This window comes from Streptopelia decaocto (genome assembly GCF_964273445.1).
Source record: "Streptopelia decaocto genome assembly, chromosome: 1".
In the NCBI taxonomy this organism is placed as follows: domain Eukaryota; kingdom Metazoa; phylum Chordata; class Aves; order Columbiformes; family Columbidae; genus Streptopelia; species Streptopelia decaocto.
This window is the reverse complement of record NC_138663.1, coordinates 211,968,236-212,037,566: the sequence shown is the minus strand read 5'-3', so window position 1 is coordinate 212,037,566 and position 69,331 is coordinate 211,968,236. Positions and strand designations below refer to the sequence as shown.

Here is a 69,331-nt window from a genome sequence, read left to right as displayed (position 1 = left end):
CGGCTGGTGACAGAGTCAGGATGGAGCTGGGGCAGAGTTGGGACAGACAGGGACAGAGACCCATTCTGGTTCTGCTCCGTTTCGGGGAGTTCTGTTTGGGAGTGTCATCCATTCAGCCTTTGGCCATCCTGCCGTGTTGCAGGGGCCTCTGAGCCTTTCAGCCTTTTGTGAATATTGATGTCCTGTAGCTGCTTTGCTTTCCTCAAGTGCAAGTTTGTTGAATATGAGCAGAACTTGACAACACACAGTTAGGGATTTCAGCAAATTTAGCTACTAACTAATGCGAAGTAGACAGTATACTAAAAATCACACATTCTTAGACTTCTAAGTGATTCATTCCATTTGAAACATATTTCTTGAAGCTAAATGACTGATACAAAACACAAATTGGGCTCATCCAGTGATCTGAGTAACACCCGTAGGTTGAAATAAAGACAGTTTAATAGTACAGAAGAGGAAAAGAATAATGAGAATACAAATGATGGAAGAATATACAAAACAAGTGATACACAACACAATTGCTCACCACACGTGGACTGATGCCCAGCCCGTCCCTGAGCTGTGGTGCCCCAGGCCCACTGCCCCCAGTTTCTGTACTGACCATGACATCAGATGGTAAGGAACAGCCCTTTGGCCACTTTGGGGCAGCTGTCCTGGCGCTGCCCCCTCCCAGCTGGCAGGGCACCAGAACCTGAAAAGTCCTTGACTGCTCAGCATCAAACAAAACATTCGTGTATTAGAAACATTCTTCCCATTTTCATTCTAAAACACAGCACTAAACCAGCTACTCAGAAAAACATTGACTCTGTCCCAAACAAAACCAGGACATCTCCCCACAGACACCCCTGCAGCAGCCCCCAGCGCCCCACGGGCCCCTCAGCAGCAGATTCAGGGGGTGCCGGGCTGCGGAGGCGGCTGCAGGCTGGGGGTGCCGTGGGTGCGCTGGTGAGCCAGCATGAGCCTCTCCTTCCAAAACCGCTTCTCGCAGACACCGCACTGGAAGGGCTTGGCCTCTGCCGGCCCCCCTGCTGGGGAAGGACCCTCCCTCTTCTGCTGGACACCCTCCAGCACAATATCTGGCTCCTTCGGCACACAATGGTGTCTCATCGGCTGCCACTTCTGCTTGAAGGTCTTACCGCACTTGCAACACTTGTAGGGCTCCTCCCCGGTGTGGATACGCTGGTGGATGATGAGGCTCCACTTAACTCTGAAGCTCTTGCCACAGTCATTGCAGGTGAAGGGCTTCGCCCCCTTGTGGATGTGCTGGTGCTGAAGCAGGTGTTTCCTCTGACTGAAGCTCTTACCGCACTCAGTGCAGGCGAAGGGCTTCTCCCCAGTGTGGATGCGCTGGTGGACGATGAGTTTCCTCTTCTCCCTGAATCACTGGCCACAGTCATTGCAGGTAAAGGGCTTCTCCCCAGTGTGGATACGCTGGTGGATGACAAGGGTATCCTTTGCCCTGAAGCTCTTGCCACAGTCATTGCAGGTGAATGGCTTCTCCCCGGTGTGGATGCGCTGGTGGATGATGAGGGTCTTCTTCTCCCGGAAGCTCTTGCCACACTCGGTGCAGGTGAAGGGCTTCTCCCCGGTGTGCATCCGCTGGTGCCTAATCAGTCTGTCACGGAAGTTGAAGCTCTTACCACACTCGGTGCAGGTGAAGGGCTTCTCACCAGTGTGGATGCGCTGGTGCAGGACGAGGGTCTTCTTTGCCCTGAAGCTCTGGCCACAGTTGTTGCAGGTGAAGGGCTTCTCCCCGGTGTGGATGCGCTGGTGGATGATGAGGGTCTTCTTCTCACTGAAGCTCTTGCCACACTCGGTGCAGGTGAAGGGCTTCTCGCCGGTGTGGATGCGCTGGTGGGTGATGAGGTGTTGCTTTCCTGTGAAGCTCTTGCCGCACTCCGTGCAGGTGAAGGGCTTCTCCCCAGTGTGAATGTGCTGGTGAATCAGGAGGCTGTTCTTGTGGCTAAAGCTCTTACCGCACTCAGTGCAGGTGAAGGGCTTCTCTCCAGTATGGATGCGCTGGTGAGACAGCAGGCTGCTCCTCTGGCTGAAGCTCTTACCGCACTCGCTGCAGGCAAAGGGCTTCTCCCCGGTGTGGATGCGCTGGTGGATGATGAGATAACTCTTGGTGCTGAAGCTCTTGCCACAGTCGGTGCAGGTGAAGGGCTTCTCCCCACTGTGGATGCGCTGGTGTATGATGAGATACCGCTTGGCGCTGAAGCTCTTGCCACAGTCGGTGCAGGTGAAGGGCTTCTCCCCACTGTGAATGTGCTGGTGACTCAGCAGGTGCTGCCTCTGGACAAAGCTCCTGACTTCCTTGACCTCCCTCTTCTGTTGGACACCCTCCAGCACAATCCCTGGCTCTTGGTGCACCTGGTGGTGTCTGTTCAGGTGCCGCTCATCCCCAGTGTGGATACGCTGGTGGGTGATGAGGTTCCACTTAACTCTGAAGCTCTTGCCGCAGTCAGTGCAGGTGAAGGGCTTCTCCCCAGCGTGGATGCTCTGGTGCCCAAGCAGGCTTCTTTTATGGCCAAAGCTCTTACCGCATTCCGTGCAGGTGAAGGGCTTCTCCCCGGTGTGGATGTGCTGGTGGATGATGAGATACCTCTTGGTGCTGAAGCTCTTGCCGCAGTCGGTGCAGGTGAAGGGCTTCTCCCCAGTGTGAATGTGCTGGTGATTCAGGAGGCTGCTCTTGTGGCTAAAGCTCTTACCGCACTCAGTGCAGGTGAAGGGCTTCTCTCCAGTATGGATGCGCTGGTGTCTCAGCAGGCTGGTCTTCTGACTGAAGCTCTTACTGCACTTCGTGCAGCTGAAGGGCTTCTCCCCGGTGTGAATGCGCTGGTGGATGATGAGTTTGTTCTTGACACTGAAGCTTTTGCCACAATCAGTGCAGGTGAAGGGCTTCTCCCCACTGGGAATGTGCTGGTGACTCAGCAGCTGCTGCCTCTGGAGAAAGCTCCTGACTCCCTTGACCTCCCTCTGGGTCCCGGGGTCAACAGCTGCTGGGGAGGAGAAAACGGGGTCACTGTCACCGACATCATGGGCATGTTGGACACCTCCCCATGGGGAGCAGCAAGGGCACCCTGCCAGCCCCCCACCCTTGCAGTTGCATGGATGACCCGGGGCAAGGAGACAGTGCAACCTTGATCGCCCCTGACCCTGGGTACAAACCTGGCACAGGTGTCTCGTGCCTCTGCCGTTCCCGAGGGGGCTCTGGCACGCATGGTGTCTCTTCTCGCTCTATCTTGCAGATGATCTCTGGTTTGACGTTGGCCCAGCCTGTCCGGGGCACAGAGAGAGGCCCCCTCTCCCGCACTGCCGGGACAGCAGCACCGGCCCCTGCACCCACAGCCCCAGCATCCCCCCCACCCCGCTCCTCTCTCCTGTCCCTGCCAGGCTGCGGCTTCAGCCCCCACATCCCTGCACCTACAGCCTCCACTCGCCTCGCCCCCGTCACCTCGGCCACTCTCCTGCACACAGGACACCTGGGAACAGCTCAAAGCTGCGCCTGGGAGGCTTAGACTGGACACGAGGATACATTCCTGTACTGAGGGGGTGGTCAAACCCTGGAACAGGCTGCCTGGAGAGGCAGTCGATGCCCCAAGCCTCTCCCTGTTTGAGAGGCATCTGGACAATGCCCTTAACAAGATGCTGCAGTTTGTGGTCAGCCCTGAAGTGGTCACACAGTTGGACTAGATGAGCACTGTAAGTCACTTCCATCTCAAATGGGCTATCCCATCCCATTTTCTCTCAGGAACACTCTCCACAGGAGGGTGCCTGGCAGGGTCAAACTTGCAATTGCAACCACCACGTCAACTCTTGGACAGCCCTTTCAATGGCTCCAGCTCACTTAAAGAGATGAATTCTTACTTCACCCCAGCCCAACATCACCAGAGAGAGTCCTCACCCAGCGAGGCGACCATCTGGTAGTTCTCCAGCATCACCTCTCGGTAGAGCTGCCGCTGACAGCCCGACAGCTTTGCCCACTCCTCGGGGGAGAAGTAGAGCGCCACGTCCTCAAACGTCACTGACATCTGCAGGAAGAAGCACAGCCGGCTCAGCACACCCCACCGCATGGTTGCTAAACACCTCTGCCGAAACCTCACTACTGCCAGGCAGAGCCCCACTGGCACCAGGGGCTTGGGCATTCCAAGGGGAACACCGGAAGAGCTCAGAGAATCCTGTGCAAGGGAAGGCTGGGGGCAGAGGGGCAGTGTTGGCACAGCCAGGTGGCACAGTAGGGTCACTGGGGCATGGGGGTTCTCCCAGCACGTTGTTGGGTTGGGGGACACTCCACCAGCTGTTCCAGGAGAGGGTCAGGGCTGGCAGGCTTACAGGCAGGTTTCCCCTGTTCATGCCAGATCGGGGATCCACGCCAGAGCAGCAGGGACTGTGGCCTGTCCCACACCCACGCTACAAACGCGATCACCCACCAGGACCGGACACAGCACCGTGACACAAGGGCTGGCCCGAGGCCTGGCAGCAGGCACGCTCCTGCCTGCCCCTGCCCGTGGTGCGGCTCAGCGGGCAGGAACGGGAGCACCCTGCACCGCACCAGGGCTCAAAACACTTCGCACTCACACAGCCCCACAGCAGCAGGTCCCAGGGGCGTTTTGCCACTGCTGCACCACAGCACCACCCATGGCAATCCCAGCCCGTGGTATCCCCAGAGCCAGGGCCGTGCCTGACCCCCACCTTGCCACAGCAGCCTGGAGCCCGGCGCGTCGCTGCTCTCGGCGCGGAGATGGAGGCCCGTGCAGGTATTGATCCGGGAAGAGGGAGGTAGGATGCTCCGGATTCCACTCGAAATGCCTGTCCTGTCAACAGCTGCACCAGCACAACCAGGACAGATGGTCCCTGCAAGCACAACAATTTCAGTAAGGAATCAGGGGCACAAGTTCACTCACCTGCTCACAGCTGCCTTCCCTGCACCCCGAGCCTTCACAGCTACGGGGAGAATGACCCACCGAAGAATCCAAACAGCTTGGGATAAAAGCGAGAAAGAGCCACGAAACAAAGGTGTTTCATAAGCTTCCGAGTACTCAAATCTTCCTCCGGTGCCCCACAAGGGCAGCAGCAAGATGTGCGGGGGGTCCCGGTGGTCTGAGCACGCGGCCTGGCCCCAGCCCCGCACGGACAAAGGCGGCGCCGGGAGCCGCCGGCAGCGTCCGCCCGGGAGGGCCGCCCGCCGCCGGGGCAGCACGGGAGGTGTAGTCCTGCCGCTCCGCCCCGCTCGGCTCGGGGGGGCGGGCACCGGGAGCACCGCTGTGTCCTTGCGGCCCCTGGCCCTGCCCACCCCCCCTGGCCACACGGGTCCCCTGCAAATGGAGTCCTGGGCTCGGGGGCACCGAGACACGGCGGGACACGCCGGCTGGTGGGGACAGGCCGGGTGGCTGTTGGCAAACATTCCTTTGCCTTGTCTACTCTGTCGGGTCCCATCTCCCCCTCGCAGGTCAGAGTCATCACTGTGTGTCCCATCATCGTGAAAGCCACAACCCTGGTGGCTGCACCAGCCAAAAAGCCAAGTGTTGACTCACATAATGGGTCTGCTCCTGCCTGCACCCTTTCCTCTGACTGGGGAAAACAGAGATACAGATCATTTGAGCACCTATCCTTTGCAATTGCACCCCTAGAGTTTCACAGCCTTGCTTGATTCTGCCCAGGTTCCACCTTGCCCTGACATTTGTGCCCATGTGAAAGAGCAATAAGGAATAACGGGCCACATTTTTAAAAAGTTGTGGCATCTCCTCAGTCACATCCCAGACCTCAGCACCTGGAAGGCAGCAAAGTCACACAATCCCCTGTTGGGCTGAATAAACAGGTGCCTCGGTGGCCCTCAGCAGAGAGTTCTCTATGACAAGCCATCATCATTTCCTTTGGTGATTTCTAGCGTCCATCCATTATTTAATTTGTTCTAGAATCACTGTTGCTACCGCTGCCGGCGTGGCAGCGCTCGGAGGGAAAGCTTCTCCCCACCCGGTAAGATGATCAAACGCTAGTTCTTCACGAACCAATTCTTTCCCTGTGCTATTAATTAGACCCTGTCCTTTCCAGATTTTCCCAAAGGTGTGCACTACTCCAAATGCATATCTAGAATCATTACAGATGGTACCTGCTTTTCCTTTGAACATTCACAGTGCCTGATGGAGAGCATACAGCTCGCATGTCTAAGCTGACCCGTTATTAGGCAACCTTCCCATTTCCCTTCTTTCAGCACTGGCACCTTCAGTGGTGGCACACCCATTGTGTCTTTTCCCTGAACTACCCTTGAAGACCCATCTATGAAGAGGTGCAGCCCATTGTCAGCTCTCCACAGGAAAGCAGCAGGTTTTAATTTCCTGCCACAAATAGGAGTTTATTCATAACTCTCTCTCCTTTCCTCTGCTTATATACCCTTTTACGATTTAAACGAGTTTCCCCACATAAAAAAAAAACCAACCACCAACACCACCAAAAACATTTTCAGCCCCTCTGATTCTCCAAAGTGTATTGAGTTTTCTTGCTTTAGTCACTTTTAACAGTTGACGCTCTAGGGGTAAATATCTCAGATTTCCACAACAATAGCATGCCATTGTCTCTCATTCTCTCACTTTTATCACCTTTACACTTCAGTCTAAATCCTCCCTGTTTTTTTTCCCTTCCAATCTTTATCTTTCACTTGCAAATTCCTAGCTAAAGCTGCTGCTAACAAATCAATCTCCTTCATCGTTTCACTTCTCTTCCCGACCATCGTACACAAACACGACCACAAGCAGAATTTTTGCAATTTCTTCCAGCCAGCCTGGCACACGCTCTCTGAAATACTTCCCTAGATCCACAAACACACTTGCTACCAGTTCATTACAAAGCCTTCCCAAAATCTTCCCCGGGCGGCGCTAGGGTGCTCCTCTGCCTTCTGTTCCTGTACTTCAGTTCCATTTACTCTTATCTCCTCAAAGTTTGAAAGCTCTTAGCAGATTTTTAACCACTGTTTGACAATTATCTCCAGTTGGTTGATTATCATAATCTCAATTAGAATCACATTGGGGCCCGGCAGTCCAGTTTTCCCCTGTCTGTAGGGTTAATTCCACATTCATTTAATTGATCTTTCTGGACAGACCAGCTCTCTCAATAACAGGATAACATCGGCTCAGGATGGATTATAACCCCTCCCAATCAAAATTAGAAATTTAGGAAATAACGATGCACATCGATCCCCGTCTTGCCTTCCCTTAAGAGTTCGATTTCCTCACATAATGGAATCCCCAGGTGCCAGGGGTGATGGTGCATCCATGTAACACTGGAGGGCATTCACAGGTACAGCCCCCCACCCACACTTCTTCCCCTACACACACATACACACACACATCTGCTGCTGGCCCTGCTGCAAAATCACTTTAGCAATCCCATGGTAAAGCCCAACTTTACAACCTATAAAGTCATAAAAGTTTACAACTCAAAGTTATAAAGCAGGTATGTTTATTTCGACGTCGGGCGCAAGGGGGATCGTTCCACCATTCATGCGCAACTTCTAACAATTTGTGGTGTGTTTAAATATAGTAAGGTGTTACATATTCATAATGACCCCAGGAACGCCTCTACATATTCATAACCTTTTCCCGCTTCTTATTAAAATGAGTCTCAGATACCCATTTCCATAGTCTCCTCCCTGGCCCTCCCCTGTTGCGCCTGCACAGTGTCACTTGGTGATTTTGAGGAGGGGTCTTTGAGGGTCTTTGGATGAAGGCTCCTTGAGCTTCGTCACAGTGAACTTTGTACCTTTGGCTCATTATGTTGAATTGACTGGAACCCAAGCTGCCAAGCCGATTGAAACCAGACTGGCACCCCTTTTTGCTGTAAATCTTGGTTTTCTTGTCTCCTCAAGTTTACAGCTAGGTGCAGTAAAACTTCTGATCTTGGCATTCGATGGGGTTCTGTTTTTCTTAACACAAGTTTACATAAAGCTCTAAACTAAGCACTTATTGTGCGGCTAAGCCTTAAAGTGTTAGTTCGTTAGTAGGCACCCATTATATGTTTAGTTAACCCTTAAAATGTTAGTTCCCTCTATCAGTGATACAGAGAGCAGAGCGCAGGGTGTTGCAGAGACCAGCTCTGCAAGCGCCTCAGTTAAATTCCTCACAGCTGTAGCTAAAATTCTCTCTCCAGGTTTCTATACTTGTTTTTGAACTTCCTCTTTATGGTGGTAACACTCCCAATCATCCTATACATGCCAGTAATTCATTTGTCCAGGACATCTCTTTTCTAGGTGATTTTTAGTTACAATTTGCCAGTCTTCTCAATATAAGGTCATTGCATGCTTTTCTTGACAGTCTTGCTGTTCCATTAATATTTTCCCAATTTTGCAATACCTCAGCCAAGGGCGTCCCCTTCTCTATGCCGAGTTTTATTTCCCATCCCGTTGAGTCACGAGGTTCAGAAAGGACCCTCTTGCTTTCCAGACTCTTTCAGAGAGGAACTTAGGTGCAGCTGGATCCAGTCCTAGTCTCAGATTTGGTCAATGGTTTATGTCTAAAGGATATTTTCCCAAGTCTCAAGAGAGACTTGAACCCCCTCTTCTGTGCAGTTTACAATGTTCAGGCCACACACCTTGCACTCATAAACATGCTGCAGCAAGGGAGGAATGCGAACCCACCCTGGTATGGAGGAAGATTTAAACTACCTACAGTTTTTATATGTACAAATTTAGATCCTGGCATAGCCAGTTGTCTTCGGATCTGTATTTTGGCCAGAAAACCTTCCGCTCTCTTATGGGCTCTTTTGTCCAGACAAAACACCATGCTTTATCTTTTTTTATTCATCCTTCCGTTTTTGTACGTCACACGTTTCCCCAATAGCTTAACACCCTCCCTAAAGTACTGTATGGAGGAATGTTATCATTTTTCCTTTACATTTCCTGTTCTGAGTCCCGAGGCTTCTCCTTCCGCCTCATCTCCCCTCTCAGATTGCCCCGACCACCAAGTCTACTTTCTTACCTTGGTCTGTGCACAGAGTTTCCTGGTCGCTTGTATTGTGCCTACCACTTTTTCCTTTCCCCTTTCTCCTATGGATTGCAAGGATCCGCCTTCTCCAATGCAGCCTCAGGATTTCTGTCGGTCTCTCCTGGAGTCCCCACTGATGATCCACAGGACCGTTGAAACCAACGGGGCGCCCCTTCCTGTCCTTCGGCAATAGGGACCCCAGAGATGACGATGTCTCTCCCGGTCGAGCCCCCAGATCTGTAGGAAACAACGCTTTTGAAAATATGATAGGCCCAGGCCGCATTTTTAATAACAATTTTGCAAGGCTGGGTGTTCTACATAAAGACAGGCACAGTTAATAGGGCAAAAAGCTCCTGCTTATATTCCTCCAAAATCCCAGCCGCAATTTCCTTTCCCTGTTCCCCTTTGTTTGGTACTGCACGGTTTACTGACTATCTGGACGCCTGCCTCAATTTACATACCATACCCTTCCCCTAAATTAACTTGTAAATACAGCTATCTGTATGTATTCCGGGAAGAGACTGTATTTTACATTAAGGTTTCATAGTCCTATGTCTCTCTGTCCTCCCACCTAAATTAACTTGTAAATACAGGCATTAGTATGTATACATGTATCTGTATATATTCCGGGAAGCGACTGTGTTTTACATTATGGATTCCTGGTCCGATGTCTCTCGGTCCTTCCCCCCTGCTGGGCTCAGGCGCCAGGTCCTCAGTTCTGTAAAAACAACAGTTCTGTGTTAAAGGTTCCATACAATTACAAATTACAAATACAAATAGAAACCAATGAAAAATAATCAGAGGGGGAGTGTAGCACCCAGGTGGAAGAGTTGGTAGCAGCTTGGAATGTTTTCAAACATGAGGCACAATCTCTTTCTCCTGTCTACATCTCTGCTGATTGTGTTCCTGTCTTTAAGGGGTGCACTGAATGGCTCCCATTCTGGCAGCAAAATGGGAGGGAGGTCAATCGGGTACCTGTATGGCAGAGAGAAAAATGGTAAGAAATATTAACCTTCGGGAAAGAGGGAAATTTTGCAGTGGCTTGGGTCGCTTCCCATCAGAAGAATGAGACTCCTGCCAGCCGATGAAAGAGCAAAGCAGATGAGTCGGCCAGACTTGCTCCCCTATGGAACGACCCTGAGTCAGAAGATTGGGAAAGGTTATTATAACGATTACACCTCAAAAGGGGACACACTGGGGCTCAAGATCTTTACTGAGAAGTCCAAGACCATGATAACGATCTGAGTGTCCAGATCTGTGATGATCTAACATGAAATAAGAGATCCATTAATAAGTTTGATACTGCTCTAAGAATTGACACTGGCCAAAAGTAGGGAAAAGATGAATGGACCCACCACAGACCATACAAAATATACAAACCCAATCTTTGATTTCCCGGGTAGGGCAGCGTTGCCCGGCGGAGCTGGCGTTGCTCCAGCAGCTGCAGCGCAGCACCCGGATGTCCTGGGCTGGACTCCACAGCAAACCAGAACTGGATTCAGGGATGCAGCGTCAGAAACCGCGCCTTGGATCGCAGGTACGACAGGCAGGGTCCTCTTCAGATTCCGGCCATGGTTGAAGAGAGCAAGACCCTCGTAATCTCCCACTTCTAGTGGGTGTATGATGTGTATGGATGGAATACTTAGTTGGTCACCCGTTCTGTCTGCCCCTCCTTGCAAATACGCCCTTCTTACTTATGGGACATGCAAAGTTCACCAGTAACCTTGGCTGCCATAGCAATAAGTCTAAACCTGGGTCTCTTCTGCATACCATTGTTACCGTTATTGGCTCCGGAGCAAACCGTGTCTGAAAAAACATGCAGTCAACTTAATAACACTGCACTTACTTAGAAGAAGAACTGAGCTGAAAGGAAATTTCACTGAAAGAGAAACTGGTCTTTTTTTTAATCGAACCAGGACAATCCGGCCTGGCACATTTTTCCACCCGGCAGCAGTGCCGAGCTCCTCGCCCCCAGGCTCCTGCCAACGTGAGCAGCGTGTCCTGGGCAGCGTGGGACAAGCTTTGTGCTGCAGGAGCAGAACGGCGGGAGCTGTGTCCGCAACTACAGGAGAGTGTAAGAAGAGTAAGAGGTGAGACTGATGGGGGACACGAGTAACTGCCTTGGGGCATGCGGCAGAATGCAACCCCCATCTCTCCCCCTCCCTCCTTCAGTTTGGAAGGAGTGGGCACATCTCCCTCTTTCTCTGCTACTTGAGACTAACAGCTTCTTTGGTTTGGCCCCAGAGCACCCTGGCCAGGGCCATTAGAAGAAGGGAGTGCTGAGCCGCTGAGCGCCTGCGGCGAGTGTGGGGGATGATGGAAGGCTTCAGGGGCATCCCACAAACAGTGTGGGGGTGCAGAGAAGCTTCTAGAATGCCTACAGTCAGATCTGATCAGCCAGTATGAAAACGGGATTCTCGTCGGTGACTCGGCCCATTGTCGTGGGTCTCTCGGAGCACGAGCAAGATGCTGCCGCTGAGAGCCCCCCTCCCTGGGATGGAGACTCCGCTTGCCTCGCCGCCACGGGTGTGAGTAAAACTTCTCGCAGAATTGCGAGTATATTTATACTTTTCGTGCACATTTGCACATGTATTTTCCGTGCACATTTGCACGTGTACTTTATTTCCTCGCACAGTCGCGAGTGTATTTTTCCTTCCGTGCACACTTGCACGCGTAACTTTCTGTGGCCAATACGAGCACGTGTATTAATTATTTCCTTGCACAATCGCGAGTGGCCACCGAGAGCCCCTCGCACAATCGCGAGTGTATTTTCCTCCCGTGTTTCCACATAAGCACGTGTAAGATTCCGTGCACACTTGCACGTGTAAGTAAATTAACCCTCGCAGGATTGCGAGTGTATTATAAATTTACCCTCGCGGAATCGCGAGTGTACACTTCCCGTACTCACTAATAGTATGCGTATCTCTTTAAAAAATAATCCTAAAAATAATCCCGCACCGTGTTTAGGCAAGTGTGTATTTCTCCGGGACTCAGGGCCGGCTCCGGCGTTGTTTTGAGTGAAGCCACGTGCATGCACTCTGTGGACCGCCTGTTATATTAGTTGCTGCCCCCTTAATAATTTTCCTCAACTGATATCTCAACCTGTATTTAAGTCACCTTTAGAGTGCTAAAACCCTGTTTCTCACCGGATTAATAAAAGTTGTTTTGGACTCTGTTGTCCCTTAAATTAACTTCGGGGTGCCGCCGTGACAGGGCATTGAAAGAAAAGACAGACAAGAATTATGCGGGGGGAGGGAGGGGGCAGTAGCGGGAAAAACGTTCTCTCAACTGGGCAAACATTGAATTTTAAAATAAATCAGCCAGATCGATGAACTTCAGAAATTACATCTTATTTTCAAAAGCACCTGTAAAAAGATACTTTTTTCTATTAACCAGCAGCCAGGGTCCCACTCCCGAATTCTACATTGTCTTCCATGGATACGGCCACCTCTGCCGTATGGGGATGGAGGTTTGAAGGAAAGCTGAGCCTGTGGGAGAGGGCCTGAGTATTATATAACCTGGTCCTTAAGGGCATCTTGGTCTTTTACTTCGGTGGTGCACCCTACCATCTTTGGTAGAACAATCTGAATCCCAAAACATCCAGTAACAGAAAGATCGATGCAGAAGGAAGGCAGTTTTATGATAGATGGGAAAGCAAATGTGTGTTTGTGTTTCAAGGGGAATAAACAGTATGTCTTTTGTGTTATGAGACAGCGTTGGTGATAAAGGAGTGCAATGCACGTCAGCATTTTGAGACCTAACACGGAACTAAATATGCTAAATTTAGCCTTCAAAAATAACAACAACAACTGGTACAAGAATTGCAAGGCAGACTGCAATCGCAGCAGAACATGATGAGCAGAGCTGTAGCCAAAAATGATGTAGCTGCGATAGCTAGCTTGATTTTGGCCGAAGAAATTGCTGGAGCTTCCAAGTGCTTTCCAAAGGGTGCATTTTTGAAGCAGTGCACGCTAAAGGTGTGTGAGCAGGAGTGCCCCCATCAAATACACACTTTTGCAAATGTCAGTTTGTCAAGAAACACCATGGCAAACCGTGTTAAGGAACTAGCAGGAAGTCTGACAACACAGCTGGACGAAGAGGCGTGTGGTGATCTGGCTTTTTCATTACCTGTTGATGAAAGCACAGACAACGCAGACACAGCGCATCTATCCGTTTGTATAAGAGGTGTCAAGGCAGACTTGTCTATCACGGGGAGCTCTTGGATGTCATTGCCATTCACAGAAGACAACAGGGAAGGACACACTTGAGGTGGAGGAGAAGTCCACAAGTAATCATAAATTACCCTGAGAACAGCTGCTGGGGCTAATGACTGATGCCGCACCTGCAATATGTGGAGAAAAAACTGCCTTGGTTGGACTAATGAAGGACAAAATGCAAAAAAGTAACTGTGACAAACCTCTGATGAGGCATCGTTGCGTTAGCCATCAAGAAGCTCTGTGTGGTGTGTGCACAAGTGCAGGCACGTCGCAGGAAGAGCCAGAGGCCACGAATGCATTTGCAAAGAGCAAGTTTTCTCTTAGTTCCCTCTCGACCGGGGGATCTCCGAAGTAGCACCTCAGCTCCCTCGCAGAGGTAACACAAGGGGGGACGCAGGCGCTGGTCAGTTCAGCCCTGGGAGAAGATCACTGGCCTGCCCAGCTCGCCTGTATTTCAAGGTTCCAGGCAGGCGCAGCCTCCCGCTCTTTCTCACAACAACGCAGGAATCTCAGGCACAGTGATAAGTTCTCTAGAGTTTCTCTCAGGCCTATGCGAGGTTCTACTGTGGAGGTTCTGCTCGTCAAGCATACAAGCTCAGCAAAACTATTGCTGTGATGCATGTGCTTTTTCTACAGACAGCTGCAAGTGACTTGAGCGTATTTATATTTAACCAAACTCCTCGCCATTCTTCTGCTATATTCCCATAGAATGCACATCCAGACTGATCAACAAGGATCTGCCATGCCATGAGCATCATGCTTCGTATTTGGAGACTTGTAATCTGACGGCTGCTGACAGAGTCGGGATGGAGCTGGGGCAGAGTTGGGACAGACAGGGACAGAGACCCATTCTGGTTCTGCTCCATTTCGGGGAGTTCTGTTTGGGAGTGTCATCCGTTCAGCCTTTTGCCATCCTGCCGCGTTGTAGGGGCCTCTGAGCCTTTCAGCCTTTTGTGAACGTTGATGTTCTGTAGCTGCTTTGCTTTCCTCAAGTGCAAGTTTGTTGAATATGAGCAGAACTTGACACAGTTAGGGATTTCAGCAAATTTAGCTACTAACTAATGCAAAGTAGACAGTATACTAAAAATCACACATGTTCTAAGTGATTCATTCCATTTGGAACATATTTCTTGAAGCTAAATGACTGATACAAAACACAAATTGGGCTCATCCAGTGATCTGAGTAACACCCGTGGGTTGAAATAAAGACAATTTAATAGTACAGAAGAGGAAAAGAATAATGAGAATGCAAATGATGTAAGAATATACAAAACAAGTGATACACAACACAATTGCTCACCACACGTGGACTGATGCCCAGCCCGTCCCGGAGCTGTGGTGCCCCAGGCCCACTGCCCCCAGTTTCTGTACTGACCATGACATCAGATGGTAAGGAACAGCCCTTTGGCCACTTTGGGGCAGCTGTCCCGGCTGTGCCCCCTCCCAGCTGGCAGGGCACCAGAAGATGAAAAGTCCTTGGCTGCTCAGCATCAAACAAAACATTCGTGTATTAGAAACACTGTGCTCAGTTCCATTCCAAAACACAGTACTAAACCAGCTACTCAGAAAAACACATTCACTCTTTCCCAAAAAAGAAAAGGACATCTCCCCACACCCACCCCCGCAGCAGCCCCCAGACCCCACGGGCCCGTCAGCAGCAGATTCAGGGGGTGCCGGGCTGCGGAGGCGGCTGCAGGCTGGGGGTGCCATGGGTGCGCTGGTGAGCCAGCATGAGCCTCTCCTTCCAAAACCGCTTCTCGCAGACACCGAACTGGAAGGGCTTGGCCTCTGCCTGCCCCCCTGCTGGGGAAGGACCCTCCCTCTTCTGCTGGACACCCTCCAGCACAATATCTGGGTCCTTCGGCACACACTGGTGTCTCATCGGGTACCACTTCTGCTTGAAGGTCTTACCGCACTTGCAACACTTGTAGGGCTCCTCCCCCGGTGTGGATACGCTGGTGGATGATGAGTCTCCACTCAACTCTGAAGCTCTTGCCGCAGTCAGTGCAGGTGAAGGGCTTCTCCCCAGCATGGATGCTCTGGTGCCCAAGCAGGCTTCTTTTATGGCCAAAGCCCTTACCGCAGTCCGTGCAGGTGAAGGGCTTCACCCCGGTGTGGATGCTCTGGTGCCCAAACAGGCTACTCTTCCGCGTAAAGCTCTTGCCGCAGTCGGTGCAGGTGAAGGGCTTCTCCCCTGTGTGGATGCGCTGGTGCCCAAACAGGCTACTTTTCCGGCTAAAGCTCTTGCCGCAGTCGGTGCAGGTGAAGGGCTTCTCCCCCTTGTGGATGTGCTGGTGCTGAAGCAGGTGTTGCCTCTGTCTAAAGCTTTTACCGCACTCATTGCAGGTGAAAGGCTTCTCCCCAGTGTGGATGCTCTGGTGCCCAAGCAGGCTTCTCTTGTGGCTGAAGCTCTTACCGCAATGCGTGCAGGTGAACGGCTTCTCCCCGGTGTGGATGCGCTGGTGGACGATGAGTTTCTTCTTCTCCCTGAAGCTCTTGCCACAGTCATTGCACCTGAAGGGCTTCTCCCCGGTGTGGATGCGCTGGTGGATGATGAGATACCTCTTGGTGCTGAAGCTCTTGCCACAGTCAGTGCAGGTGAAGGGCTTCTCCCCACTGGGAATGTGCTGGTGACTCAGCAGCTGCTGCCTCTGGACAAAGCTCCTGACTCCCTTGACCTCCCTCTGGGTCCCGGGGCCAACAGCTGCTGGGGAGGAGAAAACGGGGTCACTGCCACCGACATCATGTGCACGTTGGACACCTCCCCATGGGGAGCAGCAAGGGCACCCTGCCAGCCCCACACACTTGCAGTTGCATGGATCACCCGAGGCAAGGAGACAGTGCAACCTTGACCCCCCCTGACCCTGGGTACCAACCTGGCACAGGTGTCTGGTACCTCTGCTGTTCCCGAGGGGGCTCTGGCACGCACGGTGTCTCTTCTCGCTCTATCTTGCAGATGATCTCTGGCTTAACGTTGGCCCAACCTGTCCGGGGCACAGAGAGAAGTCCCCTCTCCCGCACTGCCGGGACAGGAGCACCCGCCCCCACACCCACAGCCCCAGCATCCCCCCCACCCCGCTCCTCTCTCCTGTCCCTGCCAGGCTGCGGCTTCAGCCCGCACATCCCTGCACCTACAGCCTCCTCTCGCCTCGCCCCCGTCACCTCGGCCACTCTCCTGCACACAGGACACCTGGGAACAGCTCAAAGCTGCCCCAGGGAGGTTTAGACTGGACACGAGGAAGCATTTCTGTACTGAGGGGGTGGTCAAATCCTGGAACAGGCTGCCTGGAGAGGCAGTCGATGCCCCAAGCCTCTCCCTGTTTGAGAGGCATTTGGACAATGCCCTTAATAACATGCTGCAGTTTGTGGTCAGCCCTGAAGTGGTCACACAGTTGGACTAGATGAGCACTGTAAGTCACTTCCATCTCAAATGGGCTATTCCTTCCCATCCCATTTTCTCTCAGGAACACGCTCCACAGGAGGCTACCTAACAGGGTCAAACTTGCAATTGCAACCACCACGTCAACTCTTGGACAGCCCTTTCAATGGCTCCAGCTCACTTAAAGAGATGAATTCTTACTTGACCCCAGCCCAACATCACCAGAGAGAGTCCTCACCCAGCGAGGCGACCATCTGGTAGTTCTCCAGCATCACCTCCCGGTAGAGCTGCCGCTGACAGCCCGACAGCTTTGCCCACTCCTCGGGGGAGAAGTAGAGCGCCACATCCTCAAACGTCACCGACATCTGCAGCAAGAAGCACACCCGGCTCAGCACACCCCACCGCAGGGTTGCTAAACACCTCTGCCGAAACCTCACTACTGCCAGGCAGAGCCCCACTGGCACCAGGGGCTTGGGCATGTCAAGGGAAACACCAGGAGAGCTCAGAGAATCCTGTGCAAGGGAAGGCTGGGGGCAGAGGGGCAGTGTTGGCACAGCCAGGTGGCACAGTAGGGTCACTGGGGCATGGGGGGCTCTCTCAGCACGTTGCTGGGTTGGGGGACACTCCACCAGCTGTGCCAGGAGAGGGGCAGGGCTGGCAGGCTTACAGGCAGGTTTCACCTGTTCATATCAGATCGGGGATCCACGCCAGAGCAGCAGGGACTGTGCCCTGTCCTACACCCACGCCACAAACGCGATCACCCACCAGGACCGGACACAGCACCGTGACACAAGGGCTGGCCCGAGGCCTGGCAGCAGGCACGCTCCTGCCTGCCCCTGCCCGTGGTGCGGCTCAGCGGGCAGGAACGGGAGCACCCTGCACCGCACCGGGGCTCAAAACACTTCGCACTCACACAGCCCCACAGCAGCAGGTCCCAGGGGCGTTTTGCCACTGCTGCACCACAGCACCACCCATGGCAATCCCAGCTCGCGGTGCCCCAGAGCAGGGGCCGTGCCTGACCCCCACCTTGCCACAGCAGCCTGGAGCCCGGCGCGTCGCTGCTCTCGGCACGGAGATGGAGGCCCGTGCAGGTATTGATCCGGGAAGAGGGAGGCGGGATGCTCCGGATTCCACACGAGGTGCCTGTCCCGTCACCAGCCGCACCAGCACAGCCAGGACAGATGGTCCCTGCAAGCACAACATTTTCAGTAAGAAATCAGAGGCACAAGTTCACTCACCTGCTCACAGCTGCCTTCCCTGCACCCCAAGCCTCCATAGCTACGGGGAAACAGACCCACCAAACGATCCAAAAAGCTTGGGATAAAAGCGAGAAAGAGCCACGAAACGAAAGGTGTTTCATAAGCCTCCGAGTACCCAAATCTTGCTCCGGTGCCCCACAGGGGCAGCAGGAAGATGTGCGGGGTGTCTCGGGGGTCTGAGCACCCAGCCCGGCCCCAGCCCAGCCCTTCCCAGCGCCGGGGCCGCCAGGGCCGGATCCAGGGGCCCCGGGCGGCTGGGACACGGAGCAGCGTGTCCGCGTTGCACGGGGGCCACGGGGCGAGCCGGGGAAAGGCCGGAGCGCCGGGGGGAGCCGGGCCCTAAGGGGAGTGCGTGGGGGTCCGGCAGGGCTGGGGGGCGGCCGGCGGAGGGGAGAGCACGGGAGAGGCCGTCGGGGCCGGGGTCCCCTCCGCCGGGACCCTGCGGGCCAGCAGCGCCCATCCCCGTGCCGCGGGCCCGCCGCCCGCCGCCCCTACCTGCGCCGGGACCGCGCCGCCAGCCCCGCACGGACAAAGGCGGCGCCGGGAGCCGCCGGCAGCGTCCGCCCGGGAGGGCCGCCCGCCGCCGGGGCAGCACGGGAGGTGTAGTCCTGCCGCTCCGCCCCGCTCGGCTCGGGGGGGCGGGCACCGGGAGCACCGCTGTGTCCTTGCGGCCCCTGGCCCTGCCCGCCCTCCCTGGCCACACGGGTCCCCTGCAAATGGGCTCGGGGGCACCGAGACACGAAGGGACACGCCGGCTGGTGGGGACAGGCCGGGTGGCTGTTGGCAAACATTTCTTTGCCTTTTCTAATCGGACGGGTCCCATCTCCCCCTCGCAGGTCAGAGTCATCACTGTGTCCCATCATCGTGAAAGACACAACCCTGGTGGCTGCACCAGCCAAAAAGCCAAGTGTTGACTCACATAATGTGTCTGCTCCTGCCTGCACCCTTTCCTCTGACAGGGGAAAACAGAGATACAGATCATTTGAGCACCTATCCCTTTCAGTTGCACCCCTAGAGTTTCACAACCTTGCTTGATTCTGCCCAGGTTCTGCCTTGCCCTGACATTTGTGCCCATGTGAAAGAGCAATAAGGAATAATGGGCCACATTTTTAAGAAGTTGTGGCGTCTCCTCAGTGACATCCCAGACCTCAGCACCTGAAAGGCAGCAAAGTCACACAATCCCCTGTTGGGCTGAATAAACAGGTGCCTCGGTGGCCCTCAGCAGAGAGTTCTCTATGACAAGCCATCCTCATTTCCTTTGGTGATTTATAGCATCCATCCATTATTTAATTTGTTCTAGAATCACTGTTGCTACCGCTGCTGCCGTAGCAGCTCTCCGAGGGAAAGCTTCTCCCCACCCGGTAAGATGATCAAACGCTAGTTCTTCATGAACCAATTCTTTCCCTGTGCTATTAATTAGACCCTGTCCTTCCCAGATTTCCCCAAAGGTGTGCACTACTCCAAACGCATATCTAGAATCATTACAGATGGTACCTTCTTTTCCTTTGAACATTCACAGTGCCTGATGGAGAGCATACAGCTCGCATGTCTAAGCTGACCCGTTATTAGGCAGCCTTCCCATTCTTCTTTCAGCACTGGCACCTTCAGTGGTGGTACACCCATTGTGTCTTTTCCCTGAACTACCCTTGAAAACCCATCTATGAAGAGGTGCTGCCCATTGTCAGCTCTCCATAGGAAAGCATCAGGGTCTAATTTCCTGCTACAAATAGGAGTTTATTCATAATTCTCTCTCCTTTCCCCTGCTACCCCATTTGTTACAAGCCTGTCTTTGGTGTAAGATCTTTTTAGAGAGAAATTTAAAAGAGATAGGGTAGCTACCATTTTTAGTAAAAACTCGACATCACGACCTCCTACTTTACCACTTATATACCCTTTTACGATTTAAATGAATTTGCCCACTTAAAAAAAAACCACCACCACCACCAAAATCATTTTCAGCCCCTCTGATTCTCCAAAGTGTATTGAGTTTTCTTCCTTTAGTCACTTTTAACAGCTGCCGTTCTAGCGGTAAATAGCTCAGATTTCCACAACAATAGCATGCCATTGTCTCTCATTCTCTCACTTTTATCACCTTTAGACTTCGGTCTAAATCCTCCCTGTTTTTTTCCCTTCCAATCTTTATCTTTCACTTGCAAATTCCTAGCTAAAGCTGCTGCGAACAAATCAGTCTCTCTCATCGTTTCGCTTCTCTTCCCGACCATCATACACAAACACGACCACACGCAGAATTTTTGCAATTTCTACCTGCCAGCCTGGCACACGCTCTCTGAAATACTTCCCTAGATCCAAAAACACACTTGCTACCAGTTCATTACAAAGCCTTCCCAAAATCTTCCCCGGGCGGCGCTGGGGTGCTCCTCTGCCTTCTGTTCCTGTACTTCAATTCCGTTTACTCTTATCTCCTCAAAGATCGAAAGCTCTTAGCAGATTTTTAACCACTGTTTGGCAATTATCTCCATTTGGTTGATTATCATAATCTCAATTAGAATCACCTTGGGGCCCGGCAGTCCTGTCTGTAGGGTTAATTTCACATTCATTTAATTGATCTTTCTGGACAGACCAGCTCTCTCACTAACAGGATAACATCGGCTCAGGATGGATTATAACCCCTCCCTATCAAAATTAGAAAATTAGAAAATAACGATGCACATCGATCCCCGTCTTCCCTTAACTTAAGAGTTCGATTTCCTCACATAATCGAATCCCCAGGTGCCAGGGGTGATGGTGCATCCATGTAACACTGGAGGGCATTCACAGGTACAGCCCCCCACCCACACTTCTTCCCCTACACACACATACACACACACATCTGCTGCTGGCTGCGCTGCAAAATCACTTTAGCAATCCCATGGTAAAGCCCAACTTTACAACTTATAAAGTCATAAAAATTTACAACTCAAAGCAGGTATGTTTATTTCGACGTCGGGTGCAGGAGGGATCGTTCCACCATTCATGCGCAACTTCTAACAATATGTGGTGTGTTTAAATACAGTAAGGTGTTACATATTCATAATGACCCCAGGGACGCCTCTACATATTCATAACCTTTCCCGCTTCTTATTTAAATGAGTCTCAGATACCCATTTCCATAGTCCCTGACCCTCCCCTGTTGCACCTGCGCAGTGCCACTTGGTGGATTTGAGGAGGGGTCTTTGGATGAAGGCTCCTTCAGCTTCGTCACAGTGACATTTTTACCTTTGGCTCATTATGTTGAATTGACTGGAACCCAAGCTGCCAAGTCGATTGAAACCAGACTGGCGCCCCCTTTTGCTGTAAATCTTGGTTACCTTGTCTCCTCAAGTTTACAGCTATGTGCAGTAAAACTTCTGTTCTTGGCATTCGATGGGATTCTGTTTTTCTTAACACAAGTTTACATAAAGCTCTATACTAAGCACTTATTGTGTGGCTAAGCCTTAAAGTGTTAGTTCGTTAGTAGGCACCCATTATATGTTTAGTTAACCCTTAAAATGTTAGTTCCCTCTATCAGTGATACAGAGAGCAGAGCGCGGGGTGTTGCAGAGACCAGCTCTGCAAGCGCCTCAGTTAAATTCCTCACAGCTGTAGCTAAAATTCTCTCTCCAGGTTTCTATACTTGTTTTTGAACTTCCTCTTTATGCTGGTCATATTCCCAATCATCCTATACATACCAGTAATTCATTTGTCCAGGACATCTCTTTTCTAGGTGACTTTTAGTTACAATTTGCCAGTCTTCTCAATATAAGGTCATTGCATGCGTCACATGTTTCCCCAATAGCTTAACACCCTCCCTAAAGTACTGTATGGAGGAATGTTATCATTTTTCCTTTACATTTCCTGTTCTGAGTCCTGAGGCTTCTCCTTCCGCCTCATCTCCCCTCTCAGATTGCCCCGACCACCAAGTCTACTTTCTTACCTTGATCTGTGCACAGAGTTCCCTGGTCGCTTGTATTGTGCCTACCACTTTTTCCTTTCCCCTTTCTCCTATGGATTGCAGGGATCTGCCTTCTCCAATGCAGCCTCAGGATTTCTGTTGGTTTCTCCTGGAGTCCCCACTGATGATCCACAGGACCGTTGAAATCAACCGGGTGCCCCTTCCTGTCCTTGGGTGATAGGGACCCCCGAGATGACGATATCTCTCCCGGTCGAGACCCCAGATCTGTAGGAAACAACGCTTTTGCAAGTATGATAGGCCCAGGCAGTATTTTTCATAACGATTTTGCAAGGTTGGGTGTTCTACATAAAGACAGGCACAGCTAATAGGGCAAAAAGCTCCTGCTTATATTCCTCCAAAATCCCAGCTGCAATTTCCCTTCCCTGTTCCCCATTGGTTGGTACTGCATGGTTTACTGACTATCCAGACGCTTGCCTCAATTTACATACCATACCCTTCCCCCTAAATTAACTTGTAAATACAGCTATCTGTATATATTTCAGGAAGAGACTGTATTTTACATTAAGGATTCATAGTCCTATGTCTCTCGGTCCTCCCACCTAAATTAACTTGTAAATACAGGCATTAGTTTGTATACAGACATCAGTATATATTCCGGGAAGAGACTGTGTTTTACATTATGGATTCCTGGTCCGACATCTCTCGGTCCTTCCCCCCTGCTGGGCTCAGGCGCCAGGTCCTCAGTTCTGTAAAAACAACAGTTCTGCGTTAAACGTTCCCTACAATTTTCCTCCACTTCTTTTTACTTTTGTTGGTTTTGCATTATCTTATGATACAGTCTAGTAGGTGGCTTAAAGCTGGGACAACGTAATTTCACCTTTTTCTCCAGGAGTTATACATTCAGCATTGCTTCTTTCTTCTTGTTCTTTTAGCAGCAACATTTTAGCAGAGCACGGCAGTGGCCCTAAAGGCATTTGCTTTGATAGAGCTGTCTCTATAAGGCGTTGAACAAGTCCTTGGACACACGGAATGATGCAGCATGCTGTAGAAATAATGCTCCTGCTACTACGATTAAAGAAGTAAAGACAGATACTATCATTTCCTTCCATTTTCCAAACCAAGATTCTAACTATCCCGTGAGTGAACTATCTATTCCTGAATTCTCAGCCAATTCTGCTGCTAAAGTCGTTGAGTCCTTGAGTCTGGTTACAGTGCCGTCGGGGGCAGTATTGGTTGGGATAAAGGTACAACACCTCTCTCCTAACATTACACATGCATCACCTTTGTCTGCCAGCATCATATCTAGGATCGTCCTATTTTCCCATGCCATTCTACTAGTAGCATCTAATTGTTCAGCGATTCCATCAACTGCTTGTCTAGTATAATTTATAAATTCTTGTTGGTTATAATAAATATAATTTATCCAGTCAACATTCGTGTTTATATTTACCAACCAAAAGAAAAAGGACTCAAAACCCGCAGCTACTTGATTTCTTGCTTTGTGTTTGCTGGGGACCCCTCTGGTGACTCCAATTGAATCGAGATAAACTCTGTCATCAAAGGAAAACCCCAAGCTTTTTCTGTTGCCCTGGTTAATTACTGTGTTCAAATGCCAGGGCAGAAGGAATTGCCAATGAAACAATGTCACAGGTACCTTCCCAGTGGGGAGTAAAATGGAATGAAGTGTCATCCTCTCGCAGTACCACCAAAGATCCACTCAAGAAGCATTTGAGGACGTATGAGGACCAACATCCCGTGACTCTACACACGTCCTCGTGTTGCTAGGAACTTGATATCATTCCTGCCCTGTCGTGAGGGACAGGCAGTACGGTTTCCAATGAAAATTTCCTGAAAATGCCAGGTGCCACTATCTCCCCTGTGGTGCAGGTCACCTCCCCGTTTTCAGAGCAGTTACAAAATGTTTGGTTCACTGATGCCTCTGTCAAATGAGAGGGAAAACATGGAAATACAAATACAAATAGAAACCAATGAAAAATAATCAGAGGGGGAGGGTAGCACCCAGGTGGAAGAGTTGGTAGCAGCTTGGAATGTTTTCAAACATGAGGCGCAATCTCTTTCTCCTGTCTACATCTCTGCTGAGTCTGTTCCTGTCTTTAAGGGGTGCACTGAATGGCTCCCGTTCTGGGAGCAAAATGGGAGGGAGGTCAATCTGGTACCTGTATGGCAGAGAGAAAAATGACAAAAAATATTAACCATTGGGAAAGAGGGAAATTTTGCGGTGGCTTGGGTCGCTTCCCATCAGAAGAATGAGACTACTGCCAGCCGATGAAAGACAAAGCAGATGAGTCGGCCAGACTGGCTCCCCTATGGAACAACCCTGAGTCAGAAGATTGGGAAAGGTTATTATAACGATTACACCTCAAAAGGGGACACACTGGGGCTCAAGATCTTTACTGAGAAGTCCAAGACCATGATAACGATCTGAGTGTCCAGCTCTGTGATGATCTAACATGAAATAAGAGATCCATTAATAAGTTTGATACTGCTCTAAGAATTGACACTGGCCAAAAGTGGGGAAAAGATGAATGGACCCACAACACACCATACAAAATATACAAACCCAATCTTTGATTTCCCGGGTAGGGCAGCGTCGATCGGCGGAGCTGGCGTTGCTCCAGCAGCTGCAGCGCAGCACCGGGACGTCCTGGGCTGGACTCCGCAGCAAACCGGAACTGGATTCAGGGATGCAGCGTCTGGAACCGGGCCTTGGATCGCAGGTACGACAGGGAGGGTCCTCTTCAGATTCCGGGCATGGTCAAAGAGAGCGAGACCCTCGTAATCTCCCACTTCTATTGGGTGTATGATATGTATCAGATGGAATACTTAGCTAGTCAGTTTTGGTCACCCGTTCTGTTTGCCCCTACTTGCAAATTCGCCTTCTTACTTATGGGACATGCAAAATTCATGGGGGACACGAGTAAGTGCCTTGGGGCACTGAAAGAAAAGACAGACATGAATTATGCGGGGGGAGGTAGGGGGCAGTAGTGGGAAAGCCGTTCTCTCAACTGGGCAAACATTTAATTTTAAAATAAATCAGCCAGATCAATGAACTTTAGCAATTAAATCTTATTTTTAAAAAGCACCTGTAAAAAGAGACTTTTTTCTATTAACCAGCAGCCAGGGTCCCAGTCCTGAACTCTACACTGTCTTCCATGGATACGGCCATCTCTGCCATATGGGGAAGGAGGTTTAAAGGAAAGCTGAGCCTGTGTGAGAGGGCCTGAGTATTTTATACCCTGCTCCTTAAGGGCATCTTGGTCTTGTACTTCGGTGGTGCACCATACCATCTTTGGTAGAACAATCTCAATCCCAAAACATCCAGTAAAAGAAAGATCAATGCAGAAGGAAGGCAGTTTTATGATAGATGGGAACGCAAATGTGTGTTTGTGTTTCAAGGGGAATAAACAGTATGTCTTTTGTGTTATGAGACAGCGTTGGTGATAAAGGAGTGCAATGCACATCAGCATTTTGAGACCTAACACAGAACTAAATATGCTAAATTTAGCCTTCAACAACAACAACAACAACTGGTGCAAGAATTGCAAGGCAGACTGCAATCGCAACAGAATATAAAGAGCAGAGCTGTAGCCAAAAATGATGTAACAGTGAAAGGTAGATGATTGTGGCCGAAGAAATTGCTGGAGCTTCCAAGTGTTTTCCAGAGGGTGCATTTTTGAAGCAGTGCACGCTAAAGGTGTGTGAGCAGGAGTGCCCCCATCAAATACACACTTTTGCAAATGTCAGTTTGTCAAGAAACACCATGGCAAACCGTGTTAAGGAACAGGCAGGAAGTCTGATGAGAGAGTTGGACGAAGAGGCGTGTGGTGATCTGGCTTTTTCATTACCCGTTGATGAAAGCACAGACAACGCAGACACAGCGCATCTATCCGTTTGTATAAGAGGTGTCAAGGCAGACTTGTCTGTCACCGGGGAGCTCTTGGATGTCATTGCCATTCACGGAAGACAACAGGGAAGGACATACTTGATGTGGAGGAGAAGTCCACAAGTAATCATAAATTACCCTGAGAACAGCTGCTGGGGCTAATGACTGATGCCGCACCTGCAATCTGTGGAGAAATAACAGCCTTGGTTGGACTAATGAAGGAGAAAATGCAAAAAGGTAACTGTGACACACCTCTGATAAGGCATCGTTGTGTTATCCGTCAAGAAGCTCTGTGTGGTGTGTGCACAAGTGCAGGCACGTCGCAGGAAGAGCCAGAGGCCACGAATGCATTTGCAAAGAGCAAGTTTTCTCTTAGTTCCCTCTTGACCGGGGGATCTCCGAAGTAGCACCTCAGCTCCCTCGCAGAGGTAACACAAGCGGGGACGCAGGCGCTGGTCAGTTCAGCCCTGGGAGAAGATCACTGGGCCTGCCGAGCTCGCCTGTATTTCAAGGTTCCAGGCAGGCGCAGCCTCCCGCTCTTTCTCACAACAGCACAGGAATCTCAGGCACAGTGATAAGTTGTCTAGAGTTTCTCACAGGCCTATGTGAGGTCCTACTGTGGAGGTTCTGCTCGTCAAACATACAAGCTCAGCAAAACCATTGCTGTGATGCATGTGCTTTTTCTACAGACAGCTGCAAGTGACTTGAGCGTATTTATATTTAACCAAACTCCTCGCCATTCTTCTGCTATATTCCCATAGAATGCACATCCAGACCGATCAACAAGGATCTTCCATGCCATCAGCCTCATGCTTTGTATTTGGAGACTCGTGATCTGACGGCTGCTGACAGAGTCAGGATGGAGTTGGGGCAGAGTTGGGACAGACAGGGACAGAGACCCATTCTGGTTCTGCTCCGTTTCGGGGAGTTCTGTTTGGGAGTGTCATCCGTTCAGCCTTTGGCCATCCTGCCGTGTTGCAGGGAACTCTGAGCCTTTCAGCCTTTTGGGAACGCTGATGTTCTGTAGCTGCTTTGCTTTACTCAAGTGCAAGTTTGTTGAATATGAGCAGAACTTGACAACACACAGTTAGGGATTTCAGCAAATTTAGCTACTAACTAATGCAAACTAGACAGTATACTAAAAATCACACAGTCTTAGACTTCTAAGTGATTCATTCCATTTGGAACATATTTCTTGAAGCTAAATGACTGATACAAATGTTGTGGTTGAGACGGACAAACAACATGGACCAAATTCTTTCAAGATGAAAGTAATAGGTGCCATTTATTGCTACAAGTGCATTTTTATACAATTCTACCAGTTCATGTGTCTTTTCACCTTTGGTTACAAGTTACAGCACTAACATCTCATTGGTTAATTTTTCTATCATCCATGTTATTCTTCTATCCCCTTCTCTCTCACGGGTACACCTCTCCTCTCTCTGGATACTCCTTTACTCCCATTCTTTAGCATCTCAATATCTCAATTCTTGCATTGCACCTTTGGGCCGCTTACTGCTCAGCCAGGTGGAGGTACCTCTGGGTCTCCCTGACAAAATAGGTCAGTGCGTGCTGGAGCCCCATTGGCACCCGCCCCCAAGCCACTGCAGCGAGCTGGACTGGGCAAGGCCTTTTTTTTGTTTGTTTGTTTGTTTGGTTTGGTTTGGTTTGTTTTTAGTGTCTCATCTGGTGTGCTACAGCTGTTATTCCAAAACCTGGATTCTTTACATGATGTGCATACAGAAAAACCAAATCCAGCACACCGAGATGAGACACAGCCTGTCACAGAGTTGCGCAAGTCTGAATGCTGGAATAAAGGTAGCATGCTAGAGAAAAAAAAATAACAGCTACTACACACAAAATTTTACCATCACATTCACGCAGTAAAGAACTAAATTACTTATGATCTTCTGTATTATCACAAAACGCACATTTTGAGTCAGTGGATTCTCATGATTTAACAGACTGTGAACTTATCGTACCATATAACAAAGACCTACCAAAATTGCAACATGCTTAAACCGATACCCACAAAGAGAACAGGTTAATGAGGAAAGCATCTTGCAGACGTCAGCAAGTTTACTGTGACCTGTGTGTTATCAGTTAACTCTCTCTCAGCTTGTTGACGTTCAAACCGTTCCAGCTGTAAAACTGTCTGTAATGATCTAATGATCTCTCGTAGAGATTTATTTTGTCCTGCTCTTCTCACCTTAAAACCAACATTAATTGCAACAAAATTCCATTCTCCGGATACTTTTCCCAATCATTTAACGTAAACAGCAGCGAACAGTGATTTCATTATTTAACAAGATCTTCCTTCCCTATAATTCCGAGTGCTTTCCTAAGTTCTAAAACACCTCCCAATACTGAGTTTTCAGGAACACAACTGAAAACAATTATTCCTGACCCCATCTTGCAAGTAAAAACCTTGAGAAGGGGGAGAGAGGGAGGGGGAGGAGGGGAGGAACGCACAGGTCTGCTTGAAAACAATTAACTCACATTCCTGACAAGCTGCTTGATTTTCAGAGAGGCAATACACAAGAGCACATAATATGTACTGTAAAACTTGCAAATAACATGTTGATAGCAAACATTAGCATTCTCTACTGCTAATTTCAACACCAATGCTTCCTTAGCTTCTAAGTTTTCAACCTGCTTATTGATGGCCTCTTGAAGATGGTCAATAAATTGCATGTAATTCTCACTGGGACCCTGATTAATAGTTGCAAATGATTTGGCTGCATTGTTGGTTTCAGGCACCTTTATCATAGCTTGATATGCGAGGTCTGTTGACTGTCTCAGGATTTCAGAAAGTTATCGTGCTTGTAGTTGTGGTGTGTCAATTAGTGTCTCTTCCAGAAACGCACAGGGTCCCGTGGTTTAACTGTAATCGAAACTGGGGGTAAATCCCAGCTCTTTGGTAAGTTCGGTTTACGCTCTGAAACTCTACCCCCACCCTCAGGAATTTGCTTTGCAGCAGCGTGGGAGGGAGGCGGGGGCAGGTTGGGGGGACCCAAATCTGGAGGAATTATGTTATTTGGCTCAGTCTGGCTCACCACGGGGGGGTCGTCCCCACCTAAATCTCCAGGCAAGGGGGGATAGGAATAAAAAATGTCCATTTTTTTCTTCCGCGACTGATAGCAGCGGGGCAGAGGGTTGAGCTGTGATTAATGGCGGTGACGCAGACGGCGGAACCGCGGTTGATGATGGTAGAGGAGAGGTTCGAGCCGTGATTCATCACAGCGGAGCAGTCGGCCGAATGCACCGCTCTGACTGGTGCTCCGACCGGTGCTCCGAGGGCCCCTCCCGAGATCGCACATAACCCAACGCTGTTTTTTCATGTGAGTCTTTCATAGCTTTTATCTGATCTCGGGGCCACACATACGTACGCTCCTCCTTTATTCCTTTTAACTTTCCAAAAAAGTGCCGCGGATCCTTATCCGTGTCAGATAATATGGACTTGGGCGGTTTTGACGAATCTTTAGTAACAGGGGGGGTCGGAGTAGTACTTAATCTTGCTTTTTTCTCCGAATCTGGCCCAGGAGAGCCAGGAAGACCATTCCCCTCCACCGCCTCTGCCTGTTGCTTTTTTAACTCATTCAGAGTGTCTAATAACAAGCGCCAGGTTGTTAACAGTTCAGTTGCTTCCTTGGACCCTTGGGTAGCACTATCAAACAGTTTATCTCCCAAGTCCATCCATTGTGACACACTAAATGCTGTCACAGGATTAACCTCTAAACCTTGTGCTTTGCCCCATAGTAACATTTTTCTTAAAGTCAGTTCTGGGAGGCTAACGCCCTGCTTCTTCAGAAGCAGCTTCCATGTGGATAATATAGTACCCTCTTCTTTAGATAAGTTTCAGCCCCCCTGTTCCCGGTAGCTCACCTACTCCTTAGCAAGGTGTCTTTTCAACGATCCGGATCTTCGGCAGCTCTGCGCAGCTGCTCTCATCAGCTGTACCGGGCTCCGTCTCTACAGCTCTTCTTCGGCTGTTCACAGCTTCACGCTGTCACCTTGTTAGGCGAGATCCTCTTCAGGCAGGATCACGTCGGGGTCACCATATGTCGTGGTTGAGACGGACAAACGACATGGACCATATTCTTTCAAGATGAAAGTAATAGGTGCCATTTATTGCTACAAGTGCATTTTTATACAATTCTACCAGTTCATGTGTCTTTTCACTATTGGTTACAAGTTACAGCACTAACATCTCATTGGTTAATTTTCTATCATCCATGTTATTCTTCTATCCCCTTCTCTCTCACGGGTACATCTCTCCTCTCTCCGGATACTCCTTTACTCCCATCCTTCTCAAGAGCAAATCTTAATATCTCAAGGCTGATTTCTAGTCCCATATTTTCTGTCAAGGATTCCACAGACCCGCTGCAGTTTCCCACACTCCTCCCTGGTGTGGATACGCTGGTGGATGATGAGGGTACACTTAACTCTGAACCTCTTGCCGCAGTCAGTGCAGGTGAAGGGCTTCTCCCCAGTGTGGATGCTCTGGTGCCCAAGCAGGCTTCTTTTATGGCCAAAGCTCTTACCGCATTCCGTGCAGGTGAAGGGCTTCACCCCGGTGTGGATGCTCTGGTGCCCAAACAGGTTACTCTTCCGGCTAAAGCTCTTGCCACAGTCGGTGCAGGTAAAGGGCTTCTGCCCAGTGTGGATGCCTTGGTGGTCGATGAGGTTCTTCTTCTCCCTGAAACTCTGGCCACAGTCATTGCAGGTGAAGGGCTTCCCCCCGGTGTGGCTGCGCTGGTGGATTATCAGGGTCTTCTTCTCCCTGAAACTCTGGTCACAGTCATTGCAGGTAAAGGGCTTCTCACCAGTGTGGATGTGCTGGTGGATGATGAGCTTCTTCTTCTCCCTGAAGCTCTTGCCACAGTCAGTGCAGGTGAAGGGCTTCTCCCCAGTGTGAATGTGCTGGTGAATCAGGAGGCTGCTCTTGTGGCTAAAGCTCTTACCGCACCCAGTGCAGGTGAAGGGCTTCTCTCCAGTATGGATGCGCTGGTGGATGATGAGTTTGTTCTTCTCACTGAAGCTCTGGCCACAGTCAGTGCAGGTGAAGGGCTTCTCCCCGGTGTGGATGCGCTGGTGGATAATGAGTTTGTTCTTCTCACTGAAGCTCTTACCGCACTCAGTGCAGGTGAAGGGCTTCTCCCCAGTGTGGATGCGCTGGTGAGTCAGCAGGCTGTTCTTGTAGCTGAAGCTCTTACCGCACTTGGTGCAGGTGAAGGGCTTCTCCCCGGTGTGGATGCGCTGGTGTATGATGAGATACCTCTTGGTGCTAAAGCTCTTGCCACAGTCGGTGCAGCTGAAGGGCTTCTCCCCACTGTGAATGTGCTGGTGACTCAGCAGCTGCTGCCTCTGGACAAAGCTCCTGACTCCCTTGACCTCCCTCTGGGTCCCGGGGCCAACAGCTGCTTGGGAGGAGAAAACCGGGTCAATGGCACCGACATCATGTCCATGTTGGACACCTCACCATGGGGAGCAGCAAGGGCACCCTGCCAGCCCCACACACTTGCAGTTGCATGCATCACCAGGGTAAGGAGACAGTGCAACCTTGACCCCCCCTGACCCTGGGTACCAACCTGCCAAAGGTGTCTGGTGCCTCTGCCGTTCCCGAGGGGGCTCTGGCACGCACGGTGTCTCTTCTTGCTCTATCTTGCAGATGATCTCTGGCTTAACGTTGGCCCAGCCTGTCCGGGGCACAGAGAGAAGCCCCCTCTCCCGCACTGCTGGGACAGCAGCACCGGCCCCCGCACCCACAGCCCCAGCATCCCCCCCACCCCGCTCCTCTCTCCTGTCCCTGCCAGGCTGCGGCTTCAGCCCCCACATCCCTGCACCTACAGCCTCCTCTCGCCTCGCCCTGTCACCTCGGCCACTCTCCTGCAGTCAGGACACCTGGGAACAGCTCAAAGCTGCACCTGGGAGGTTTAGACTGGACACAAAGAAGCATTTCTGTACTGAGGGGGTGGTGAAACCCTGGAACAGGCTGCCTGGAGAGGCAGTCGATGCCCCAAGCCTCTCCCTGTTTGAGAGGCATTTGGACAATGCCCTTAATAACATGCTGCAGTTTGTGGTCAGCCCTGAAGTGGTCACACAGTTGGACTAGATGAGCACTGTAAGTCACTTCCATCTCAAATACGCTATTCCATCCCATCCCATTTTCTCTCAGGAACACTCTCCACAGGAGGCTGCCTGGCAGGGTCAAACTTGCAATTGCAACCACCACGTCAGCTCTTGGACAGCCCTTTCAATGGCTCCAGCTCACTTAAACAGATGAATTCTTACTTGACCCCAGCCCAACATCACCAGAGAGAGTCCTCACCCAGCGAGGCGACCATCTTGTAGTTCTTCAGCATCACCTCCCGGTAGAGCTGCCGCTGACAGCCCGACAGCTTTGCCCACTCCTCGGGGGAGAAGTAGAGCGCCACGTCCTCAAACGTCACCGACATCTGCAGCAAGAAGCACACCCGGCTCAGCACACCCCACCGCATGGTTGCTAAACACCTCTGCCGAAATCTCACTACTGCCAGGCAGAGCCCCACTGGCACCAGGGGCTTGGGCATTCCAAGGGGAACACCGGGAGAGCTCAGATAATCCTGCGCAAGGAAAGGCTGGGGGCAGAGGGGCAGTGTTGGCACAGCCAGGTGGCACAGTAGGGTCACTGGAGTGTGGGGTATGGGGGGGCTCTCTCAGCACGTTGCTGGGTTGGGGGACACTCCACCAGCTGTGCCAGGAGAGGGGCAGGGCTGGCAGACTTACAGGCAGGTTTCCCCTGTTCATGCCAGATCGGGGATCCACACCAGAGGAGCAGGGACTGTGCCCTGTCCCACACCCACGCCACAAACACGATCACCCACCAGGACCGGACACAGCACCATGACACAAGGGCTGGCCCGAGGCCTGGCAGCAGGCACGCTCCTGCCTGCCCCTGCCCGTGGTGCAGCTCAGCGGGCAGGAACGGGAGCACCCTGCACCGCACCGGGGCTCAAAACACTTCGCACGCACACAGCCCCACAGCAGCAGGTCCCAGGGGCGTTTTGCCACTGCTGCACCACAGCACCAACCATGGCAATCCCAGCCCGTGGTGTCCCCAGAGCCGGGGCCGTGCCTGACCCCCACCTTGCCGCAGAAGCCTGGAGCCCGGCGCGTCGCTGCTCTCGGCGCGGAGATGGAGGCCCGTGCAGGTATTGATCCGGGAAGAGGGAGGCAGGATGCTCCGGATTCCACACGAGGTGCCTGTCCCGTCACCAGCCGCACCAGCACAGCCAGGACAGATGGTCCCTGCAAGCACAACATTTTCATGAAGAAATCAGGGGCACAAGTTCACTCACCTGCCCACAGCTGCCTTCCCTGCACCCCGAGCCTTCACAGCTACGGGGAGAATGACCCACCAAAGGATCCAAACAGCTTGGGATAAAAGTGAGAAAGAGCCACGAAAAGAAAGGTGTTTCATAAGACTCCGAGTACCCAAATCTTCCTCCGGTGCCCCACAGGGGCAGCAGGAAGATGTGCGGGGTGTACCGGGCGTTTGAGCACCCGGCCCAGCCCCAGCCCAGCCCTTCCCAGCGCCGGGGCCGCCAGGGCCGGATCCAGGGGAGCCCGGGCGGCTGGGACACGGAGCAGCGTGTCCGCGTTGCACGGGGGCCACGGGGCGAGCCGGGGAAAGGCCGGAGCGCCGGGGGGAGCCGGGACCTAAGGGGAGTGAGGGGGGGGTCCGGCAGGGCGGGGGGGCGGCCGGCGGAGGGGAGAGCACGGGAGAGGCCGTCGGGGCCGGGGTCCCCTCCGCCGGGATCCCGCGGGCCAGTAGCGCCCATTCCCGTGCCGCGGGCCCGCCGCCCGCCGCCCCTACCTGCGCCGGGGCCGCGCCGCCAGCCCCGCACGGACAAAGGCGGCGCCGGGAGCCGCCGGCAGCGTCCGCCCGGGAGGGCCGCCCGCCGCCGGGGCAGCACGGGAGGTGTAGTCCTGCCGCTCCGCCCCGCTCGGCTCGGGGGGGCGGGCACCGGGAGCACCGCTGTGTCCTTGCGGCCCCTGGCCCTGCCCGGCCCCCCCCTGGCCACACGGGTCCCCTGCAAATGGAGTCCTGGGCTCGGGGCACCGAGACACGGCGGGACACGCCGGCTGGTGGGGACAGGCCGGGTGGCTGTTGGCAAACATTCCTTTGCCTTTTCTACTCGGACGGGTCCCATCTCCCCCTCGCAGGTCAGAGTCATCACTGTGTCCCATCATCGTGAAAGACACAACCCTGGTGGCAGCACCAGCCAAAAAGCCAAGTGTTGACTCACATAATGTGTGTACTCTGTAGGTAGTTAGGGTTTGGCGGCCGGAAGATCTCGCACTGTACGGAAAGGTAGTAGCCCCTCCCTAGGTAGGTAGAACCGTGAGGTAAGCAGACGGAAGTGACGTTGTAAACTCAAGGTATATAATGCTGTGTTACCTGCCAATAAATGCCACCTGCCGTCCACCACATTGGTGTCTGCGAGCTGATGGACCAAGCGACCTGGGGTTGGTCGCCGTGCTGTTCCTGAACCAGGTCGCCGTTGCCCCCCGTTAGAGGCAACAAGTGGTGCCGAAACCCGGGAAGAATCGCCTGGACTCAGGTGAACAGCGGCCGCAGCGGCAGGACCAGCCCGGCGGGGGGGACGCCCCCAGAGCCGCGAGGAGGATGGAAGCCCTTTTGAAGATCGTATCTCAGTTACATAAACAATGGGGTATTGATTGTAAGCCTAAAGATTTTACTCTCGCAGTTGCGAGGCTTTTACAGATTGGGGTTATTGAACAGCTGGCGGAGGTGTGGGACAAGTGCACTAAAGCGCTTGCTGAGGAAACGAGGTCCTTGGGTAGTGGGAAAAACCTTAAGTCATGGGGGAAAGTTGTAGAGGCTCTGCAGAAGGCTAGACGAGCGCAGGAAACCTGGAAGGCAGCACAGGCTTGTTTGTTGGCCTCCCCACAACTGGGGGTTGGGGCGGCTATGCAGACTATGCATCCCCCAGATAGTGACGATCCCACAGAGCCTAAAGGTCTGCAAGAGGGCGACCCCCCCGAGGCGGCCACGCAGACCCTGCACTCTCCAGATAAGGACGATCCTGCTGAGCCCAGAGATCAGTGAGAGGGCGAAAACGAGGCACAGGAGCGAGCTAAATCTTTTTGGGGTGGTTTAGTCGAGGAAGCCAGGCGTGCTGCTGAGAAATCAGAGTGAAATAAATATCTTACGCTTTTTCTATAGATAAACAACATTTAATCCAATTCCTTGTATTCCTTAAACACGTGTTCATTAGAGCATAAGCAAAACAGCGCTGGGTGCACTGGGGATTCGCTCCGCCCAACACGCACACCTTTAAACAATAAGAAGTGTGCTTAAATACAGTCAGGTATTACATATTCATAATGAACCCAGGAACGCCTATACATATTCATAACCTTTCCCCGCTTCTGATTAAAATGAGTCTCAGATACCCATTTCCATAGACCCTCCCCTGTGGCGCCTGCTCAGTGCCACTTGGTGAATTTGAGGAGGGGTCTTTGGGGGTCTGTGGATGAAGGCTCCTTCAGCTTCGTCACAGTGAACTTTTTACCTTTGGCTCATTATGTTGAATTGGCTGGAACCCAGGTTGCCAAGTCGATTGAAACCAGACTGGTGCCCCCTTTTGCTGTAAATCTTGGTTATCTTGTCTCCTCAAGTTTACAGCTAGGTGCAGTAAAACTTCTGATCTTGGCATTCGATGGGGTTCTGTTCTTCTTAACATAAAGCTCTAAACTAAGCATTTATTGTGTGACTAAGCCTTAAAGTGTTAGTTAGTAGGCACCCATTATATGTTTAGTTAACCCTTAAAATGTTAGTTCCCTCTATCAGTGATACAGAGAGCAGAGCGCAGGGTGTTGCAGAGACCAGCTCTGCAAGCGCCTCAGTTAAATTCCTCACAGCTGTAGCTAAAATTCTCTCTCCAGGTTTCTATACTTGTTTTCGAACTTCCTCTTTATGGTGGTCATATTCCCAATCATCCTATACATACCAGTAATTCATTTGTCCAGGACATCTCTTTTCTAGGTGAATTTTAGTTACAATCTGCCAGTCTTCTCAATATAAGGTCATTGCATGCTTTTCTTGACAATCTTGCTGTTCCATTAATATTTTCCCAGTTTTGCAATACCTCGGTCAAGGGCGTCCCCTTCTCTATGCTGAGTTTTATTTCCCATCCCGTTGAGTCACGAGGTTCAGAAAGGACCCCCTTGCTTTCCAGACTCTTTCAGAGAGGAGTTTAGGTGCGGCTGGATCCAGTCCTAGTCTCAGACTTGGTCAACGGTTTATGTCTAAAGGATATTTTCCCATTCTCAAGAGAGACTTGAACCCCCTCTTGTGTGCACTTTACAATGTTCAGGCCACACACTTTGCACTCATAAACATGCTGCAGCAAGGGAGGAATGCGAACCCACCCCGGTATGGAGGAAGATTTAAACTCCCTACAGTTTTTATATGTACAAATTTAGATCCTGGCATAGCCAGTCATCTTCGGATCTGTATTTTGGCCAGAATACCTTCCTCTCTCTTATGGGCTCTTTTGTCCAGACAAAACACCATGCTTTATCATTTTTTATTCATCCTTCCGTTTTTGTACGTCACACGTTTCCCCAATAGCTTAACACCCTCCCTAAAGTACTGTATGGAGGAATGTTATCATTTTTCCTTTACATTTCCTGTTCTGAGTCCCGAGGCTTCTCCTTCCACATCATCTCCCCTCTCAGATTGCCCCGACCACCAAGTCTACTTTCTTACCTTGGTCTGTGCACAGAGTTCCCTGGTCACTTGTATTGTGCCTACCACTTTTTCCTTTCCCCTTTCTCCTATGGATTGCAGGGATCCGCCTTTTCCAATACAGCCTCAGGATTTCTGTCGGTCTCTCCTGGAGTCCCCACTGATGATCCACAGGACCGTTGAAATCAACGGGGCACCTTTCCTATCGTTCGGCGATAGGGACCCCCGAGATGACGATGTCTCTCCCGGTCGAGCCCCCAGATCTGTAGGAAACAATGCTTTTGCAAATATGATAGGCCCAGCCAGCATTTTTAATAACGATTTTGCAAGGCTGGGTGTTCTACATAAAGACAGGCACAGTTAATAGGGCAAAAAGCTCCTGCTTATATTCCTCCAAAATCCCAGCCGCAATTTCCCTTTGCTGTTCCCCACTGGTTGGGAACATCAGGGTTTACTGACTATCCGGACGCTTGCCTCAATTTACATACCATACCCTTCCCCCTAAATTAACTTGTAAATACAGATATCTGTATATATTCCGGGAAGAGACCGTATTTTACATTAAGGTTTCATAGTCCTATGTCTCTCGGTCCTCCCACCAAAATTAACTTGTAAATACAGGCATTAGTATGTATACAGGTATCAGGATATATTCCGGGAAGAGACTGTGTTTTACATTATGGATTCCTGGTCCGACGTCTCTCGGTCCTTCCCCCCTGCTGGGCTCAGGCGCCAGGTCCTCAGTTCTGTAAAAACAACAGTTCTGTATTAAATGTTCCTTACAATTTTCCTCCTCTTCTTTTTACTTTTGTTGGTTTTGCATTATCTTATGATACAGTCTAGTAGGTGGCTTAAAGCCGGGACAACATATTTTCACATTTTTCTCCAGGAGTTATACATTCAGCATTGCTTCTTTCTTCTTGTTCTTTTAGCAGCATCATTTTAGCAGAGCACGGCAGTGGCCCTAAAGGCATTTGCTTTGATAGAGCTGTCTCTATAAGGCGTTGAACAAGTCCTTGGACACACGGAATGACGCAGCATGCTGTAGAAATTAGTGCTCCTGCTACTACGATTAAAGAAGTAAAGATACATACTATCATTTCTTTCAATTTTCCAAAACAAGATTCTAACCGTCCCGTGAGTGAACTATCTATTCCTGAATTCTCAGCCAATTCTGCTGCTAAAGTCGTTGAGTCCTTGAGTCTGGTTACAGTGCCGTCGGGGGCAGTATTGGTTGGGATAAAGGTACAACACCTCTCTCCTAACATTACACATGCATCACCTTTGTCTGCCAGCATCATATCTAGGACCATCCTATTTTCCCATGCCATTCTACCAGTAGCATCTAATCTTCAGCGATTCCATCAACTGCTTGTCTAGTATAATTTATAAATTCTTGTTGGTTATAATAAATATAATTTATCCAGTCAACATTCGTGTTTATAGTTACCAACCAAAAGAAAAAGGACTCAAAAACCGCAGCTCCTTGATTTCTTGATTTGTGTTTGCTGGGGACCCCTCTGGGGACCCCAATTGAATCACGATAAAGTCTGTCGTCAAAGGAAAACCCCAAGGTTTTTCTGTTGCCCTGGTTAATCACCGTGTTCAAATGCCAGGGCAGAAGGAATTGCCAATGAAACAATGTCACAGGTACCTTCCCAGTGGGGAGTAAAATGGAATGAAGTGTCATCTTCCCGCAGTACCACCAAAGATCCACTCAAGAAGCATTTGAGGACGTATGAGGACCAACTTCCCGTGACTCTACCCACCTCCTCATGTTCCTAGGAACTTGGTATCATTCCTGCCCTGTCGTGAGAGACAGGCAGTACGATTTCCAATGATTCCTGAAAATGCCAGGGGACACTATCTCCCCTGTGGTGCAGGTCACCTCCCCGTTTACAGAGTTACAAAATGTTTGGTTCACTGATGCCTCTGTCAAATGAGAGGGAAAACGTGGAAATACAAATATAAATAGAAACCAATGAAAAATAATCAGAGGGCGAGGGTAGCACCCAGGTGGAAGAGTTGGTAGCAGCTTGGAATGTTATCAAACACGAGGCGCAATCTCTTTCTCCTGTCTACATCTCTGCTGATTCTGTTCCTGTCTTTAAGGGGTGCAGTGAATGGCTCCCGTTCTGGGAGCAAAATGGGAGGGAGGACAATCGGGTACCTGTATGGCAGAGAGAAAAATGGCAAGAAATATTAACCTTCGGGAAAGAGCGAAATTTTGCGGTGGCTTGGGTCGCTTCCCATCAGAAGAATGAGACTCCTGCCAGCCGATGAAAGAGCAAAGCAGATGAGTCGGCCAGACTTGCTCCCCTATGGAATGACCCTGAGTCAGAAGATTGGGAAAGGTTATTATAATGATTACACCTCTAAAGGGGACAGACTGGGGCTCAAGATCTTTACTGAGAAGTCCAAGACCATGATAACGATCTGAGTGTCCAGCTCTGTGATGATCTAACATGAAATAAGAGATCCATTAATAAGTTTGATACAGCTCTAAGAATTGACACTGGCCAAAAGTGGGGAAAAGATGAATGGACCCACAACAGACCATACAAAATATACAAACCCAATCTTTGATTTCCCGGGTAGGGCAGCGTTGCCCGGCGGAGCTGGCGTTGCTCCAGCAGCTGCAGGGCAGCACCCGGATGTCCTGGGCTGGACTCCGCAGCAAACGGGAACTGGATTCAGGGATGCAGCGTCTGGAACCGGGCCTTGGATCACAGGTACGACAGGCAGGGTCCTCTTCAGATTCCGGGCATGGTTGAAGAGACCGAGACCCTCGTGATCTCCCACTTCTAGTGGGTGTATGATGTGTATGGGATGGAATACTTAGTTGGTCAGTTTTGGTCACCCGTTCTGTCTGCCCCTCCTTGCAAATACGCCTTCTTACTTATGGGACATGCAAAGTTCACCAGTAACCTTGGCTGCCATAGCAATAAGTCTAAACCTGTGTGGCTTCTGCATACCATTGCTACCATTATTGGCTCCGGAGTAAACTGTGTCTGAAAAAACATGCAGTCAACTTAATAAAACTGCAGTTACTTAGAAGAACTGAGCTGAAAGGAAATTTCACTGAAAGAGAAACTGGTCTTTTTTTTATTCGAACCAGGACAATCCGGCCTGGCACATTTTTCCAGCCGGCAGCAGTGCCGAGCTCCTCGCCCCCAGGCTCCTGCCAACGTGAGCAGCGTGTCCTGGGCAGCGTCTGACACGCTTTGTGCTTCTGGAGCAGAACGGCGGGAGCTGTGTCCCCAGCTACAGGAGAGTGTAAGAAGAGTAAGAGGTGAGACTGATGGGGGACACGAGTAACTGCCTCGGGGCATTGAAAGAAAAGACAGACAAGAATTATGCGGGGGGAGGGAGGGGGCAGTAGCGGGAAAGCCGTTCTCTCAACTGGGCAAACATTGAATTTTAAAATAAATCAGCCAGATCGATGAACTTTAGCAATTACATCTTATTTTCAAAAGCACCTGTAAAAAGATACTTTTTTCTATTAACCAGCAGCCAGGGTCCCACTCCTGAACTCTACACTGTCTTCCATGGATCCGGCCACCTCTGCCGTATGGGGAAGGAGGTTTGATGGAAAGCTGAGCCGGTGGGAGAGGGCCTGAGTATTATTTAACCTGTTCCTTAAGGGCATCTTGGTCTTGTACTTCGGTGGTGCACCCTACCATCTTTGGTAGAACAATCTGAATCCCAAAGCATCCAGTAACAGAAAGATCGATGCAGAAGGAAGGCAGTTTTATGATAGATGGGAAAGCAAATGTGTGTTTGTGTTTCAAGGGGAATAAACAGTATGTCTTTTGTGTTATGAGACAGTGTTGGTGATAAAGGAGTGCGATGCATGTCAGCATTTGGAGACCTAACACGGAACTAAATATGCTAAATTTAGCCTTCAACAACAACAACTGGTGCAAGAATTGCAAGGCAGACTGCAATCAGAGCAGAATATGATGACCAGACCTGTAGCCAAAAATGATGTAGCCATGATAGCTAGCTTGATTGTGGCCGAAGAAATTGCTGGAGCTTCCAAGTGCTTTCCAGAGGGTGCATTTTTGAAGCAGTGCACGCTAAAGGTGTGTGAGCAGGAGTGCCCCCATCAAATACACACTTTTGCAAATGTCAGTTTGTCAAGAAACACCATGGCAAACCGTGTTAAGGAACATGCAGGAAGCCTGATGACACAGCTGGACGAAGAGGCGTGTGGTGATCTGGCTTTTTCATTACCCGTTGATGAAAGCACAGACAACGCAGACACAGCGCATCTATCCGTTTGTATAAGAGGTGTCAAGGCAGACTTGTCTGTCACGGGGAGCTCTTGGATGTCATTGCCGTTCACGGAAGACAACAGGGAAGGACATACTTGATGTGGAGGAGAAGTCCTCAAGTAATCATAAATTACCCTGAGAACAGCTGCTGGGGCTAACAACTGATGCCGCACCTGCAATATGTGGAGAAATAACAGCCTTGGTTGGACTAATGAAGGAGAAAATGCAAAAAAGTAACTGTGACACACCTCTGATAAGGCATCGTTGCGTTATCCGTCAAGAAGCTCTGTGTGGTGTGTGCACAAGTGCAGGCACGTCGCAGGAAGAGCCAGAGGCCACGAATGCATTTGCAAAGAGCAAGTTTTCTCTTAGTTCCCTCTCGACCGGGGGATCTCCGAAGTAGCACCTCAGCTCCCTCGCAGAGGTAACACAAGCGGGGACGCAGGCGCTGGTCAGTTCAGCCCTGGGAGAAGATCACTGGGCCTGCCGAGCTCGCCTGTATTTCAAGGTTCCAGGCAGGCGCAGCCTCCCGCTCTTTCTCACAACAACGCAGGAATCTCAGGCACAGTGATAAGTTGTCTAGAGTTTCTCACAGGCCTATGTGAGGTTCTACTGTGGAGGTTCTGCTCGTCAAGCATACAAGCTCAGCAAAACTATTGCTGTGATGCATGTGCTTTTTCTACAGACAGCTGCAAGTGACTTGAGCGTATTTATATTTAAACAAACTCCTCGCCATTCTTCTGCTATATTCCCATAGAATGCACATCCAGACTGATCAACAAGGATCTTCCATGCCATGAGCATCATGCTTCGTATTTGGAGACTCGTGATCTGACGGCTGGTGACAGAGTCAGGATGGAGCTGGGGCAGAGTTGGGACAGACAAGGACAGAGACCCATTCTGGTTCTGCTCCATTTCGGGGAGTTCTGTTTGGGAGTGTCATCCGTTCAGCCTTTGGCCATCCTGCCGTGTTGCAGGGAACTCTGAGCCTTTCAGCCTTTTGTGAACGTTGATGTTCTGTAGCTGCTTTGCTTTCCTCAAGTGCAAGTTTGTTGAATATGAGCAGAACTTGACAACACACAGTTAGGGATTTCAGCAAATTTAGCTACTAACTAATGCAAAGTAGACAGTATACTAAAAATCATACAGTGTTAGACTTCTAAGTGATTCATTCCATTTGGAACATATTTCTTGAAGCTAAATGACTCGTAGAAATGTTGTGGTTGAGACGGACAAACGACATGGACCAAATTCTTTCAAGATGAAAGTAACAGGTGCCATTTATTGCTACAAGTGCATTTTTATACAATTCTACCAGTTCATGTGTCTTTTCACCTTTGGTTACAAGTTACAGCACTAACATCTCATTGGTTAATTTTTCTATCATCCATGTTATTCTTCTATCCCCTTCTCTCTCACCGGTACACCTCTCCTCTCTCCGGATACTCCTTTACTCCCATTCTTCTCAGGGGTAAATCTTAATATCTCAAGGCTGATCTCTACTCCGATATTTTCTGTCAAGGATTCCACAGACCCGCTGCAGTTTCCCACAATTCCCCCTTTTTTTATTTGTGCTAAAAATGCTGCCCTCATTGTCCACTGCAGAGCCCTTTGCAGCAGAGAAATCATGCATGGCAACATTAGTAACACAACCACAACAATCATCAAAACGATCAGTCCTGTTTTCACTACTGATAACAACCATCCTAAAAACCCTCAACCACTAAGCAATTTATTTAACAAATCCCATCAAAATCTTCACACCCATGTCCTTGAGCTAATAACAAAAAGTCTATCGCAGCTCTACTCTGCCGTGTGGCATGTCTTACAGAATCTACATCTAACAAAAGTCCACTTAAAGCCTTAGAAGTTCTGTTAGTTTGCTTAACCAGCCAGCATCCTAATTTTCTAAAATATTTAAAGCTTTTAGCTGTGCCAACACCAGATACAAGAGATCCTAAAACCCTTAACCTTGATCCCCAAAAATCTACATTATCATCACATTTATTTTGAATTTCAAGTAGTTCAGTAATAGTTACATTCCTTAGCTCCATTTACCTTTTACAATTTAGAGATGTCAAAAAACAGTATAAACCAGTATAATAAACATAAATCCATTATTCTATTTTCCTAGATCCAAATCAGTTAATATTCTAGCAACTCTTAAATACAACCTCTTCCAAATTCACATCTATCATAGCATTTTAACAATTTAAATGCTTTTCTAACAATATAAGCAATTATTCTAATGTGTAAGGATGCATCCTAAGGGGAGGCAAGGTGGAATTTTAGCAGTGGAACCGGTTCCCATTTTGTAATTATCTCCCCAAACATGATTCTTTTGGTACCAAATATGAATATGCAAACTAAAATACTGAGCTCAGATATGAAAACCATATACCAAGTTCAAATATGCAGACGGATCACAGTTACTCACAATATCTCATTTTTTTGCATTGCACCTTTGGGCCGCTTACTGCTCAGCCAGGTGGAGGTACCTCTGGGTCTCCCTGACAAAACAGGTCAGTGTGCGCTGGAGCCCCATCGGCACCCGCCCCCAAGCCACTGCAGCGAGCTGGACTGGGCAAGGCCTTTTTTTTGTTTGTTTGGTTGGTTGGTTTGGTTTGGTTTGTTTTTAGTGTCTCATCTGGTGTGCTACATCTGTTATTCCAAAACCTGGATTCTTTACATGGTGTGCATACGGAAAAACCAAATCCAGCACACCGAGATGAGACACAGCCTGTCACAGAGTTGCGCAAGTCTGAATGCCGGAATAAAGGTAGCATGCTAGAGAAAAAAAAAATAACAGCTACTACACACAAAATTTTACCATCACATTCACGCAGTAAAGAACTAAATTACTTATGATCTTCTGTATTATCACAAAACGCACATTTTGAGTCAGTGGATTCTCATGATTTAACAGACTGTGAACTTATCGTACCATATAACAAAGACCTACCAAAATTGCAACATGCTTAAACCGATACCCACAAAGAGAACAGGTTAATGAGGAAAGCATCTTGCAGACGTCAGCAAGTTTACTGTGACCTGTGTGTTATCAGTTAACTCTCTCTCAGCTTGTTGACGTTCAAACCGTTCCAGCTGTAAAACTGTCTGTAATGATCTAATGATCTCTCGTAGAGATTTATTTTGTCCTGCTCTTCTCACCTTAAAACCAACATTAATTGCAACAAAATTCCATTCTCCGGATACTTTTCCCAATCATTTAACGTAAACAGCAGCGAACAGTGATTTCATTATTTAACAAGATCTTCCTTCCCTATAATTCCGAGTGCTTTCCTAAGTTCTAAAACACCTCCCAATACTGAGTTTTCAGGAACACAACTGAAAACAATTATTCCTGACCCCATCTTGCAAGTAAAAACCTTGAGAAGGGGGAGAGAGGGAGGGGGAGGAGGGGAGGAACGCACAGGTCTGCTTGAAAACAATTAACTCACATTCCTGACAAGCTGCTTGATTTTCAGAGAGGCAATACACAAGAGCACATAATATGTACTGTAAAACTTGCAAATAACATGTTGATAGCAAACATTAGCATTCTCTACTGCTAATTTCAACACCAATGCTTCCTTAGCTTCTAAGTTTTCAACCTGCTTATTGATGGCCTCTTGAAGATGGTCAATAAATTGCATGTAATTCTCACTGGGACCCTGATTAATAGTTGCAAATGATTTGGCTGCATTGTTGGTTTCAGGCACCTTTATCATAGCTTGATATGCGAGGTCTGTTGACTGTCTCAGGATTTCAGAAAGTTATCGTGCTTGTAGTTGTGGTGTGTCAATTAGTGTCTCTTCCAGAAACGCACAGGGTCCCGTGGTTTAACTGTAATCGAAACTGGGGGTAAATCCCAGCTCTTTGGTAAGTTCGGTTTACGCTCTGAAACTCTACCCCCACCCTCAGGAATTTGCTTTGCAGCAGCGTGGGAGGGAGGCGGGGGCAGGTTGGGGGGACCCAAATCTGTAGGAATTACGTTATTTGGCTCGGTCTGGCTCAACACGGGGGGGTCCTCCCCACCTAAATCTCCAGGCAAGGGGGGATAGGAATAAAAAATGTCCATTTTTTTCTTCCGCGACTGATAGTGGCGGGGCAGAGGGTTGAACTGTGATTAATGGCGGTGACGCAGACGGCGGAACTGCGGTTGATGATGGTAGAGGAGAGGTTCGAGCCGTGATTGATCACAGCGGAGCAGTCGGCCGAACGCACTGCTCCGACCAGTGCTCCGAGGGCCCCTCCCGAGATCGCACATAACCCAACGCTGTTTTTTCATGTGAGTCTTTCATAGCTTTTATCTGATCTCGGGGCCACACATACGTACGCTCCTCCTTTATTCCTTTTAACTTTCCAAGAAAGTGCCGTGGATCCTTATCCGTGTCAGATAATATGGACTTGGGCGGTTTTGACGAATCTTTAGTAACGGGGGGGTCAGAGTAGTACTTAATCTTGCTTTTTTCTCCGAATCTGGCCCAGGAGAGCCAGGAAGACCATCCCCCTCCACCGCCTCTGCCTGTTGCTGTTTTAACTCTTTCAGAGTATCTAATAACAAGCGCCACATCGTTAACAATTCAGTTGCTTCCTTGGACCCTTGGGTAGCACTATCAAACAGTTTATCTCCCAAGTCCATCCATTGTGACACACTAAATGCTGTCACAGGATTAACCTCTAAACCTTGTGCTTTGCCCCATAGTAACATTTTTCTTAAAGTCAGTTCCAGAAGGCTAACACCCTGCTTCTTCAGAAGCAGCTTCCACGTGGATAATATAGTACCCTCTTCTTTAGATAAGTTTCACCCCCGCTGTTCCCGGTAGCTCACCTACTCCTTAAGCGAGGTGTCTTTTCAACGATCCGGATCTTCGGCAGCTCCTTTGACTGCTCTCATCAGCTGTACCGGGCTCCGTCTCCACAGCTCTTCTTCGACTGTTCACAGCTTTCACGCTGTCACCTTGTTAGGCGAGATCCTCTTCAGGCCGGATCAAGTCGGGGTCACCATATACAAAACACAAATTGGGCTCATCCAGTGATCTGAGTAACACCCGTGGGTTGAAATAAAGACAGTTTAATAGTACAGAAAAGAATGATGAGAATGCAAATGATGTAAGAATATACAAAACAAGTGATACACAACACAACTGCTCACCACACATGGACTGATGCCCAGCCCGTCCCTGAGCTGTGGTGCCCCAGGCCCACTGCCCCCAGTTTCTGTACTGACCATGACATCAGATGGTAAGGAACAGCCCTTTGGCCACTTCGGGGCAGCTGTCCCAGCTGTGCCCACTCCCAGCTGGCAGGGCACCAGAAGATGAATAGTCCTTGACTGCTCAGCATGAAACAAAACATTTGTGTATTAGAAACTTTGTTCTCATTTTCATTCCAAAACACAGCACTAAACCAGCTACTCAGAAAAACACATTGACTCTGTCCCAAACAAAACCAGGACATCTCCCCACAGCCACGCCCGCAGCAGCCCCCAGACCCCACGGGCCCTTCAGCAGCAGATTCAGGGGGTGCCGGGCTGCGGAGGCGGCTGCAGGCTGGGGGTGCCGTGGGTGCGCTGGTGAGCCAGCATGAGCCTCTCCTTCCAAAACCGCTTCTCGCAGACACTGCACTGGAAGGGCTTGGCCTCTGCCTGCCCCCCTGCTGGGGAAGGACCCTCCCTCTTCTGCTGGACACCCTCCAGCACAATATCTGGCCCCTTCGGCACACACTGGTGTCTCATCGGGTGCCACTTCTGCTTGAAGGTCTTACCGCACTTGCAACACTTGTACGGCTCCTCCCCGGTGTGGATACGCTGGTGGCTGATGAGGCTCCACTTAACTCTGAAGCTCTTGCCGCATTCCGTGCAGGTGAAGGGCTTCTCCCCAGTGTGGATGCTCTGGTGGATGATGAGGGTCTTCTTCTCACTGAAGCTCTTGCCACACTCGGTGCAGGTGAAGGGCTTTTCCCCCGTGTGGATGCGCTGGTGGCTGATGAGGGCCTGCTTTAATATGAAGCTCTTGCCGCACTCGATGCAGGTGAAGGGCTTCTCCCCAGTGTGGATGCTCTGGTGCCCAAGCAGGCTTCTCTTCTGGATGAAGCTCTTACCGCACTCATTGCAGGTGAAGGGCTTCTCCCCGGTGTGGATGCTCTGGTGCCCAAGCAGGCTTCTCTTCTGGCTGAAGCTCTTACCGCACTCATTGCAGGTAAAGGGCTTCTCCCCGGTGTGAATGCGCTGGTGGATGATGAGGGTCGTCTTTGCCCTGAAGCTCTTGCCACAGTCGGTGCAGGTGAAGGGCTTCTCCCCAGTGTGGATGCGCTGGTGGGTGATGAGAGTCGTCTTTGCCCTGAAACTCTGGCCACAGTTGGTGCAGGTGAAGGGCTTCTCCCCGGTGTGGATGCGCTGGTGGATGATGAGGGTCTTCTTCTTACTGAAGCCCTTGCCACACTCGGTGCAGGTGAAGGGCTTCTCCCTGGTGTGCATGTGCCGGTGGTTGATGAGGGTCGTCTTCTCCCTGAAGCTCTGGCCACAGTCATTGCAGGAAAAGGGCTTCTCCCCGGTGTGGATACGCTGGTGGAAGATAAGGGTATCCTTTGCCCTGAAGCTCTTGCCACAGTTGTTACAGGGGAAGGGCTTCTCCCCGGTGTGGATGCGCTGGTGTATGATGAGACGCCTCTTGGCGCTGAAGCTCTTGCCACAGTCGGTGCAGGTGAAGGGCTTTTCCCCCGTGTGGATGCGCTGGTGGCTGATGAGGGTCTTCTTCTCCCGGAAGCTCTTACCACACTCGGTGCAGGTGAAGGGCTTCTCCCCAGTGTGGACGCGCTGGTGGAGGACGAGGGTCTTCTTTGCCCTGAAACTCTGGCCACAGTTGGTGCAGGTGAAGGGCTTCTCCCCGGTGTGGATGCGCTGGTGGATGATGAGGGTCTTCTTCTCACTGAAGCCCTTGCCACACGTGGTGCAGGTGAAGGGCTTCTCCCCGGTGTGGATGCGCTGGTGGATGATGAGGGTCTTCTTCTCACTGAAGCTCTTGCCACACTCGGTGCAGGTGAAGGGCTTTTCCCCCGTGTGGATGCGCTGGTGGGTGATGAGGGCCTGCTTTCCTGTGAACCTCCTGCCGCACTCAGTGCAGGTGAAGGGCTTCTCCCCAGTGTGAATGTGCTGGTGAATCAATAGCCTGTTCTTTTGGCTAAAGCTCTTACCGCACTCATTGCAGGTGAAGGGCTTCTCTCCAGTGTGGATGCTCTGGTGCCCAAGCAGGCTTCTATTCTGGCTGAAGCTCTTACCGCAATGCGTGCAGGTGAAGGGCTTCTCCCCGGTGTGGATGCGCTGGTGGATGATGAGTTTGTTCTTGACACTGAAGCTTTTGCCACAGTCAGTGCAGCTGAAGGGCTTCTCCCCGGTGTGGATGCGCTGGTGGACCATGAGATACCTCTTGGCGCTGAAGATCTTGCCACAGTCAGTGCAGCTGAAGGGCTTCTCCCCACTGTGAATGTGCTGGTGACTCAGCAGCTGCTGCCTCTGGACAAAGCTCCTGACTCCCTTGACCTCCCTCTGGGTCCCGGGGCCAACACCTGCTGGGGAGGAGAAAACAGGGTCACTGCCACCGACATCATGGGCATGTTGGACACCTCCCCATGGGGAGCAGCAAGGGCACCCTGCCAGCCCCCCACCCTTCCAGTTGCATGGATCACCCGAGGCAAGGAGACAGTGCAACCCTGAACCCCCCTGACCCTGGGTACCAACCTGGCACAGGTGTCTGGTGCCTCTGCCGTTCCCGAGGGGGCTCTGGCACGCACGGTGTCTCTTCTTGCTCCATCTTGCAGATGATCTCTGGCTTTTCGGTGGCCCAGCCTGTCCGGGGCACAGAGAGAAGCCCCCTCTCCCGCACTGCCGGGACAGCAGCACCGGCCCCCGCACCCACAGCCCCAGCATCCCCCCCACCCCGCTCCTCTCTCCTGTCCCTGCCAGGCTGCGGCTTCAGCCCCCACATCCCTGCACCTACAGCCTCCTCTCGCCTCGCCCCCATCACCTCGGCCACTCTCCTGCACACAGGACACCTGGGAACAGCTCAAAGCTGCACCTGGGAGGCTTAGACTGGACACGAGGAAGCATTTCTGTACTGAGGGGGTGGTCAAATCCTGGAACAGGCTGCCTGGAGAGGCAGTCGATGCCCCAAGCCTCTCCCTGTTTGAGAGACATTTCGACAATGCCCTTAACAAGATGCTGTAGTTTGTGGTCAGCCCTGAAGTGGTCACACAGTTGGACTAGATGAGCACTGGAAGTCACTTCCATCTCAAATGGGCTATTCCATCCCATCCCATTTTCTCTCAGGAGCACTCTCCACAGGAGGCTGCCTGGCAGGGTCAAACTTGCAACTGCAACCACCACGTCAACTCTTGGACAGCCCTTTCAATGGCTCCAGCTCACTTAAAGAGATGAATTCTTACTTGACCCCAGCCCAACATCACCAGAGAGAGTCCTCACCCAGCGAGGCGACCATCTCGTAGTTCTCCAGCATCACCTCCCGGTAGAGCTGCCGCTGACAGCCCGACAGCTTTGCCCACTCCTCGGGGGAGAAGTAGAGCGCCACGTCCTCAAACGTCACCGACATCTGCAGCAAGAAGCACACCCGGCTCAGCACACCCCACCGCATGGTTGCTAAACACCTCTGCCGAAACCTCACTACTGCCAGGCAGAGCCCCACTGGCACCAGGGGCTTGGGCATTCCAAGGGGAACACCGGGAGAGCTCAGAGAATCCTGCGCAAGGGAAGGCTGGGGGCAAAGGGGCAGTGTTGGCACAGCCAGGTGGCACAGTAGGATCACTGGGGCATGGGGGGCTCTCTCAGCACGTTGCTGGGTTGGGGGACACTCCACCAGCGGTGCCAGGAGAGGGGCAGGGCTGGCAGGCTTACAGGCAGGTTTCCCCTGTTCATGCCAGATCGAGGATCCACGCCAGAGCAGCAGGGACTGTGCCCTGTCCCACACCCACGCCACAAACACGATCACCCACCAGGACCGGACACAGCCCCGTGACACAAGGGCTGGCCCGAGGCCTGGCAGCAGGCACGATCCTGCCTGCCCCTGCCCGTGGTGCGGCTCAGCGGGCAGGAACGGGAGCACCCTGCACCGCACCAGGGCTCAAAATATTCTCACTCACACAGCCCCACAGCAGCAGGTCCCAGGGGTGTTTTGCCACTGCTGCACCACAGCACCACCCACGGCAATCCCAGCCCATGGTATCCCCAGAGCCAGGGCCGTGCCTGACCCCCACCTTGCCGCAGCAGCCTGGAGCCCGGCGCGTCGCTGCTCTCGGCGCGGAGATGGAGGCCCGTGCAGGTATTGATCCGGGAAAAGGGAGGCGGGATGCTCCGGATTCCACACGAGGTGCCTGTCCCGTCACCAGCCGCACCAGCACAGCCAGGACAGATGGTCCCTGCAAGCACAATATTTTCATGAAGAAATCAGGGGCACAAGTTCACTCATCTGCTCACAGCTGCCTTCCCTGCATCCCGAGTCTTCACATCTACTGGGAAAAGGACCCACCAAAGGATCCAAACAGCTTGGGATAAAAGCGAGAAAGAGCCACGAAAAGAAAGGTGTTTCATAAGCCTCCGAGTACCCAATTCTTCCTCCGGTGCCCCACAGGGGCAGCAGGAAGATGTGCGGGGTCTCCCGGGCGTTTGAGCACCCGGCCCGGCCCCAGCCCAGCCCTTCCCAGCGCCGGGGCCGCCAGGGCCGGATCCAGGGGGCCCGGGCGGCTGGGACACGGAGCAGCGTGTCCGCGTTGCACGGGGGCCACGGGGCGAACCGGGGAAAGGCCGGAGCGCCGGGGGGAGCCGGGCCCTAAGGGGAGTGCGGGGGGGTCCGGCAGGGCTGGGGGGCGGCCGGCGGAGGGGAGAGCACGGGAGAGGCCGTCGGGGCCGGGGTCCCCTCCGCCGGGACCCCGCGGGCCAGCAGCGCCCATCCCCGTGCCGCGGGCCCGCCGCCCGCCGCCCCTACCTGCGCCGGGGCCGCGCCGCCAGCCCCGCACGGACAAAGGCGGCGCCGGGAGCCGCCGGCAGCGTCCGCCCGGGAGGGCCGCCCGCCGCCGGGGCAGCACGGGAGGTGTAGTCCTGCCGCTCCGCCCCGCTCGGCTCGGGGGGGCGGGCACCGGGAGCACCGCTGTGTCCTTGCGGCCTGTTATAAATGAAGACAAGTTTTTAAGCCAATTACTTTTATTGAGCAAGCGAATTTAAAGCAAGCGGTAATTAGGCAAAACAGCGCTGGGTGACCGGGGGAACTCTGTTCCGCCACGGGCACACCCTCCACTCTTTGTGGGTGCTTATATAAGTTTTACACGTGTTCATGGATTGGTTGATGCTGTTCGCGGGCTTCCAGCAGCTCTCCGGATTGGTGGAAGGTGTTGCTGTGGGAGAATTTGCTGTTGAAAATGTTGCCTTTTGAGCCACTGGATGTCGCTGGTTTCTGGCTTGAAAAAGCTGAGTCACTGGGGGGGGGGCTTGTCCTATTTGACCTTGCTGCCTTATCCAGGCATTCAGGCCTTAGTTTAACTGCCACCACAAAGTTTTACAAAACATAACCAAACTTGCACAAACACAGTTACTGCTCACAACAACATACATAATATAACACAACATACATAATACAACTGAGTTCCACTTGATTTGATCAACAATAACAATTTTGATCATTTACTTATTACACGGCCCCTGGCCCTGCCCGCCACCCCTGGCCACCCAGGTCCCCTGCAAATGGAGTCCTGGGCTCGGGGCACCAAGACACGGCGGGACACGCCGGCTGGTGGGGACAGGCCGGGTGGCTGTTGGCAAACATTCCTTTGCCTTGTCTACTCGGACGGGTCCCATCTCCCCCTCGCAGGTCAGAGTCATCACTGTGTCCCATCATCATGAAAGACACAACCCTGGTGGCAGCACCAGCCAAAAAGCCAAGTGTTGACTCACATAATGTGTCTGCTCTGTAGGTAGTTAGGGTTTGGCGGCCGGAAGATCTCGCACTGTACGGAAAGGTAGTAGCCACTCTCTAGGTAGGTAGAACCGTGAGGTAAGCAGACGGAAGTGATGTTGTAAACTCAAGGTATATAATGCTGTGTTACCTGCCAATAAATGCCACCTGCTGTCCACCACATTGGTGTCTGCGAGCTGATGGACCGAGCGACCTGGGGTTGGTCGCCGTGCTGTTCCTGAACCAGGTCGCCGTTGCCCCCCGTTAGAGGCAACAAGTGGTGCCGAAACCCGGGAAGAATCGCCTGGACTCAGGTGAACAGCGGCCGCAGCGGCAGGACCAGCCCGGCGGGGGGGACGCCCCCAGAGCCGCGAGGAGGATGGAAGCCCTCGTGAAGGTCGTATCTCAGTTACATAAACAATGGGGTATTGATTGTAAGCCTAAAGATTTTACTCTCGCAGTTGCGAGGCTTTTACAGATTGGGGTTATTGAACAACTGGTGGAAATTCTCCACCCGGAAGTGTGGGACAAGTGCACTAAAGCGCTTGCTGAGGAAACGATGTCCTCGGGTAGTGGGAAAAACCTTAAGTCGTGGGGGAAAGTTGTAGAGGCTCTGCAGAAGGCTAGACGAGTGCAGGAAACCTGGAAGGCTGCACAGGCTTTTTTGTTGGCCTCCCCACAACTGGGGGTCGGGGCGGCTATGCAGACTATGCACCCCCCAGATAGTGACGATCCCGCAGAGCCGAAAGGTCTGCGAGAGGGCGACCCACCCGGGGCGGCAAAGCAGACCCTGCACTCTCCAGATAAGGACGATCCTGCTGAGCCCACAGATCAGTGAGAGGGCGAAAACGAGGCACAGGAGCGAGCTAAATCTTTTTGGGGTGGTTTAGTCGAGGAAGCCAGGCGTGCTGCTGAGAAATCAGAGTGAAATAAATATCTTACGCTTTTTCTATAGATAAACAACATTTAATCCAATTCCTTGTATTCCTTAAACACGTGTTCATTAGAGCATAAGCAAAACAGCGCTGGGTGCACTGGGGATTCGCTCCGCCCAACACGCACACCTTTAAACAATAAGAAGTGTGCTTAAATACAGTAAGGTATTACATATTCATAATGAACCCAGGAACGCCTATACATATTCATAACCTTTCCCCGCTTCTGATTAAAATGAGTCTCAGATACCCATTTCCATAGACCCTCCCCTGTTGCGCCTGCTCAGTGCCACTTGGTGAATTTGAGGAGGGGTCTTTGGGGGTCTGTGGATGAAGGCTCCTTCAGCTTCGTCACAGTGAACTTTTTACCTTTGGCTCATTATGTTGAATTGGCTGGAACCCAAGCTGCCAAGTTGATCGAAACTAGACTGGTGCCCCCTTCTGCTGTAAATCTTGGTTATCTTGTCTCCTCAAGTTTACAGCTAGGTGCGGTAAAACTTCTGATCTTGGCATTCGATGGGGTTCTGTTCTTCTTAATATAAAGCTCTAAACTAAGCATTTATTGTGTGACTAAGCCTTAAAGTGTTAGTTAGTAGGCACACATTATAAGTTTTAGTTAACCCTTAAAATGTTAGTTCCCTCTGTCAATATAACTTCATATAGAAGTTTCATGGAGCTTAACTACCTTTTCCTTTCTCCAGGTTCAGAGCCCGTGCCTCATTTGGTTATATCTGTAAACATTAAACATCTTAGCACGAATCACAACTGCATTTTTCACAATTCCCCCGTTTTCCTTTTATCCTACTGATTCGTGCTTTAGCTTCAAAGTTAGCTAGTACTTGCCTAGTGGCAGCTAGGTCCAATTTGGTGTTATCTTTTAAAATCATCAATTTATACCCTGTTCCTTGATCTATAGGCATGGCTGAGATTTGCATGCCTTGGACTCCTGAATGTATTAACTGAATAAAGCACGGGATCATACATGGTACAGACAGTAAACCCAAAAATGCACATACTATCATGAACCCTATTTTCTTCCACCAGGCTCCCCCAAATAAGTTATCCCACCAATGGCTAGTAAGTATAGAACTCGTTTTATCTCCTCTGCTATTTTCATTATAGCTTCCCCATTATCATCTATTTCCAAACAACACTCAGAAGTATTCCATTTCCCACAGACACCCCCCCTCTTCAGCTAAAAGATAATCTAAGGCTACCCGATTTTGGTACGCTGCAGCCCTGGTCTGAGACAATTGTCTTGCTATAAGATTCAGTGCCTCAGCTGTCCGGTTGCTTATTATTTCAACCACTGCTTGCAACCGGACAATTCAGTTTAGCATATATATTGGGGTACGGTATCCCCAGCTTCCATCTTGGCCTAGGTGGCTGGATCATAGTATTCAATTATCCTTTTTGCAGGCCATTCATCATCTTTCCAAGTTTGCGTTCCTTCTATGGGGATATTTATTAAACCCCTCTTTTCTCTGTTTAAAGTTTCATACAGAGGTTTCCCCAGATGACTCCCTTTTTCCTTTGGTAAAAGGAAAAATGCTGGTTGAATTATCCCTATTTTACAGGACCCTCTCCACCTAGGCATTAACTCATTATAAGCTCTATTCCCACATATCCAAAATAATCCATCAGGGGTTTTCCATGGTTCGTTTCTATCGGTAGAGCCAGGATTCTGCCAATATCTCCTTAAATCCCCAATTTCCTCAAAGGGGTTTGCTTTGCTTTGATTCTTCCAGCATATCGTTTCATTTCCCAGGCTACAATTTCAAGACCAATATCCATTAGGTGGACCTGGCCACCAAGTGGGATGAATAGAAGTATTTGATGAATTTGCCCACAACACTAACTTACAAGGGGTTTGTCCAACGTATTCAGTAAAATCTCATTTACCATCATCCCTTGATATGCATATCTGCCCTATTATTATGTGACTTAATACCAATCCTTCTGGTCTTTTTTCTCGAGTTACATGAGTTCTGTTCCATACCAGTAATCCTTCTGGGCTTACACTCTCTCCTCTCCAAGGCCACTGTTCTGCCATTTGAGACCCCCCACATATACGGCATGATGTGACATTTAATTCCCGGGCTATCTTTTCCATAAGGTCTATAAACAGGTTTTTTCCCTACTATTGGTAATTGTAATCCCTTGTCTTTTTGCCTGATTTCTTCATACCAATCACTGCTTTTCTGTACCACTTTCTGTTTCTCTCGCCTTCTTTTCAATTCCTGAGTAGCACTCTTAACTAACTCCTCCTTATACTGATCTTGCACTCCCCCTCCATCTGAATAGCCCCACATACCAGTTTGTGAAAAACAGATACTCTGTTCTCCCCTAGGGCAGGAGACAGAGCCTACACCGAGTTCACCTTTCCCTAGATTAGTTGCTACCCATAACTTCTGCCCTTGGATTTCACATTTTTCCAATTTTGTTCTATAATAACACCCAGAATTAACATGAGTGTGATGACTGAGAACATATTGTGCCAGTCGTCCTATTCTCACGCGCTCATAGCACTTGGTACAGGGATTGGCCAGGCTAAGTTGGGAACAATAAGTCACCACTCCTAGCAAGAGGATCAGGTCCACGTTCTACACCCTCTGCCTCTCTGGCCTACCAGGTTGCAGCTGGCAGCCGAGTTCATCATCTTCTCGACAGCAAGGGTAGTGTCCCCGCCTTTCCTATTTTTGCCATTAGGTGATGACTTTTTATCGTATTCCAAACTCTTGGCCTTCACTTCCCAGGAGCAACAGGACAACACGAAATTTGATTTCTCTTTTTACACTCTATTCTTCCTGTCACTCGTGGACTCTCTAAGTTCCCATACACCCCTTTAGTAAATACCTCCCATCATTCTTCACTATTCTTTTTGTATTCTTCCAGTGACTGTTAGAATTCTCAACCTAGCTTTGGTTTCCTTATCTTCTATTCTTAAATGCTTATTACACAATCCTGTTGGTAATTTCCCTTCGTGGATATGCTTATACCACAGTTCATTACAACCTAAACATCAAATACAGATAAGAGAATTGCATATACAACTTAGTTCAACATGCTTAACTATTAAAACATTCTGATTTTCATTTATACTGGCCATTCATATGAACAATACTGATAGTAGTTACATCACCGATCCCGTGTTAATTTCAATTTCAATTCCCCTGGTCCTTGAGTTACTTTCCAGGTTCTTTCTTCCGTCAGGGGTCCTTTAACTCGAGAGGCGTGTGTCCATCCTTTCTCTGCAGTCCGAACCGCTGTTTCTGTAGTTTCCAAAGTTTTCTGCAAAAGACTTCACATACGCATAAATAAAATGTGGCCCTCTATCAGAGGATATAACAGCTGGAACTCCAAACCTTGGTGTTATTTCATGTATCAATGTTCTAGTCACCTCCTAAACTTTTGCTGTCCTGGTAGGGAATGCTTCTGGCCAACCTGAAAAAGTATCAGCTAATACCAACAAATATCGGTACCCCCCTTTTCCTGGGAGTTCTGAAAACTCAATTTGCCATTGTGGTCCAGGTCACACACGTCTCCTTGGTTCTAGTAGCAATTAAAATGTCATCCACATATTGTAGCATCTGTCCCTCATCAGATGAGGCTTCCCAGGATTCAAAATCTTTAGCAAGCTGATTTCCAAATATTGTCGGGCTATTCGTGAATCTTTGTGGCAACACCGTCCATGTGAGCTGAGTTTTACCTTTATTTTTAGGGTTCACTCATTCAAATGCAAATATTGTCTGGGTAGCTTCATGGAGAGGGAGGCAAAAAGGCATCTTTTAAATCTAAAACAGTAAACCAAATCAAATTAGAGTTAATACAGTCAGAAAAGTGTTTGCTACCACTGGGTAGAGATCCTTTCTTATTCTGTTTATAACCTGATTTGTATGAATCCCTCTATTACTGGCCGAATTCCTTCCCTGTCCTCCCTTTTCTAAGGGCATTGTTTTATCCTTACCGGCTTTTCTCCTTCTTTGATTTTTACCTCGATGGGTGCAGCATTTTTCCAATATATTTGTATACTGACCTTTCTCTAAAGGCTTCCAAAGCCTTCCAACCTCTTCAGTTCCATACTTTCTTATCCTTTCAACAATCTTCCTTTTCCCTGTTCCTGAATAATCTCCAAGCTTCATCTAACAACACTTCCAAATTTCTACTTTCTGTTGCCCTCTCTACTTTCTGTTGCCCTCAGTTTCTATTACTTCTCTAGGGGAGCTCGCACCATTTCAGGTGTCAGGCTACCCCGAGAGGCATACGGCTTGTTCTCCCCCCGCCTCCTTCCCCCTCCGCCGCTTCTAGCAGTGTTGTGTTTTTTTTTTCTATATATTTTTCTTTCTCTCCTTGCTGCAGTTTAGACACAGGCAAGGCCACACGGACGGGGGAGGTTCAGTTTATCTTACAGCTTAGCACAGGCTTGGGATTTATGTTACAACACAGGCCTGGGATATTTCGCTTTCTTGTTTTTCCATTTAATTCCAGTCATAATACACTTCACATGCAGTTCCAATTAGCTCAGCGATAGTTACGTTCCTCAGTCCCATTTACCTTTAGAGACATCAGAAAAACAACATATTAAACATCAATCCCTTACATTAATTTTAGATCCAAATCAGTCTATCCACAGAACAACACTAACTGCAATACAACTAACTCAGAATTTCACATTCAAATCACTTCCCCCACTAATTTACTCTCATGTGTACAGATGCATCTTAAGGGGGAGCAAGGTGGTACTTTAATAATGGAACCAGTTCTCATTTTGTAATTATCTCCCCAAACAAATTATTTTGGTACCAAATATAAATATACTAACTAAAATACTGAGCTCAGACACACAAACCAAATACCAAGTTCAAATATGCGAACAGATCACAATTACACTTCTTCAAGACAATATCTCAATTTTAGCATTGCACCTTTGAACCGCTCACTGCTCAGCCAGGTGGAGGCACCGCTGGGTCTCCCTGACAAAAACAGGTCAGTGCGGCTGGAGCCCCATGGGCTCTCTCCAGGTTTCTCTACTTGTTTTTGAACTTCCTCTTTATGGTGGTCATATTCCCAATCATCCTATACATACCAGTAATTCATTTGTCCAGTACATCTCTTTCCTAGGTGATTTTTAGTTACAATTTGCTAGTCTTCTCAATATAAGGTCATTGCATGCTTTTCTTGACAGTCTTGCTGTTCCATTAATATTTTCCCAGTTTTGCAATACTTCAGCCAAGGGCGTCCCCTTCTCTATGCCGAGTTTTATTTCCCATCCCGTTGAGTCACGAGGTTCAGAAAGGACCCCCTTGCTTTCCAGACTCTTTCAGAGAGGAGTTTAGGTGTGGCTGGATCCAGTCCTAGTCTCAGACTTGGTCAACGGTTTATGTCTAAAGGATATTTTCCCATTCTCAAGAGAGACTTGAACCCCCTCTTGTGTGCACTTTACACGGATCAGGCCACACACTTCGCACTCATAAACATGCTGCAGCAAGGGAGGAATGCGAACCCACCCCGGTATGGAGGAAGATTTAAACTCCCTACAGTTTTTATATGTACAAATTTAGATCCTGGCATAGCCAGTTGTCTTCGGATCTGTATTTTGGCCAGAAAACCTTCCGCTCTCTTAGGGGCTCTTTTGTCCAGACAAAACACCATACTTTATCATTTTGTATTCATCCTTCCGTTTTTGTATGTCACACGTTTCCCCAATAGCTTAACACCCTCCCTAAAGTACTGTATGGAGGAATGTTATCATTTTTCCTTTACATTTCCCGTTCTGAGTCCCGAGGCTTCTCCTTCCGTCTCATCTCCCCTCTCAGATTGCCCCGACCACCAAGTCTACTTTCTTACCTTGGTCTGTGCACAGAGTTTCCTGGTCACTTGTATTGTGCCTACCACTTTTTCCTTTCCCCTTTCTCCTATGGATTGCAGGGATCCGCCTTTTCCAATACAGCCTCAGGATTTCTGTCGGTTTCTCCTGGAGTCCCCACTGACGATCCACAGGACCGCTGAAACCAACGGGGCGCCCCTTCCTGTCCTTCGGCGATAGGGACCCCCAAGATGACGATGTCTCTCCCGGTCGAGCCCCCAGATCTGTAGGAAACAATGCATTTGCAAATATGATTGGCCCAGGCGCATTTTTAATAACGATTTTGCAAGGCTGGGTGTTCTACATAAAGACAGGCACAGCTAATAGGGCAAAAAGCTCCTCCTTATATTTCTCCAAAATCCCAGCCGCGATTTCCCTTCCCTGTTCCCCATTGCTTGGTACTGCACGGTTTATTGACTATCTGGACGCTTGCCTCAATTTAGATACCATACCCTTCCCCTTAAATTAACTTGTAAATACAGCTATCTGTATATATTTCAGGAAGAGACTGTATTTTACATTAAGGATTCATAGTCCTATGTCTCTCGGTCCTCCCACCTAAATTAACTTGTAAATACAGGCATTAGTTTGCATACAGACATCAGTATATATTCCGGGAAGAGACTGTGTTTTACATTATGGATTCCTGGTCCCACATCTCTCGGTCCTTCCCCCCTGCTGGGCTCAGGCGCCAGGTCCTCAGTTCTGTAAAAACAACAGTTCTGCGTTAAACATTCCCTATAAATTTCCTCCTCTTCTTTTTACTTTTGTTGGTTTTGCATTATCTTATGATACAGTCTAGTAGGTGGCTTAAACCTGGGACAACGTAATTTCACCTTTTTCACCAGGGGTTATACATTCAGCATTGCTTCTTTCTTCTTGTTCTTTTAGCAGCATCATTTTAGCAGAGCACGGCAGTGGCCCTAAAGGCATTTGCTTTGATAGAGCTGTCTCTATAAGGCGTTGAACAAGTCCTTGGACACACGGAATGATGCAGCATGCTGTAGAAATTAGTGCTTCTACTACTACGATTAAAGAAATAAAGACAGATACTATCATTTCTTTCCATTTTCCAAACCAAGATTCTAACCATCCCGTGAGTGAACTATCTATTCCTGAATTCTCAGCCAATTCTGCTGCTAAAGTCGTTGAGTCCTTGAGTCTGGTTACAGTGCCGTCGGGGGCAGTATTGGTTGGGATAAAGGCACAACACCTATCTCCTAACATTACACATGCATCACCTTTGTCTGCCAGCATCATATCTAGGACCATCCTATTTTCCCATGCCATTCTACTAGTAGCATCTAATTGTTCAGCGATTCCATCAACTGCTTGTCTAGTATAATTTATAAATTCTTGTTGGTTATAGTAAATATAATTTATCCAGTCAACATTCAGGTTTATATTTACCAACCAAAAGAAAAAGGACTCAAAGCCCGCAGCTCCTTGATTTCTTGCTTTGTGTTTGCTGGGGACCCCTCTGGGGACCCCAATTGAATCGAGATAAACTCTGTCATCAAAGGAAAACCCCAAGCTTTTTCTGTTGCCCTGTTTAATTACTGTGTTCAAATGCCAGGGCAGAAGGAATTGCCAATGAAACAATGTCACAGGTACCTTCCCAGTGGGGAGTAAAATGGAACGAAGTGTCATCTTCCCGCAGTACCACCAAAGATCCACTCAAGAAGCATTTGAGGACGTATGAGGACCAACTTCCCATGACTCTACCCACCTCCTCATGTTCCTAGGAACTTGGTATCATTCCTGCCCTGTCGTGAGAGACAGGCAGTACGGTTTCCAATGATTCCTGAAAATGCCAGGGGCCACTATCTCCCCTGTGGTGCAGGTCACCTCCCCGTTTTTGAGGAGTTACAAAATGTTTGGTTCACTGATGCCTCTGTCAAATGAGAGGGAAAACGTGGAAATACAAATACAAATAGAAACCAATGAAAAATAATGAGAGGGGGAGGGTAGCACCCAGGTAGAAGAGTTGGTAGCAGCTTGGAATGTTTTCAACATGAGGCACAATCTCTTTCTCCTGTCTACATCTCTGCTGATTCTGTTCCTGTCTTTAAGGGGTGCACTGAATGGCTCCCATTCTGGGAGTAAAATGGGAGGGAGGTCAATCGGGTACCTGTATGGCAGAGAGAAAAATGGCAAGAAATATTAACCTTCGGGAAAGAGGGAAAATTTACAGTGGCTTGGGTCGCTTCCCATCAGAAGAATGAGACTCCTGCCAGCCGATGAAAGAGCAAAGCAGATGAGTCGGCCAGACTTGCTCCCGTATGGAATGACCCTGAGTCAGAAGATTGGGAAAGGTTATTATAACGATTACACCTCAAAAGGGAACACACTGCGGCTCAAGATCTTTACTGAGAAGTCCAAGACCATGATAACGATCTGAGTGTCCAGCTCTGTGATGATCTAACATGAAATAAGAGATCCATTAATAAGTTTGATACTGCTCTAAGAATTGACACTGGCCAAAAGTGGGGAAAAGATGAATGGACCCACCACAGACCATACAAAATATACAAACCCAAACTTTGGTTTCCCGGGTAGGGCAGCGTTGCCCGGCGGAGCTGGCGTTGCTCCAGCAGCTGCAGGGCAGCACCTGGATGTCCTGGGCTGGACTCCGCAGCAAACCGGAACTGGATTCAGGGATGCAGCGTCTGGAACCGGGCCTTGGATCGCAGGTACGACAGGCAGGGTCCTCTTCAGATTCCGGCCATGGTCGAAGAGAGTGAGGCCCTCGTGATCTCCCACTTCTAGTGGGTGTATGATGTGTATCGGATGGAATACTTAGTTGGTCAGTTTTGGTCACCTGTTCTGTCTGCCACTCCTTGCAAATACACCCCTCTCACTTCTGGGACATGCAAAATTCACCAGTAACGTTGGCTGCCATAGCAATAAGTCTAAACCTGGGTCTCTTCTGCATACCATTGCTACCGTTATGGGCTCCGGAGCAACCCGTGTCTGAAAAAACATGCAGTCAACTTAATAACACTGCAGTTACTTAGAAGAACTGAGCTGAAAGCAAATTTCACTGAAAGAGAAACTGGTCTTTTTTTTAATTGAACCAGGACAATCCGGCCTGGCACATTTTTCCACCTGGCAGCAGTGCCGAGCTCCTCGCCCCCAGGCTCCTGCAAACGTGAGCAGTGTGGCCTGGGCAGCGTGTGAAACGCTTTGTGCTGAAGGAGCAGAACGGCGGGAGCTGTGTCCGCAGCTACAGGAGAGTGTAAGAAGAGTAAGAGGTGAGACTGATGGGGGACACGAGTAAGTGCCTTGGGGCATTGAGAGGAAAGACAGACAAGAATTATGTGGGGGGAGGGAGGGGGCAGTAGCGGGAAAACCGTTCTCTCAACTGGGCAAACATTTAATTTTAAAATAAATCAGCCAGATCGATGAACTTTAGCAATTACTTCTTATTTTTAAAAAGCACCTGTAAAAAGATACTTTTTTTTATTAACCAGCAGCCAGGGTCCCACTCCTGAATTCTACATTATCTTCCATGGATACGGCCACCTCTGCCGTATGGGGAAGGAGGTTTGATGGAAAGCTGAGCCCGTGGGAGGTGGCCTTAGTATTATATAACCTGTTCCTTAAGGGCATCTTGGTCTTTTACTTTGGTGGTGCACCATACCATCTTTGGTAGAACAATCTGAATCCCAAAACATCCAGTAACAGAAAGATCGATGCAGAAGGAAGGCAGTTCTATGATAGATGGGAAAGCAAATGTGTGTTTGTGTTTCAAGGGGAAAAAACAGTATGTCTTTTGTGTTATGAGACAGTGTTGGTGATAAAGGAGTGCGATGCACGTCAGTATTTGGAGACCTAACACAGAACTAAATATGCTAAATTTAGCTTTCAACAACAACTGGTACAAGAATTGCAAGGCAGACTGCAATCAGAGCAGAATATGATGACCAGAGCTGTAGCCAAAAATGATGTAGCCGTGATAGCTAACTTGATTGTGGCCGAAGAAATTGCTGGAGCTTCCAAGTGCTTTCCAGAGCATGCATTTTTGAAGCAATGCACGCTAAAGGTGTGTGAGCAGGAGTGCCCCCATCAAATACACACTTTTGCAAATGTCAGTTTGTCAAGAAACACCACGGCAAACCGTGTTAAGGAACTAGCAGGAGTCTGACGACACAGCTGGACGAAGAGGCGTGCGGTGATCTGGCTTTTTCATTACCCGTTGATGAAAGCACAGACAATGCAGACACGGCGCATCTATCCGTTTGTATAAGAGGTGTCAAGGCAGACTTGTCTGTCACGGGGAGCTCTTGGATGTCATTGCCATTCACGGAAGACAACAGGGAAGGACATACTTGATGTGGTGGAGAAGTCCACAAGTAATCATAAGGTATCGTTGTGTTATCCATTAAGAAGCTCTGTGTGGTGTGTGCACAAGTGCAGGCACGTCGCAGGAAGAGCCAGAGGCCACGAATGCATTTGCTAAGAGCAAGTTTTCTCTTAGTTCCCTCTCGACCGGGGGATCTCCGAAGTAGCACCTCAGCTCCCTCGCAGAGGTAACACAAGCGGGGACGCAGGCGCTGGTCAGTTCAGCCCTGGGAGAAGATCACTGGCCTGCTGAGCTCACCTGTATTTCAAGGTTCCAGGCAGGCGCAGCCTCCCGCTCTTTCTCACAACAGCACAGGAATCTCAGGCACAGTGATAAGTTGTCTAGAGTTTCTCACAGACCTATGTGAGGTTCTACTGTGGAGGTTCTGCTCGTCAAGCATACAAGCTCAGCAAAACTATTGCTGTGATGCATGTGCTTTTTCTACAGACAGCTGCAAGTGACTTGAGCGTATTTATATTTAACTAAACTCCTCGCCGTTCTTCTGCTATATTCCCATAGAATGGACATCCAGACCGATCAACAAGGATCTTCCATGCCATGAGCATCATGCTTCGTATTCAGAGACTCGCGATCGGACGGCTGGTGACAGAGTCAGGATGGAGCTGGGGCAGAGTTGGGACAGACAGGGACAGAGACCCATTCTGGTTCTGCTCCATTTCGGGGAGTTCTGTTTGGGAGTGTTATCCGCTCAGCCTTTGGCCATCCTGCCGTGTTGCAGGGAACTCTGAGCCTTTCAGCCTTTTGTGAACGTTGATGTTCTGTAGCTGCTTTGCTTTCCTCGAGTGCAAGTTTGTTGAATATGAGCAGAACTTGACAACACACAGTTAGGGATTTCAGCAAATTTAGCTACTAACTAATGCAAAGTAGACAGTATACTAAAAATCACACAGTCTTAGACATCTAAGTGATTCATTCCATTTGGAACATATTTCTTGAAGCGAAATGACTGATACAAAACACAAATTGGGCTCATCCAGTGATCTGAGTAACACCCGTGGGTTGAAATAAAGACAGAAGAGGAAAAGAATAATGAGAATGCAAATGACGTAAGAATATACAAAACAAGTGATACACAACACAATTGCTCACCACACGTGGACTGATGCCCAGCCCGTCCCTGAGCTGTGGTGCCCCAGGCCCACTGCCCCCAGTTTCTGTACTGACCATGACATCAGATGGTAAGGAACAGCCCTTTGGCCACTTTGGGGCAGCTGTCCCAGCTGTGCCCCCTCCCAGCTGGCAGGGCACCAGAAGATGAAAAGTCCTTGACTGCTCAGCATCAAACAAAACATTCGTGTATACGAAATATTGTTCTCATTTTCATTCCAAAACACAGCACTAAACCAGCTACTCAGAAAAACATTGACTCTGTCCCAAACAAAACCAGGACATCTCCCCACAGCCACCTCCGCAGCAGCCCCCAGACCCCAAAGGCCCCTCAGCAGCAGATTCAGGGGGTGCCGGGCTGCGGAGGCGGCTGCAGGCTGGGGGTGCCGTGGGTGCGCTGGTGAGCCAGCATGAGCCTCTCCTTCCAAAACCGCTTCTCGCAGACACCGCACTGGAAGGGCTTGGCCTCTGCCTGCCCCCCGGCTGGGGAAGGACCCTCCCTCTTCTGCTGGACACCCTCCAGCACAATATCTGGGTCCTTCTGCACACACTGGTGTCTCATCAGGTGCCACTTCTGCTTGAAGGTCTTACCGCACTTGCAACACTTGTAGGGCTCCTCCACGGTGTGGATGCGCTGGTGGCTGATGAGGTTCCACTTAACTCTGAAGCTCTTGCCGCAGTCAGTGCAGGTGAAGGGCTTCTCCCCAGTGTGGATGCCCTGGTGCCCAAGCAGGCTTCTTTTATGGCCAAAGCTCTTACTGCATTCCGTGCAGGTGAAGGGCTTCACCCCGGTGTGGATGCACTGGTGCCCAAGCAGGCTTCTCTTTTGTCTGAAGCTCTTACCGCACTGTGTGCAGGTGAAGGGCTTCACCCCGGTGTGGATGCTCTGGTGTCCAAACAGGCTACTCTTCCGGTTAAAGCTCTTGCCGCAGTCGCTGCAGGTGAAGGACTTCTCCCTGGTGTGGATGCACTGGTGCCCAAGCAGGCTTCTCTTTTGTCTGAAGCTCTTACCGCACTGTGTGCAGGTGAAGGGCTTCTCCCCGGTGTGGATGCGCTGGTGGATGATGAGTTTGTTCTTCTCACTGAAGCTCTTGCCACAGTCGTTGCAGGTGAAGGGCTTCTCCCCGGTGTGGATGCGCTGGTGAATCAGGAGGTTGCTTTTCTGGCTGAAGCTCTTATCGCACTCGGTGCAGGTGAAGGGCTTCTCCCCAGTGTGGATGCGCTGGTGGCTAAGAAGGGAGTCCCTCCGTCCGAAGCTCTTGCCGCAGTCGTTGCAGGTGAAGGGCTTCTCCCCGGTGTGGATGCTCTGATGCACAAGCAGGCTTCTCTTCCGGCTGAAGCTCTTACCGCAATGCGTGCAGGTGAAGGGCTTCGCCCCGGTGTGGATGCGCTGGTGGTTGATGAGGGTCTTCTTCTCCCTGAAGCTCTTGCCACAGTCAGTGCAGGCGAAGGGCTTCTCCCCAGTGTGGATGCGCTGGTGTATGATGAGATACCGCTTGGCGCTGAAGTTCTTGCCACAGTCGGTGCAGGTGAAGGGCTTCTCCCCACTGTGAACGTGCTGGTGACTCAGCAGGTGCTGCCTCTGGACAAAGCTCCTGACTCCCTTGACCTCCCTCTGGGTCCCGGGGCCAACACCTGCTGGGGAGGAGAAAACAGGGTCAATGGCACCGACATCATGGGCATGTTGCACACCTCCCCACGGGGAGCAGCAAGGGCACCCTGCCAGTCCCCCACCCTTGCAGTTGCATGGATCACCCGAGGCAAGGAGACAGTGCAACCTTGACCCCCCCTGACCCTGGGTACCAACCTGGCACAGGTGTCTCGTGCCTCTGCCGTTCCCGAGGGGGCTCTGGCACGCACGGTGTCTCTTCTCGCTCTATCTTGCAGATGATCTCTGGCTTTTCGGTGGCCCAGCCTGTCCGGGGCACAGAGAGAAGCCCCCTCTCCCGCACTGCCGGGACAGCAGCACCGGCCCCCGCACCCACAGCCCCAGCATCCCCCCCACCCCGCTCCTCTCTCCTGTCCCTGCCAGGCTGCGGCTTCAGCCCCCACATCCCTGCACCTACAGCGTCCTCTCGCCTCGCCCCCGTCACCTTGGCCACTCTCCTGCACACAGGACACCTGGGAACAGCTCAAAGCTGCCCCAGGGAGGTTTAGACTGGACACGAGGAAGCATTTCTCTACTGAGGGGGTGGTCAAATCCTGGAACAGGCTGCCTGGAGAGGCAGTCGATGCCCCAAGCCTCTCCCTGTTTGCGAGGCATCTGGACAATGCCCTTAACAAGATGCTGCAGTTTGTGGTCAGCCCTGAAGTGGTCACACAGTTGGACTAGATGAGCACTGTAAGTCACTTCCATCTCAAATGGGCTATTCCATCGTATCCCACTTTCTCTCCGGAACACTCTCCACAGGATCTGCCTGGCAGGGTCAAACTTGCAACTGCAACCACCACGTCAACTCTTGGACAGCCCTTTCAATGGCTCCAGCTCACTTAAAGAGATGAATTCTTACTTGACCCCAGCCCAACACCACCAGAGAGAGTCCTCACCCAGCGAGGCGACCATCTCGTAGTTCTCCAGCATCACCTCCCGGTAGAGCTGCCGCTGACAGCCCGACAGCTTTGCCCACTCCTCGGGGGAGAAGTAGAGCGCCACGTCCTCAAACATCACCGACATCTGCAGCAAGAAGCACACCCGGCTCAGCACACCCCACCGCATGGTTGCTAAACACCTCTGCCGAAACCTCACTACTGCCAGGCAGAGCCCCACTGGCACCAGGGGCTTGGGCATTCCAAGGGGAACACTGGGAGAGCTCAGAGAATCCTGTGCAAGGGAAGGCTGGGGGCAAAGGGGCAGTGTTGGCACAGCCAGGTGGCACAGTAGGATCACTGGGGCATGGGGGGCTCTCTCAGCACGTTGCTGGGTTGGGGGACACTCCACCAGCGGTGCCAGGAGAGGGGCAGTGCTGGCAGGCTTACAGGCAGGTTTCCCCTGTTCATGCCAGATCGGGGATCCACGCCAGAGCAGCAGGGACTGTGCCCTGTCCCACACCCACGCCACAAACACGATCACCCACCAGGACCGGGCACAGCACCGTGACACAAGGGCTGGCCCGAGGCCTGGCAGCAGGCACGCTCCTGCCTGCCCCTGCCCGTGGTGCGGCTCAGCGGGCAGGAACTGGAGCACCCTGCACCGCACCGGGTCTCAAAACACTTCGCACTCACACAGCCCCACAGCAGCAGGTCCCAGGGGCGTTTTGCCACTGCTGCACCACAGCACCACCCATGGCAATCCCAGCCCGTGGTGTCCCCAGAGCCGGGGCCGTGCCTGACCCCCACCTTGCCGCAGCAGCCTGGAGCCCAGCGCATCGCTGCTCTCGGCACGGAGATGGAGGCCCGTGCAGGTATTGATCCGGGAAGAGGGAGACGGGATGCTCTGGATTCCACACGAGGTGCCTGTCCCGTCACCAGCTGCACCAGCACAGCCAGGACAGATGGTCCCTGCAAGCACAACATTTCCATGAAGAAATCAGGGGCACAAGTTCACTCACCTGCTCACAGCTGCCTTCCCTGCTCCCCGAGTCTTCACAGCTACTGGGAGAATGACCCACCAAAGGATCCAAACAGCTTGGGATAAAAGTGAGAAAGAGCCACGAAAAGAAAGGTGTTTCATAAGCCTCCAAGTACCCAAATCTTTCTCCCGTGCCCCACAGGGGCAGCAGGAAGATGTGCGGGGGTGTCCCGGGGGTCTGAGCACCCGGCCCGGCCCCAGCCCAGCCCTTCCCAGCGCCGGGGCCGCCAGGGCCGGATCCAGGGGGGCCCGGGCGGCTGGGACACGGAGCAGCGTGTCCACGTTGCACGGGGGCCACGGGGCGAGCCGGGGAAAGGCCGGAGCGCCGGGGGGAGCCGGGCCCTAAGGGGAGTGCGGGGGGGTCCGGCAGGGCTGGGGGGCGGCCGGCGGAGGGGAGAGCACGGGAGAGGCCGTCGGGGCCGGGGTTCCCTCCGCCGGGACCCCGCGGGCCAGCAGCGCCCATCCCCGTGCCGCGGGCCCGCCGCCCGCCGCCCCTACCTGCGCCGGGGCCGCGCCGCCAGCCCCGCACGGACAAAGGCGGCGCCGGGAGCCGCCGGCAGCGTCCGCCCGGGAGGGCCGCCCGCCGCCGGGGCAGCACGGGAGGTGTAGTCCTGCCGCTCCGCCCCGCTCGGCTCGGGGGGGCGGGCACCGGGAGCACCGTTGTGTCCTTGCGGCCCCTGGCCCTGCCCGCCCCCCCTGGCCACACGATTCCCCTATAAGGGGGATGGGATGGGGTGGTATCTGGGCTTGCATCAGTAGGGCATCACTCTAGAGTTCATGAAGGCCAGGAGGCCTCCCATACCCCTGAAGTGGAATCGGAGTGCTCAGCTCGCTCTCTGAAATGCCTGTACACCAATGCGTGCAGCATGGGGAATAAGCAGGAGGAGTTCGAAACCTGTGTTAGGCAGGAGGTTATGACCTAGTGGCAATTACAGAGACATGGTGGGACAGCACACATGACTGGAATGTGGTCATGGATGGCTGTGTCCTTTTCAGGAAAGACAGGCCAGCCAGGCGTGGTGGTGGAGTTGTTCTTTATGTGAGAGAGCAACTACAATGTATTGAGTATTGTCCAGGCACGGATGAGGAGCGAGTTGAGAGTCTGTGGGTGAAAGTTAAGGGGCAGCCTGGCAAGGGTGATACTATTGTGGGTGTCTATCACAGGCCACCAGATCAGGGTGAGGAAGTCAATGAGGCCTCTACAGACAGCTGAGAGCTGCCTTGCAATCACAGGCCCTGGTTGTGGTGGGGGATTTTAACTTCCCTGATGTTTGTTGGAAGGACGACTCAGTCAGCCAGCCACAGTCCAGGAGGTTCCTCCAGTGCCTTGACGATAACTTTGTGATGCAAAGGGTGGAGGAGCTGACTAGGAGAGGTGCACTGCTGGATCTCATCCTCACTAACAAGGAGGGTCTGGTTGAAGCGGTAAAGGTTGAGGGCTGCCTTGGTTGCAGCGAGCATGAGATGGTGGAGTTCAGGATCTCATGTGGCGGGAGCGGGATAGCAAGCAGAATTGCAACCCTGGATTTCAGCAGGGCAAACTATGGCCTTTTCAGGCAATTGCTGGGGGAAATCCCATGGGCAAGGCTGCTTGAAGGTAAAGGGGCCCAAGATAGTTGGTCAGTGTTCAGGGACTGTTTCTACCGGGCACCAGATCAGAGCATCCCGACACATAGGAAGTCAAGGAAGGGAGCCAGGAGACCTGCGTGGTTAAACAGGGAACTGCTGGGTAAGCTCAAGTGGAAGAGGAGAGTTTATAGATCATGGAAGGAGGGGCTGGCCACTTGGGAAGAATATAAGGCTGTTGTCAGAGTGTGTAGGGAGGCAACTAGGAAAACTAAGGCCTCCTTAGAATTAAACCTG

General features: G+C 50.7%; 4 protein-coding genes and 1 long non-coding RNA gene across 14 annotated transcripts; all 5 read right to left on the bottom strand.

Moving 5' to 3' along the window:
- Positions 1-14,373: 14,373 nt before the first annotated feature.
- LOC309438095 (uncharacterized protein) lies at positions 14,374-17,815 on the bottom strand. 2 transcript variants are annotated; one of them, XM_082049003.1, is made up of 4 exons: positions 17,601-17,815; positions 16,813-16,939; positions 16,072-16,179; positions 14,374-15,902 (listed from the first exon to the last, which is right to left on the bottom strand). In XM_082049003.1, the coding sequence occupies exons 1-4, from the start codon at positions 17,775-17,777 to the stop codon at positions 15,103-15,105; spliced, it is 1,212 nt and encodes a 403-aa protein (XP_081905129.1). In that variant the 5' UTR covers positions 17,778-17,815; the 3' UTR covers positions 14,374-15,102. The 2 variants fall into 2 exon arrangements, with proteins under 2 accessions (XP_081905129.1, XP_081905130.1); XM_082049004.1 differs by having other exon boundaries at positions 14,374-15,899.
- An 8,537-nt stretch (positions 17,816-26,352) lies between these two features.
- On the bottom strand, positions 26,353-33,864 carry LOC309435419 (uncharacterized protein; the record flags this gene model as incomplete). The annotated part of the gene is made up of 5 exons (XM_082043613.1): positions 26,353-31,049; positions 31,221-31,328; positions 31,961-32,087; positions 32,758-32,919; positions 33,523-33,864. 5 exons carry the CDS (start codon positions 33,862-33,864, stop codon positions 29,962-29,964), a joined length of 1,827 nt encoding a protein of 608 aa, XP_081899739.1. The 3' UTR covers positions 26,353-29,961.
- An 8,004-nt stretch (positions 33,865-41,868) lies between these two features.
- LOC309437814 (uncharacterized protein) lies at positions 41,869-50,371 on the bottom strand. Of its 8 annotated transcripts, none has more exons than XR_014183634.1 (6): positions 49,936-50,371; positions 49,148-49,274; positions 48,407-48,514; positions 46,435-48,237; positions 45,824-46,003; positions 41,871-45,708 (listed from the first exon to the last, which is right to left on the bottom strand). XR_014183634.1 is itself a non-coding variant. In XM_082048547.1 (6 exons), exons 1-5 carry the CDS (start codon positions 50,116-50,118, stop codon positions 45,906-45,908), a joined length of 2,319 nt encoding a protein of 772 aa, XP_081904673.1. In that variant the 5' UTR covers positions 50,119-50,371; the 3' UTR covers positions 41,872-45,708; positions 45,899-45,905. The 8 variants fall into 8 exon arrangements, 4 of the variants coding, with proteins under 4 accessions (XP_081904670.1, XP_081904671.1, XP_081904673.1 ...); XM_082048547.1 differs by having other exon boundaries at positions 41,872-45,708; positions 45,899-46,003; XR_014183632.1 differs by having other exon boundaries at positions 41,869-44,511; positions 45,500-48,237.
- Positions 50,372-52,610: 2,239 nt separating this feature from the next.
- LOC309438234 lies at positions 52,611-59,933 on the bottom strand. The gene is made up of 3 exons (XR_014183737.1): positions 59,264-59,933; positions 59,063-59,132; positions 52,611-58,651 (listed from the first exon to the last, which is right to left on the bottom strand). It is a non-coding gene; the product is annotated as an uncharacterized lncRNA (long non-coding RNA).
- A 3,887-nt stretch (positions 59,934-63,820) lies between these two features.
- LOC309438025 (uncharacterized protein) lies at positions 63,821-67,677 on the bottom strand. 2 transcript variants are annotated; one of them, XM_082048932.1, is made up of 4 exons: positions 67,237-67,677; positions 66,448-66,574; positions 65,708-65,815; positions 63,821-65,538 (listed from the first exon to the last, which is right to left on the bottom strand). In XM_082048932.1, the coding sequence occupies exons 1-4, from the start codon at positions 67,417-67,419 to the stop codon at positions 64,244-64,246; spliced, it is 1,713 nt and encodes a 570-aa protein (XP_081905058.1). In that variant the 5' UTR covers positions 67,420-67,677; the 3' UTR covers positions 63,821-64,243. The 2 variants fall into 2 exon arrangements, with proteins under 2 accessions (XP_081905058.1, XP_081905059.1); XM_082048933.1 differs by having other exon boundaries at positions 63,821-65,535.
- Between the last annotated feature and the right edge of the window lie 1,654 nt (positions 67,678-69,331).

Bases quoted from the DNA above. Each gene is read 5' to 3' on its own strand.
- LOC309438095 (XM_082049003.1), bottom strand. From the start codon at position 17,777: ATGTTGTGCTTGCAGGGACCATCTGTCCTGGCTGTGCTGGTGCGGCTG. The intron at 16,940-17,600 runs GTGGGGGTCAGG...TTCTTGCTGCAG, and splicing joins CTCCAGGCTGCTGTGGCAAG to ATGTCGGTGACGTTTGAGGA. The intron at 16,180-16,812 runs GTGAGGACTCTC...TGCCCCGGACAG, and splicing joins CCAGATGGTCGCCTCGCTGG to GTTGGGCCAACGTTAAGCCA.
- LOC309438025 (XM_082048932.1), bottom strand. From the start codon at position 67,419: ATGGAAATGTTGTGCTTGCAGGGACCATCTGTCCTGGCTGTGCTGGTG. The intron at 66,575-67,236 runs GTGGGGGTCAGG...TTCTTGCTGCAG, and splicing joins CTCCAGGCTGCTGCGGCAAG to ATGTCGGTGATGTTTGAGGA. The intron at 65,816-66,447 runs GTGAGGACTCTC...TGCCCCGGACAG, and splicing joins CGAGATGGTCGCCTCGCTGG to GCTGGGCCACCGAAAAGCCA.
- LOC309437814 (XM_082048544.1), bottom strand. From the start codon at position 50,118: ATGAAAATATTGTGCTTGCAGGGACCATCTGTCCTGGCTGTGCTGGTG. The intron at 49,275-49,935 runs GTGGGGGTCAGG...TTCTTGCTGCAG, and splicing joins CTCCAGGCTGCTGCGGCAAG to ATGTCGGTGACGTTTGAGGA. The intron at 48,515-49,147 runs GTGAGGACTCTC...TGCCCCGGACAG, and splicing joins CGAGATGGTCGCCTCGCTGG to GCTGGGCCACCGAAAAGCCA.